This window comes from Odocoileus virginianus, chromosome 23 (genome assembly GCF_023699985.2).
Source record: "Odocoileus virginianus isolate 20LAN1187 ecotype Illinois chromosome 23, Ovbor_1.2, whole genome shotgun sequence".
NCBI lineage: Eukaryota > Metazoa > Chordata > Mammalia > Artiodactyla > Cervidae > Odocoileus > Odocoileus virginianus.
Window position 1 is genome coordinate 15720104 of NC_069696.1, and position 70333 is coordinate 15790436.

The window sequence follows — 70333 nt, forward strand, 5'->3', positions numbered from 1 at the left end:
GTATAGCGAGGTGTGGAGTTTCAGTCATCTGGTAACTCTACATGTAACCATTGGTGGTTACAGCCTTTGTCGTTCTGATCGGCAAAGCGGAGTCTGGTGCTCTCTGTCCTGCAGGTGCCGGCCGCGCTCCTGGGTGTGAGGCTGTGTCTCTTCGTGGCTTTGACTTGCACTTGCCTGAGCATCTTCTCATAAGCTCACTCTCCATTTGCGCGTCTTCTCTGAAGAAATGTCTTTCAGATCCTTCACTCATTTTTCAATTAGCTGTCATTCCTTACTGAATCGTAATGGTACCTCAACAATAATGAGAAGAGGAGCAGAGGATGCAATGGTTGGATGGCATCACCGACTGAATGGAGATGAGCTTGAGCAAACTCCAGGGGAGAGTGGAGACGGGGAGGCCTGGCGTGCTGCGGTCCACGGGGTCGCAGAGAGTCAGACACGACTTGGTGACTGAATAACAACAATGATGCTGTATATAATTCTCACATATTCTAGACACAAATCATTATCAGATGTAAGATTTGTAAATATTTACTCTCGTCCTCTGGGTTGACTTTTTATTTTCTTGTTGGGGTCCTTTGATACACAAGTTTTTTGGTTTTGATGAAGCCCAACGTGTCCATGTTCTCCTTTGCTACTTGTATGTTCAGTGTCATATTTAAGAAACTATTACCTAATCCAAGGTCATGATGATTTATACCTGTTTCCTTTTAAGAGTTTGATCATTTTAAATTTAACTCTTTATAATTTTAACTTTAACTCTTATTGGATCCTTAATTCATTCTGGTCTAATTTTTGCATGTAGTCTGAGGTAGGAATCCAAATTTTTTTTTTTTGCATAAGCGTATCCTATTGTTCCAACACTATTAGTTGAAAAAATGGTCTTTTCTTCCTAGAAATGGTCTTGGCACCTGTCAAAAATCCGCTGACTTCCAGGGTAACGTCTTTTCAACATTCTGTTTTTAAATTAACGTATTCATTTTTGGCTGTGCTGGGTCTGGGCGCTGCGAGCGGGCCCTGTCTGTCTGCGGCGAGCGGGGCTGCTCTCCGGCCGCGGCTCCTCCTGCTGGGAGCACCGGCCACAGGGCCCCAGGCTCAGTCGCTGTGCTGGACAGCTTAGTTCGCCCAGCACGTGGGGTCTGCCCAGACCAGGGACTGAACCCCCGTCCCCTGCATCAGCAGGCAAGCTCTCAACCCCCGGACCCCAGGCGAGTCCCAGCGTGAGCTCCTATTGCTGTTTCCCGGCTTTCCGTTCTCTTCCACGGGCCCTGTGTCTGCCCTCACGGCACCCACGCGGCTCCTTTAACGCAGCTTTTAGTAAGTTTCGCGATCAGGAAATATGACTCCTCCAACCTTGTTCTTCCTTTTTCAAGACTGGTTTATGCTACTCAGGGTTCCTTGAGAGTCCATATGGATTTTAGAATGACTTTTCTGTTTCTACAAAGAAGTCAGCTTAGATTTTGGTCGGCACGACAATCTGTAGATCAGTCTGAGGGGTATTGCCATCTTGGGCTTCGCTGCTGACTCAGGTAAAGAATCTGCTTGCAATGCGGGAGACCAGAGTTCGATCCCTGGGTGGGGAAGATCCCCCGGGGGAGGACATGGCAGCCCACTCCAGTATCCTTGCCTGGAGAGTCCCATGGATGGAGGAGCCTGGCGGGCTACAGTCTCTGGGGTTGCAGAGTCAGACACAACCGAGCAACTAGCCCTTTCACATTGCCACTTTAATAATATTAAATTTTCTGGCCCATGAACACGTCTTTGCATTTATTTAGATCTAATTTATTTCAACAATGTTTTATAGCTTTCAGAGTACAAGCTTTGCTCTTCTTTTGCTAAATTTATTCCTAAGCGCTTTGCTATGTTGACACTGTTACAGGCGTATTGCTGTCCTCCTTTCATCTTCAGCCTGCTCAGTGCTACCGTGGAGAAATAGCATCTCCTTTTGTGTTTGGCTCCGTGTCCCGCAGCCTTTCTGAACTTGTCTGTTAGCTCTAACAGGTCTCCTCCCCATCTGTCTGTCTGTCTACCAAGCCTCCCACCTCCTCGGGCATCACACCCAGCCTGAGGCCCAGCTGACGCGCTGCTGCTTTCCCTGATGGGTCCTAAGTCACTCTGCGGGTAATGCAACTAAATCCAGGCAGGGACGATGCTGAGCCAGGCTTTGAGGTTTGCTCTTGCCCAGGGCGGGCCCTTCTCACCTCTTTCCATGGTTCCTTCTAGTGGCCCACGGAGTAGCGAGTGCTATTAATTAAGAAGAGTTACCCTCTTCCAGCTGTCTGAGGAGGTCTTACAAACAGCTGTGAAAAGAAGAGAAGCGAAAGGCAAAGGAGAAAAGGAAAGATATTCCCATCTGAATGCAGAGTTCCAAAGAATAGCCACGAGAGATAAGAAAGGCTTCCTCAGTGATCAGTGCCAAGAAATAGAAGATAACAATAGAATGGGAAAGACTAGAGATCTCTTCAAGAAAATCAGAGATACCAAGGGAACATTTCATGCAAAGATGGGTTCACTTAAGGACAGAAATGGTATGGACCTGACAGAAGCAGAAGATATGAAGAAGAGGTGGCAAGAATACAGAAAAGAACTATACCAAAAAAGATCTTCATGACCCAGATTATCACGATGGTGTGCTCACTCACCTAGAGCCAGACATCCTGGAATGTGAAGTCAAGTGGGCCTTAGGAAGCATCACAATGAACAAAGCTAGTGGAGGTGATGGAATTCCAGTTGAGCTATTTCAAATCCTGACAGATGATGCTGTCAAAGTGCTACACTCTATATGCCAGCAAATTTGGAAAACTCAGCAGTGGCCACAGGACTGGAAAAGGTCAGTTTTCATTCCAATCCCAAAGAAATGCAATGACAAAGAATGTTCAAACTACCACACAATTGCACTCATTTCACACGCTAGCAAAGTAATGCTCCAAATTCTCTAGCCAGGCTTCAACCGTATATGAACCGTGAGCTTCCAGATGTTCAAGTTGGATTCAGAAAAGCTAGAGGAATCAAAGATCAGATTGCCAACATCCGTTGGATCATGGAAAAAGCAAGAGAATGCCAGAAAAACATCTATTTCTCCTTTGTTGGCTATGCCAAAGCCTTTGACTGTGAGGATCACAATAAACTGTGGAAAATTCTTCAAGAGATGGGAATACCAGACCACCTGACCTGCCTCCTGAGAAATCTGTATGCAGGTCAAGAAGCAACAGTTAGAACTGGAAATGTAACAATAGACTGGTTCCAAATAGGAAAAGGAGTACCTCAAGGCTGTATATTGTCACCCTGCTTATTTAACTTATATGCAGAGTACATCATGAGAAATGCTGGGCTGGGTGAAGTACAAATTGGAATCAAGATTGCTGGGAGAAATATCAATATATATGCAGATGTCACCACCCTTTTATGGCAGAAAGTGAAGAAGAGCTAAAGAGCCTCTTGATGAAAGTGAAAGAGGAGAGTGAAAAAGCTGGCTTAAAACTTACCATTCAGAAAACTAAGATCATGGCATCCAGTCCCATCACTTCATGGCAAATAGATGGGGAAACAGTGGCTGACTTTATTTTTGGGAGTTCCAAAATCACTGCAGATGGTGGTTGCAGCCATGAAAGTAAAAGACATTTACTCCTTGGAAGGAAAGTTATGACCAACCTGGATAGCATATTAAAAAGCAGAGACATTACTTTGCCAACAAAGGTCCATCTAGTGAAGGCTATTGTTTTTCCAGTGGTCATGTATGGATGTGAGAGTTGGACTATAAAGAAAGCTGAGCACTGAAGAATTGATGCTTTTGAACTGTGGCGTTGGAGAAGACTCTTGAGAGTCCCTTGGACTGCAAGGAGATCCACCAGTCCATCCTAAAGGAGATCAGTCCTGGGTGTTCATTGGAAGGACTGATGTTGAAGCTGAAACTCCAATACTTTGGCCACCTCATGTGAAGAGTTGACTCATTTGGAAAGACCCTGATGTTGGGAAAGATTGAGGGCAGGAGGAGAAGGGGACGACAGAGGATGAGATGGCTGGATGGCACCACTGACTCGATGGACACGGGTTTGAGCAAACTCCATGAGTTGGCGATGGACAGGGAGGCCTGGCGTGCTGCGGTCCATGGGGTCGCAGAGTCAGACACGACTGAGTGACTGAACTGAACTGAACCACTACAAAATCCAACAGAACGTCCCAATTCTGCCCAAAGCCACTACTTAAACTTTTCCTGCTGTATACCTCACGTTCTCCCCCAGACGTCGAGTTCACAGCAACGGGTCGCGGGCACAGCCCAGCTGGCTCCGTGGGTAGGAATCCGCCTGCCAATGCAGGGGGCAGGGGTTTGATCCCCGATCTCGGAAGATCCCACGTGCCAAGGGGCACCGACGCCCGGGTGCCACAGCTGCTGAAGCCCAGGAGCCGCAAGCCCGCTCACCGCAACGGGAGAGAGCTCGCGTGCAGCGGCGAGGGCCCAGAGAACGAGAAATAGTAAATCCATAAAATTTTTAACAAGAAAGAAACGAGCTGAGGTTGGTGCCAGCCGGAGCGGCCTGGCCAGCAAAGAGCACTTCTGCCCCCTGGTGGCCGTGCCGGGGATGACGCCATCCGCGGGAAAGCCCCGCCGCGGGAACCCGAGCCCTGCAGACCGGAGTCCCCGCCCCCAGCGCAGGCCGGAGAGCACGCGCCTCAGACGCTGCAGGAAACACCTGCTGGCTGCCACGCCCTCCTGGGGCCGAGGACCCGGTCTGCAGCCGGTCCCCCCTCAGCCTGCCCGCGGCCCCCCTGATTCCGGTGGGCACGGGGCAGATCCCGGAGAAGAGGACCCTGGGCCCCGCGCCGGGTGGGCAGGGAGGAGCCTGGGCCGCCAAGACCCCCAGGCCAAAGGGCTGGAAGGGAGCGGTCTCGGCTGTTCCGTGGGCAGGGCCACTGTCAGCACCCACCTCCGCTTCCAGCCTCCCCTGAAGGCCCCAGGTCCCAGCGAGGATGAGCGAGGGTGAGAGCAGTGCCCGCAGACAGCACCTCTCCCCGGGCCTGAGGCCAGAGCCAGCCCAGGGGTCGAGCTGGAGAGCAGGGTCGGGGCACCAGGTCAGGTGGAGCGGGAGGGGCCTGGGGCAGGAGGAGGGGGGCCCACCCGGTGGGAGGAGGTGAGGGGCCCAGGCAGACAGCTGACCCCACCATCCGCTTGGGAAACCTGTGCTCCCTGCAGCGTTCACCCAGATTTTCTTCTCCTTTATTCTTAGATCAGCCACTTCATGTAAATTCAAGATCCTAAGTATTATTTAATGCATTTTCTTGCTTTTAAGCAAAATTTATTTTTATTAATAAAAATCACTGCATATGCACTGCATTTAAGAAAACCCTCCTTATAAACAGACCCTGAGCAATTTTACAGTTTGTTCTGGGAAACCCACATCTGATAGTAAATGGCCCAGAGGGTCCCATCCAGAGCTCAGAGAAGCCCTGCCCTCTTGACACCCCGCCTCCACGCATGTATGCGGTAGGTGACTAATGTGTGTCCGTGGGAGGCAGGCTGAAGTGGGCAAGAGTGTCCTCGGAGGGCCAGTCCTCACGGAGTCCCGGGCTGACCTGGGCCCCAGGAGCAACTGGACGGTGAGCTACTGAGGGCTGCACACACCTGAGGGGCCCCCAAGGGGCCGGGAGGACGGGGGGGCTGCAGAGACCCCTGAAGTCGAGGTCTGAGAGGACCCCAACCCTAACCCCAACCCCTAACCCTAAGCCCTAACCCTAACCCCAACCCTAACCCCAACCCCTAGCCCTAAACCCTAACCCCTAACCCTAACCCCTAACCCTAACCCTAACCCTAACCCCACGGCCCAACCGCAGGACTCAGGGCCCCGGGGTGTCACGCCGCATCCTGAGGGGGTCTGAGGAGCACCCCGCTTCCCTCGGACCCCGCTGTCACCACGGGGTCACCCAGCATGGCGGTGTGCTTCAGACAAGGACAGGCGAGCGCCATCGTGTGCCTGCGGTCGCTACAGAGAAGCTGGGAAACCGAGACAGTGGCTTGTCTATAAAGCTGGACTGGGACCACTTACTGAGCTTTCGTTTACAGTGGAGTCAGATGCCTTCTTTCAAGTCCCTTCCAGGCATTTTCTTGGGATGAGCAAGGGGCCGCTGCTGAGGCCACCCCCTGGGGGTGGATCAGGGTGACAGGTGGTGACTCAAAGGGAGGCAAATTTCTCCACCTCCTCGGAGATGAAGATCTGCAGGTCAAACGTGTAACTGGAGAGACCCCAGAGCCGGGCTCTGCTGACACTGTTTTAAAGGTGAATGTTGGGGCTTCCCTGCTGGCTCAGAGGTGGAGTCCGCCTGCCAACGCAGGCCACACGGGTTCGACCCCTGGGCTGGGAAGGTGTCACATGATGGGGGGCAACCAAGCCCGTGCACCGCAGCTGCTGAGCCTGTGCCCCAGGACCCCTCCTCGGCAGCAAGAGAAGCCCTCCCGCCACAGCTAGAGAGCTGCCCCGCACTCCACAACTAGAGGAGAGCGGCACAGCAAGCAGGACCCAGAACAACCAAAAGCAAGTGATTTTAATGCACATGAATGTTGCGCGTTTGGGTTTTTAGCCTGACAGGTAGCATTGGCTCCCGAGGAGCAATGCTGATGGTCGGGTGGTGATCAAGGCTCCAGGAGGAAATCGCCCAAAAAGCTTGTGCGCAGGAAGCCGTGCCAGGCGTCCTCCTGTCTTGCCCCTCCGGGCCGTACATGCCCCACGTGGATGGGGCACAGCACAGGGCCTGCAGATGAGCTGGCAGGAGCTCCTTGGAGAAGCAGACAAGACTCGAACACACCTCGGCTTGAGTGCTGGGTTTCACACCAAGAGCAAGAAGAATGGAGGCCACGCCTTCATATGAGGCTGTGGCCTCGGGACATGCGAGGGTTGCCCCGAAGTGGGGAGGGGCTCGACACGGCACCCACCTCCTCAGAGGGGGCTGGCTGGCACCCCAGATCATCCCCAGAATCCGGGGAGCACGGGCATGGAGCATGCATGGCACAGTGAAGCCAGCTAAGATGCTGGACACAGGTAAGGACCAGCTGGATGACTGCATCCTGGGTGGGTGGCTGGGTGTTCAGGCGGACCCCTGGGACACGACCAGGATGCCTACATATGCAGGTGGACAGCCAGGTGTTCAGGGCAACCCCGGGACAGGACTGGGATGCCAGGGCCCATGGTCCCTGGGGCCCTGGATGCAGAGGGTCGATTCACACGGCTTGCACCTCAGGATTTGCCAGTGTCAGGGTGGGGTGGGGCCTCAGAGCGGACCCTCTCAGGATCCTCCCTGCCCAGCTTGGCTCCCCCAAGAAGGGGCCCTACTTCTGATCAGCCAGGCGCCGGTGGCTCAGGAGGGTCTCCATGCCCAGGAGCACAGTCAAAGGCCACTGTGCCCGTCTCCACCTGCCCCCAGCTGGACACCAAGATTCTGGTCTGAGCTGCGGCAGAAGCAGAAAAACAGACCTCAAGGCTGCTTTGCATCTCCTGGGGACAAGTTCTCTCAGGTTCGTATGTCTGGGAGTCTTCATTCTGTCTTCAATTTTAAAAGATGTTTTCCTGTAAAGAGCTCTTGGTTCCAGTATCTTATTGCAATACTTTCATAATGTTGAGCCACCAAGTCCTGCTTGCTTATTTCTGAGGATAATTCAGCTGTCATTCTTATCTTTGTTCTTCTCCCTGCATATAGGATATTCTCTTTCAGTTCAGTCGCTCAGTCGTGTCCAACTCTTTGCGACCCCATGAATCGCAGCACGCCAGGCCTCCCTGTCCATCCCCAACTCCCGGAGTTTACCCAAACTCATGTCCATTGAGTCGGTGATGCCATCCAACCATCTCATTCTCTGTTTTCCCCTTCTCCTCATGCCCTCAATCTTTCCCAGCATCAGGGTCTTTTCAAATGAGTCAGCTCTTCACATTAGGTGTGCAAAATATTGGAGTTGCAGCTTCAGCATCAGTCCTTCCAATGAACACCCAGGACTGATCTCCTTTAGGATGGACTGGTGGATCTCCTTGCAGTCCAACGGACTCTCAAGAGTCTTCTCCAACACCACAGTTCAAAAGCATCAATTCTTCAGTGCTCAGCTTTCTTTATAGTCCAACTCTCACATCCATACATGACCACTGGAAAAACAATAGCCTTAACTAGATGGACTTTTGTTGACAAAGTAATGTCTCTGCTTTTTAATATGCTGTCTAGGTTGGTCATAACTTTCCTTCCAAGGAGTAAGCGTCTTTTACTTTCATGGCTGCAGTCACCATCTGCAGTGATTTTGAAGCCCAAAAAAATAAAATCTGACACTGTTTCCACTGTTTCCCCATCTATTTGCCATGAAGTGATGGGACTGGATGCCATGATCTTAGTTTTCTGAATGTTGAGCTTTAAGCCAACTTTTTCACTCTCCTCTTTCACCTTCACCAAGAGGGTCATTAGTTCTTCTTCACTTTCTGCCATAAAAGGGTGGTGTCATCTGCAGAGCTGAGGTTCTCTTAGGGCTCGTTTTAATGTACCTGTGTCCTTTTCCTCATGTGTTTGGAGTTTATCAAGCTTCTTAGATGTGTGTGTGGATAGATGGATGGATGAATGGACGGATGGATAGATGGAAAAGTGGATGAGTGGATAGATAGATAGATGGATGGGTGGGTGGATAGATAGATGATGTATGGATCATTGGGTTGATGGCTAAGTGGATAGACAAATGGAGGGATGGATGGATGGATGGATGGATGGATGGGTGGGTGAAGGATGGATAGATGGATAAGTGAGTGGGTAGATGGATGGATGGATGGATGGATGTGGATGGATCATTGGGTGGACGGGTAAGTGGACAGACAAATGGAGGGATAGATGCATGGATGCACGGATGGATGGATGTGGATGGATCGTTGGGTGGACGGGTAAGTGGACAGACTAACAGGGAGAGATGGGTGGCCCTCAGCATCGCCAGAGAGCGCCCAGAGCTCATCACGACCCTGCCCAGCCCTGGGCCTCCTCTCTCCTGGCAGGTGTGCCGTGAATGCTCCCAGGTAGCTGATTAGCCACCTTTGAAGACTGAGTCCACAAGATCGCCAGCTCCCTGAGACGCGGTTCCGCCCACCCACCCGTCACACACAGTCGCCTAGAGTGGAGACGGCGCTCCTGAGGACCGCGGTCAGTCATCGGCCTGGACTCCGCACGTGCCTCGTCGTGGCCCTGCTCACACCCGGGGACCGCACTGGCAACGCGGCCCCTCACTCAAACCCACCTCCTCTCTCCAAAAGCCCTGAGGGGTGCTCTCACTGCAAACCTTACTCATCTCCTCTTGGGTTGTCTCGTCTGCCTTCAGCACACGTTTGCTGTGTGCAGCTCCTCTGCCCAGGCAGACAAGCTGCAGACACACGGACGGCAAGCTGAGACTGCCTGAGGACCCCAGAGAGGAGGTGCCTCACTCAGGAGAGGGAGGGAGGAGTCCAGAGGCTGCCTGGAGGAGGTGCCTCCACCCATCCGTCAAAAATGAGTGGGAAAACACCTAGTTTCTCATCATTGAGTATGATGTTCTTTGTAAGTTTTTGTGGATGTACAAGCTGAAGAAGTTCCACTCAATCCCTATTTTGCTAAGAACTGTTGTCAGGAAGGAGTATCATATTTTATCAAATGCTTTCTTTGTTTCTATTGATATAATTCTGTGAAACTTTTTCTCTAGCCTGTTGATGGATTACATTAATTGATCTTTAAATGCTGAAGCAAACTTGCATACCTGAAACAAATCTGACTTGTTCGTAGCCACAGTTCATTCTTTTTATATACTGTCAGATTCGATTTGCTAATATTTTGTTGAGAACTTTTGCATCCTACATTCGTGAGAAATACTAGTCTATGGTTTCCTTTTCTTGTAATTAATATCTTTGTCTTGGCACTAGCGATGGCGCTAGAGCGTAACTCACAGAATGAGTTACGAGATAGTCCGTCCGCTGTTTCCTGGAACAGCTTGTAGCAAATTGGTATAACCGCCCCCTTAAGTGTTCGGCAGGACTCACTGGTGAAGCTGTCTGGGCCGGCTGCCCTCTGTTTGGGAAGGTGGTTGTGTGCATGCTGAGCCGCTCAGTCATACCCGACTCTCGGCGACCCCGTGGCCTGTCCCCCACCAGGCTCCTCTGTGCATGGGACTTTTCAGGCAAGAATACTGGAGCAGGTGTCCATTTCCTCTTCCAGGGGATCTTCCCAACCCATGGTTTGAACCCACGTCTCTTGCATCTCTTGCATCAGCAGGCAGGTTCTTTACCACCAGTGCCATCTGGGAAGCCCCGCTTGGAAAGGTTACTGAAGGTATGGGCCTATTCAGATCGCCTGTTCCTTGCATGAGCTTTGGCAGGTGTGTCCTTGAAGGAACTGGTCCATCTCACCTAGATTATAAAATTGGTGGCATAGAGCTGCTCACAGTATCCCTTATTGCCCTTTCAGCATCCATGGGATCTGTGGTGGTGGCCCACCTTTCTGATATTATTAATTTGTGTATTCTCTCTGTTTTTTTTGCCTAGATAGAGGTTTACCAATTTTATTCCTCTTTTCAATGAACCAACTGTTAGCTTCAATGACCTTCAGTTTTGTTTCCCTGTTTCCCACTTCATTAACATCTACCGCTTTTTATTCCTCTTTTTCTTCTTTCTTTGGATACAAGTTGTCCCTCTTTCCCTAGTTGCCTGAAGTAAGAGCTTAATTGTCCGTTCCAGATCTTTCTTCTTCTCTAATATATCCATTCTTCTGTAAATTTCTCCGTAAGCACTACTTTTGCTGCATCCAACCCATTCTGATAACACAGTTTCATTTTCATTTAATTCATAATATTTTTCAACTTCTCTTGAGCCTTTCCTTTGGCCTTCGCGCTGTTTCTCCTGCAGATAGTTGGAGGTTTTCCAGCCATCTCTCTCTCTCTCGGATTTCCCGTGTAATTCCATTGTGTTCTGAGAGTGTGCTTTGTAAGATTACAAGGCTTTGGAACTTGTGAAGGTGCATTTTACGGCCCCGGAGCGCTGTGAGCCTGAGAAGAACGTGCGCGGCGGTGCTGCGGGAAGCCGTCAGTCACAGGCAGTCGGTGGGCGGCGCCATGAGCTCAGCTCCGCCTCAATGATCGTCCCTGCCCCTTACTAACCGGAGCCCAGGCCCTGTCCGTGGACCTGGCATCTCTCCTCGCAGGTCTAGCGATCTTACCCGCTATTCACATGCTCTGTCGTCAGGGGCAGACACGTCTACCTCTGCCAGGCGGTCGTGGGGGGCCGGGGATGAGGGGGAAGGGCAAAGGCCCTGGGGGCTTGTCTGGGCAGGGAGGGGGGCCACACCAGGCGGAGGGACCCAGGCCCAGGCCAGTTCAGGGAACCCAGCGAGGGGAGCCTAGACTCGCCTTCCCCAGAAGGCATGTGCGTTGGGTACCGGAGGCTCAGACCCCTGCATGCTAACACGGCAGACAGATACGGGGCGGTCCCCGGCCGCCCACGTCCTGTGTCCACCCTGTGTGTGGCCCCCATGAGTGTGGGCAGGACCCGTGACTTGCTTTTGAACAAGAGAACACATCACAAGTGAAGGTGCCCAAGACCTCCTCACGTGGGAAGCGTCTCCGTGGACCGAGGCAAAGCAGCCACGTTAGGACACGCACACACCAGGATGGGGTGCCTCTGGACAACGAACAGCCAGCAGAAAGGGGAGCCTCAGTCCTACGACCAAAGGAAGCTGGACTGGGCCAGCCGCCCGACTGAGCGTGAAGCACCTCGGCCTGGGTCCACGGGCACCGCAGTTGCAGGAGGCCGCGGAGGGCCCCGCAGCACCGGCCCACCCACAGAAAGCGCAGGTGATGCCCATGTGAGGCCTGAGCTCCCGGCAGAGCTCAGCGGCACCGGGGCCGTCGCAGCTGTTTCCCAGTCCGGGCCCAGGAGCCCGGGGAACGTCACCAGCGGCCCCGCGCCCACAGCGCTGAGAGCCGAGCTCAGCTCTGAGGCTGTGCAGGAAGGAAGCAGGGCAGAAGTGGGGAGCAGCAGACGCGGGTGGGCAGGGGGACCAGGGGGGCCCGAGAGGCCAAGGTACACGGCCCCCCACCCCAGCCAGCCCCCGACCCCAGCCCCTAGCTCCCAGTCCAGTTCCCTGGAACGGTCAGCGGAAGTGAGGAAGCCGACGGCATCGGTAACGAGCTGTGATGAAGTGTTGACAGTGGACCTGGAGCCATGTCGCGGGAGGGGCGGCGCCTGGCGGCCCAGTTTAATACATCATAATTCACACAGTTTGGGGAGAATTACCATATTTTTCAAATGCCTTCAAACTTATATTCCTTCCACAGTCCCCAAGTTTCTCCAGCCCCATTGCTGATTAGTTCCAGCTAAATCTGCCTTTTCTCATCAGAAGAAAAGATCATGCATTTTATTTTCAATTAACTTGCAGGAACCCATCAGGAGTAATCCAGCCGAACCTCATCATTCACAATCCAATTTCTCAAGCTGCCAGGAGTCCGGAGGGGCGAAGCAGGGTGGGCCTGGGGGTCACCCCAGGGGGGCACACGCACCCCCAGTCTGGGTCGGGGCTGCGGCGTGCCCCGAAGAGTGGGCAGCAGGGCCCCCATCGCCAGCTGCACCCAGAGCCACTCGGGGCGCCCATGGACCTCGCTGGTGGGACTTGGGCTTTGGCCGCCCACCCAGAGGGCGGCTCCCAGACCCCGGGGGAGCTGCCAGCACGGGTCTGCCCCCCCGCCCCCGGCCCCCAGGCAAGACTGGAAGCAAAGTGGCTGTGGGGCTTCCCATCCCACGTCCCGGGGGCGTCCGGTGGGGCCTGCGGGTGGGCTGTCTGCCCGCGCGGCCTGTCCTCCTGTCTCTCTCGACGTGACCTCACCTGAGTCCCAGGTCCCCTCTGACCGGGCACCTGTGCTCAGCAAGGCCACAGAAGCCTGACCAGCCCTTTGAGGCCTCCATGTCCACAGCCTGCGGGCCTGGCCAGGCGGGGCGTGTCCCAGACGCAGGGGTGGGATGAGAGGGTGGGCCCGAGAGCAGGCAACCTCCCCCGCCCCAACCCTGGCCCTGCCCCGGCCTGCCCCGGCCCGCCACCGGGCCCCCCTCCTTGGCGGCTCCACTGGCCACTGGCATCGGCATCGAGACACCCTCGCCAGGGCCCCAGGGGCCTCCGGCTCCCCTCCGACCCCCTCAGTCACCCTCCAGCTTCTAGAAGCTTCTCCACGTGGTGTCCAGGACGCCTCCCTCCCTGGACCCTCCTGTCGCCCCTCCCTCTCCAGACCCCTCTGCTCTGAACACACCCACTCTCTGAGGACCCTCCTTCTTTCTGAGGAATTCCTGCCCCCGCTTCTCCAGCTCCCGAGGACTCCCCAGGACCCCCACCTCAGGGGTCAGCACACTCAGGCGTCCCGCGGTTTCCCTGCCCGCAGGCCCCACCATCAGCACACCTGTCGCTGACCTGCAGGCCCCTCCGTCAGCTCCCCGCAGCTGAGCCGCGCGGGGCGGCCCCAGGCCCTGCGCTCAGAGCCGCAGCCTCGAGGGCCCTGCGTAGCTTGGATGGCGTCACCACGGGGCGACCCCTCCGCGTGGGCGCGGGCCTCGCGGCCGCTGCCCTTCCCTTACCCTCCGCCCAGGACCGGCCATGTAGCAATGAGCACCGCTGCCCTCCCCTTGCCCTCCGCCCAGGACCGGCCAAGTAACGATGAGCACCGCTGCCCTCCCCTTGCCCTCCGCCCAGGACCGGCATGTAGCGATGAGCAGCCGGCTCAGAACTGAGAGCCGGAGAGCCCGCTCCCCAACACCGTGTGCTTCTGTGCTGTGTCCCCAGAGCCCCTCTACCCGGAAGTCCCCCGGGGCGAGACTGTCGCAGCCTCAGACCTGCCTCCTCTACGGCTCAGCCCAGCCACCTCACGACCTCCACTTCACCCTTCAGCATGCACAACTAGCATGGTGGTACCCCTAGCTAGCTAACCTGGTACCCCTGTCTGGGTGGTGGTCTCCCCACCTCCTGGGTTTCTCAGGGGTTCCTCCTTCCCAGCCCTCTCTCCCCACCTTGAACTGATGCCTTCCTGCCGTGCATCCAGGAGCACCCCATCTGGAGCAATGCTCTGAGACGCCTCCTCCAGGCAGCCTGCCTGGCCTACTTGTGACTCCACACTCGTTTTGGGTGCTGCCCAGCTCTTGCCTGGAAGGGGGCACTGGGCCCTCACCTATCTCTTGTTCTGACACAGAGCCTGACACACAGTAGGTCCCAGGAAACAGCTGTGGACCCAAGTGGACACATGCAGAAGGGTGGGGAGAACAGATGGGCTGGAGAAAGGAGGCTCAGTAACCAGGGGGCTCAAGGAAGAACCAGAGGAGGAGGCTGAAGGGAGAAGGGAGGCCAAGGAGGCCGGGCTGGGGGGCACGGCCCGAGGAGGGCCCTGCCAGGCTTGCGGCCCAGGAGACAAAGGCCTGAGCCGTGTGGGCTGCCGGGGGGAGGGGGGGAGAGGGGGCGGCTGGCAGGGGCAGATGGGGAGCTGGTGTGCACCCAGCAGGGCTGCCCTCAGACCCAGATGTGCTGTGAGGGTTGTCCCTGGGCAGAGGACAGACATGGCCTGGGCCTGGTGGCAGCTCCGGGGGAACCACGATGGGGCCCCAGCACACCCAAACCAGAGGCATCTCCTTCCCGGGAGGCCATCGGCTCCCCAGGGCCCCCCTCAGCAGCGCTGGCCATGGAGTCCGGCCATCGTCCCCTGGGGACCAAGCCTCCTGCCCGGGCGCCCCTGCTGGCTGGGCGCTCACAGAGGCGTGGGGAGTCCAGTGGGGGAGAACTTGCTCGGGGCTACAGCGCCATGGGCCGGGGGCACATGGGCCTCCCAGGCCAGGGTGGGCGGCTGAGTGCAGGGAGCCAAGCTCCTGGGTCCACACCAGCCCGCAGCCCTGGGGAGCCCAGCTCCAACAGCCACACCCACAGCTCTGAGCACCTTCTGGGCTCCAGACTGCTCAATATTCCCAGAGGCCAGCAAGCAAGGCCACGACCCACTGGGTGCCCAGCAAGGTTGCAGCATCGGCTACGTATGAATTAAAACAAATCCGTCGGCTCCCTAAGGACACGCGGCCGTCACAGGCGCAGTCAGCACATGACACACGGTGATGTATGTGCAGAAAGTGCAGAATCACCAACACAACCAGGAAGCCATGCTGCGGGGGCCACGGGCCAGGCTGCCCCCCACCTGTAGCCCCCACCCCAGGACCACCAGCCTCAACCCCGACAGAGCAGAGCAGGATCGGCCTGTCCTCAGACCTTGGCACTCACCCACTGAGGCCCACCCCCACCGGGACAGGTCACAGAAGCCAGGCTCACAGAGGACGCAGAGGGGCAGAGGGAAGAGGAACGGACAGCGTCACTTTCCAACTCAGTTCAATTCAGTTCAGTCGCTCGGTCGTGTCCGACTCTCTGATCCCATGGACTGCAGCACGCCAGCCCTCCCTGTCCATAGCCAACTCCCGGAGTTTACTCAAACTCATGTCCATTGAGTTGCTGATGCCATCCAGCCATCTCATCCTCTGTTGTCCCCTTCTCCCGCCTTTAATCCCTCCCAGCATCAGGGTCTTTTCAAATGAGTCAGCTCTTCACATCAGGTGGCCAAAGTATTGGAGTTTCAGCTTCAACATCAGTCCTTCCAGTGAACACCCAGGACTGATCTCCTTTAGGATGGACTGGTTGGATCTCCTTGCAATCCAAGGGACTCTCAAGAGTCTTCTCCAGTAAGTACCACAGTTCAAAAGCATCAATTCTTCAGTGCTCAACTTTCTTTATACTCCAACTCTCACATCCATGGACCTTTGTTGGCAAAGTAATGTCTCTGCTTTTTAATATGCTGTCTAGGTTGGTCATAGCTTTCCTTCCAAGAAGTAAGCGTCTTTTAATTTCATGGCTGCAGTCACCATCTGCAGTGATTTTGGAACCCCAAAAAATAAAGTCAGCCACTGTTTCCCTATCTATTTGCCATGAAGTGATGGGACCGGATGCCATGATCTTAGTTTTCTAAATGTTGAGATTTAAGCCAACTCTTTGACTCTCCTCTTTCACTTTCATCAAGAGGCTCTTTAGTTCTTCTTCACTTTCTGTCATGAGGGTGGTGCCATCTGCATATCTGAGGTTATTGATATTTCTCCCAGCAATCTTGACTCCAGCTTGTGCTTCATCCAGCCCAGCATTTCTCATGATGTACTCTGCATATAAGTTAAATAAGCAGGGAGACAACATACAGCCTTGATGTATTCCTTTCCCCATTTGGAGCCAGTATGTTGTTCCATGTCCAGTTCTAACTGTTGCTTCCTGACCTGCATACAGATTTCTCAGGAAGCAGGTCAAGTTGTCTTATATTCCCATCTCTTGAAGAATTTTTCACAGATTGTTGTGATCCACACAAAGGCTTTGGGATAGTCAGTAAAACAGAAGCAGATGCTTTTCAGGAACTCTCTTGCTTTTTCAATGATCCAGCAGATGTCGGCAATTTGATCTCTGGTTCCTCTGCCTTTTCTAAATGCAGCTTGAACACCCGGAAGTTCATGGTTCACACACTGTTGAAGCCTGGCTTGGACAATTTTGAGCATTACTCCACTAGCGTGTGAAATGAGTGCAATTGTGCGGTAGTTTGAGCATTCTTTAGCATTGCCTTTCTTTGGGATTAGAACGAAAACTGACCTTTTCCAGTCCTGTGGCCACTGCTGAGTTTTCCAAATTTGCTGACATATTGGGTGCAGCACTTTCACAGCATCGTCTTTCAGGATTTGAAATAGCTCAGCTGGAATTCCATCACCTCCACTAGCTTTGTCTGTTGCGATGCTTCCTAAGGCCCACTTGACTTCACATTCCACGATGTCTGGCTCTAGGTGAGTGTTCACACCATCATGGCTATCTGGGTCATGAAGATCTTTTTTGTACAGTTCTTCTGTGTATTCTTGCCACCTCTTCTTAATATCTTCTGCTGGCTGCATGGCACTGGAGCAGCCGAGAGGCGATACCCCATGTCCAAGGTCAGAGAAGCCCCAGTAAGACAGTAGGCACTGAGAGAGGGCATCAGAAGGCAGACAGACTGAAACCACAATCACAGAAAACTAACCAATCTAATCACATAAACCACAGCCTTGTCTAACTCAATGAAACTAAGCCATGCTGTGTAGGGCCTCCCAAGATGGTCGGGTCATGGTGGAGAGTTCTGACAGAATGTGGGCCACTGGAGAAGGAATGGCAAACCTCTTCAGTGTTCTTGCCTTGAGAACCCCATGAACAGCATGAAAAGTCAAAATGATAGGACACTGAAAGAGGAACTCCCCAGGTCAGTAGGTGCCCAATATGCTACTGGAGATCCGTGGAGAAATAACTCCAGAAAGAATGAAGGGATGGAGCCAAAGCAAAAACAATACCCAGTTGTGGGTGTGACTGGTGATAGAAGCAAGGTCCGATGCTGCAAAGAGCAATACTGCATAGGAACCTGGAATGTTAGGCCCATGAATCAAGGCAAATTGGGAGTGGTCAAACAGGAGATGGCAAGAGTGAATGTTGACATTCTAGGAATCAGTTAACAAAGATGGACTGGAATGGGGGAATTTAACTCAGATGACCGTTATATCTACTACTGTGGGCAGGAATCCCTTAGAAGAAATGGAGTAGCCATCACAGTCAACAAGAGTCTGAAATGCAGTCCTTGGATGCAATCTCAAAAACCACAGAATGATCTCTGTTTGTTTCCAAGGCAAACCATTCAATATCACGGTAATCCGAGTCTATGCCCCGACCAGTAATGCTGAAGAAGCTGAAGTTGAATGGTTCTATGAAGACCTACAAGACCTTTTAGAACTAACACCCAAAAAAGATGTCTTTTTCATTATAGGGGACTGGAATGCAAAAGTAGGAAGTGAAGAAACACCTGGAGTAACAGGCAAATTTGGCCTTGGAGTACAGAATGAAGCAGGGCAAAGGCTAATAGAGTTTTGCCAAGAGAACGCACTGGTCACAGCAAACACCCTCTTCCAACAACACAAGAGAAGACTCTACACACGGACATCACCAGATGGTCAATACTGAAATCAGATTGATTATATTCTTTGCAGCCAAAGATGGAGAAGCTCTATACAGTCAGCAAAAACAAGACTGGGAGCTGACTGTGGCTCAGATCATGAACTCCTTACTGCCAAATTCAGACTTAAATTGAAGAAAGTAGGGAAAACCACTAGACATTCCAGGTATGACCTAAATCAAATCCCTTATGATTATACAGTGGAAGTGACAATTAGATTTAAGGGACTAGATCTGAGAGACAGAGTGACTGAAGAACTATGGATGGAGGTTCATGACATTGTACAGGAGACGGGGATCAAGACCATCCCCAAGAAAAAGAAATGCAAAAAAGCAAAATGGCTGTCTGAGGAGGCCTTGCAAACAGCTATGAAAAGAAGAGAAGTGAAAAGCAAAGGAGAAAAGGAACGATATACCCATTTGAATGCAGAGTTCCAAAGAATAGCAAGGAGAGATAAGAAAGCCTTCCTCAGCTATCAGTGCAAAGAAATAGAGGAAAACAATCGAATGGGAAAGACTAGAGAGCTCTGCAAGAAAATCAGAGATACCAAGGGAACATTTCCAACTATGGCTGTTTTACCCGACTCGATGGACATGAGTTTGAGTAAACTGCGGGAGTTGGTAAAGGACAGGGAGGCCTGGTGGGCTGCAGACCATGGGGTTGCAAAGAATCGGACAGGCTGAGCTGAACTGGTTAACAGCAGCAGGAGGGTCTAGGGCTACTGCCCTCCCGACACCCCCTCCCAGCCCAGGTCCTGAGCACAGGGCCGCCCACCATCCCAGACACGACCACGGCCCTCAGACTCTCCGTGTCTCTGCCCTGGGGGCCTCTTCTGGTCGGGCAGGTGGAGGGACGCGTGGGGTCCTGGAGGGTCTAGGCACCAGGGTGGGAGCTGGTACCACGAGAGACGCTTCTCATTTGCAACTGAAGAAGTACGTTAATGAGATAAGGCAACAGAACGCCATCAGATGGATTTCCCAAGGAGCCTCTGCCCTCCACGGTGTCTCCCCGAATCTGCAGCAAAGAGCCCGGGCCCCCCACTCCTAGCCACCTTGACAAATCACCCCCTTGTGTCTTGGTGAGCCCGATGGAGTCTTGGAACACTGATGAATTTTTAATTTTCAATATCTTTGTGTATATCGCTTTTAAGACCAAATAAAATAAGTCTTCCGGGATAGCTAAGCATTTATTTTTAAACACAAGTGTCATGTGTGAAGTGGGGTGATAAACATGGAACTGCGCCCACACCTAGCCTCTGCTCAGCAGTCAGCATGTGCTGTGACCACACACCGGGACTGTGCTTTTATCGACGTGATGCTTTTTTTTTTTTAACGGATTTTGTTTTGCGCGCGCGCGCGCGCGCGCGCGCGTGTGTGTGTGTGTGTGTGTTTTAATTGGAGGATGTGTGTAAAACAGCCAGCCAGTGGAAGCTGCTGGAGGGGCGCTCTGTAACAACTAGAGGTTGGAACGTGCGGTGGTGGGTAGGTTGGGAGAGAGGGGACGTGTGTTCTTGCGGCTCATTCACGTTCTTTATGGCAGAAGTCAAAGCAACAGTGACATGAGGCATTTTAAAGTGAGAGTCTGCGTTATAAACAGCGGGGCCCCCAACGGGGGAGGAAGCACACGGAGCCCCGAGGGGCCCCCCCAGCCAGCCCAGTGTCCCCCCGACCCGAGGCCGTTCCCGCAGCCCCCGCTGCCCGGCAGTCCGCTCCGCGTGCCCGACCTTTTATACGGGAACCAAGAGCGGCTGGACGCTCATTGGCCCTTGTCGGGCCCCAGGCTGGACTCCCGCCCACCCGGCCTCGCCTGGAGGGAGCACCTGGGCTGCCCGGCTCCGGGCCCGCTCCGGGGATCGGGTCTCTGCACGTAGTCCTCGCAGATGCAAGCGGGCGCCCCCTCTGACTAGCAGGGCACACAGTGTCCCCCGCCCGCGTCCGGGGGCGAGGCCGCGAGGACCCCCCCGTGCACTGCGTCTCCGTCTCCGTCGGCCCCGGCCCTCCCCTGCCGGTGGACGCCGCGGACGCTGCCAACGGCGGCTCGTCCCAGATTCTGCCGCCTGACAGATCGCTTCTCGCGGTGGGCACGGCTCGGCTCGGCGATCAGGCAGCGTCGGGGCCGGAAGGGCTCCGGCCAGATGACGGGCGTGGGGTCCGACCGGCTCGGCCTCGCATCCTCCAGCCGCCAGGGGCGCTCGTCCCCGCGCCCCGTCTTGCTTCTCTGCCCTCCCGACGGTTTAAAATCGCCTCTATGGCGCCACTGTAATTTGCATTTCTACTACTATGCGTGAAATTCAGCGTTTTTTCAACGTGTAGAGCCAATTGCGTTTACTTAACTGTGAAACGAGTCTAGTGTTTGCCGATTTTTTTCTGTCCTATTGGTGAACTATTGGGCTTCCCAGGTAGCGCTCGTGGTAAAGAATCCACCTGCAATGCAGGAGAATACAGGGAACTCAGGTTCCATCCTTGGGTCGGGAAGATCCCCTGGAGAAGGAAATGTCAACCCACTCCAGCATTCTTGCCTGGAGAATCCCATGGACAGAGGGGCCTGGTGGGCTACAGTTGATGGGGTGTCAAAGAATCAGACACGACTGAAGTGACTTAGCCCACACACATCACATAAAGTCTTCAGGGTTCATGGTGTTGATGAAAAATTAATCAGTCAAGCTACAAAAGAAATGGGACATTTTATTTGAGCCAAATTTGAGGATTATAACCCGGGAAGGACATGTCAGTAAGCTCTGAGAACTGTTCTGCCCAATATATGTCAAGGCACAGTGATACAAGGTTTTTGAGACCTTATATCCCAACCTTGAGGGTTGGACATCAAACGACTTATTGACAATTTACACAACCCAGATCTAAGTGTCATCATAGCCCCTCGGGAGATTAAGAAGGGGTTTATCTTTAAGGAGTTGTCTTGCTGATGCTGGGAGAGTATTGGTTTTCATGGTTGAGCAGGTGTTTCTGCCAGTGGGGAAAGTTTGGTCGATGCCTATTGCAGACACACCATACACAAGCACAGTAGGGGAAGAAAGGGGTCCAAAGAGTAGAGAACATTTTTTGTACAAACTTTTGTCTTGCCATAGAATATGAATTGCATTTCACAACAGGAAAACTCTGTGCTTGCTCCATCAATCTTGTGGCTCTGCCACTCTCCACATGACCCAGAATAGCTGCTCTGGCTCCAACCACCACATCCACATTCCAGCCAGCAAGAGGAAACTCCTCCCACCTGGAGGACATTTCCTGGAAGTGGTGCTTCCAGTTACTTATCGTCTATCTGGTCCCCAGGCCTCACTGAGCTTCAAGGGAGCCTGGAGGTGTGGCCTTTATTTCAAGAGGTGTCATTACAACACACAAGCAGAATGCAGTGGGGGAGGCTGGCTGGTATCTCAGCAGCAGGTGCTGTAGCAGAGGCCACTCCCCACCCCACAGAACTGGGTTCTGGAAGCCTGGGGCTCAAGGATGAAGCTGGGGGCCTCAGCTGCCCAGCGATGGTGTTCCCTGGGGGGTCCCAGGAGGGGCCAGGGTCTGAGTGAGGGTGGCCAGACCTGACCCCACAAGTTCCTGGGGTGTGGGGGCGTGAACAGTCTTCCCAGCCTGGAGTCAGCCCCTGGTCTGCGGGGAGACTACTGCTTCCTCCTCCGAGACGCCAGATGTACCTGGTCCAGGAGTGGGGCGTCCACCCTACCCCCAGAGCAGGACTGGAACGGGCCAGGAAGACACACCTGGGATGGAGGGCCCCACAGAGGGCGTGCAGGGCTGCAAGGATCCCTGCCCGCTTCAGTGCTGCCCATGGGACTGGGGGGAGCCACACCATCGGGGACCCTGTGAGGGGACAGGTCAGGAGCCCCAGCCCCGTAACGAGTGCCGTCTACACTGCCTTGAATACAGAATGCCCCAGGACAGGCTGGGAGCTGGATGCCAGGGCCACACCTGGGGGGCTCAGGCTCCACCGCCTGGACCAGGAAACCGTGTCCAGTCTCTGGCCCTGTGGCCTCAAGTCGGTGGGGCCACGGCCCCAAGCAGGAACACACAAGGTTAACTGCAGGGCCCAAGACCAGCCCAAGGGCCCCCAGCCGCCCCTGCGGATCCCCCGGGACCCGGCCCCTCCCCACACAGCCTCTGGGAAAACCTGCTCCCCTCCACCAGCCCCCACACTGCCCACCCGAGGCCCTGTCTCCACCGGGCCCAGGACACCTCCACATGGACCCAGGGCCGAGACCCCGAACACAGGTGGCCCCACTTTAAACCGCCCTGCGAGGGACAGAATTCAGAGTCTCTACAAGATGTTCCACCCTGCTAAGAGACAGAAGAGCAGGACCCAGTGAGCAGCGTGCCCAGGCTGGCCAATAGCCCCAGTAGGCACACTCCACCCTGCACCCGCTCCAAGCTCTCGTCTACCCGGCTCTGCACTCATGTCTGACACAGAGATGGGGAAGGAAGACGAGCTGGAAGCAGTGAGAGCAGCGCAGGCTGGAGTCTAGCACCAGAGACTGGACTTTGGACAAATCCTCCCAACTGTAAAACATCTGCAGCCTGGAACCCCAGGGCCCTTGGGGCGTGACCGAAGCTAAGGACACAGGTGCCCTCAGGCCCGGGCAGGGGTCCGCCAGCAGCCCCACCCACCACGGCCCTGCGCAGGGCGGGGGCCCAGGCCGAGCTTCCGAGACGGGGGCTCCCTGGGGCTTCCCTCCGTCAGAGGAGCCAGTGCCGGGCTGGGCACTCCTGGCAGGGCGAGGAGCAGAGATGCCAACATCCATGCCAACACCGAAAACCTGGGCAGATGGGCAGGCTGCACGCAGGCAGGGCCGAGCGGGCGGCCCCGGGAGGTGAGGGCCAGCCCCAGGCGGGGACAGAGCGGGGGTGCGGGAGCCCCCCACCCCCCGCAAGCACAGGCCCCAGGCGGGAGGGCTCTGTCCCTCTCGTCTGCCTCGGATCATGACCAAGGTCACCCCGCAGCGAGGCAGTCCCAGCGGGCCATCCACAAGGACCCCGGATGACAGCAGAGAGAAGGCAGCCGTCAGACACGGGACACAGCTATCCAAGGAAGATGTTTTATTTTCAAGTTTCTATGGAAATGTTACAAACAATGGAAACTGAAAGGAAAAAAAACATTTAAAATTTCAAACTAACATTTTAAAATAAAAAATATGATTAGGTGAAATAATAAATAACGACACCCCAGAACACTGTGAGATGAAGGCGGGGCACGGGCCAAGGGCAGGCCTAGGCCGGGGGCACCCTCCCAAGCCTGGCTGCCGGCCCCTCGCCCGCTTGGTGTTCTAGGGAGGCAGGAATGAAAGGGCCACACCATCCAAATCTTGACTTTATTTTTTTTAATATAAAAAATGCAATTTTGGAAACCCACCCTACCTTTTCCCCTAACATAATGCTTTTACCTCTTAAAAATAAAAATAAAGTACTAATTCTATATACATCACATGTACCATACAAAAATGTATCCAAAGTTTCTATTGCTACCAAAGTGTTCTAAATTAAAACAAGTTACAGAAAGCCCCTCATTGTAAACAAAAGATTACAAGTTACAAAATCAAAGCACACACAGCCAGAGTCATTTATACAATAACCAACATCCTGCTCCCAAAGCAAGTTGAATTTTTATGTGCCTGTATAAAAATGCATATCAATATACTTCTGCAAATTTATTTTTCATTATAAAGCAAATGAATACACTTTCTACAATAAATAATCCGCTGGGAGGCACACCGTGGGAGGCTGGCAGGTGGACAAGGCGGCAGGGGAGGCCCAGGAGGCCCGGCCCGGCCCTCACGGAGGCGGCGGAGTGTTTTTGGTGATTTGCGAGTGATGCACGCGGCATAAATTTATTCTCCACTTCTTTCCACAAAGTACCATTCAAAATAATGTCATTTTCTTTCTTAAAATACACATTTGTCATTGTAAATGTACATCCCGTCTATTAAATAAGTGGTACTCTGTGTAAAGAGTATGATTTACAAAATTATTAAACATTCAAAAGTCTTTAAAAAAAAAAAAAAAAGAGCTAGAGATGGAAGAAAGGACGGCAGCAGCGCCCCCCGGGACGCGCCCACGCCGTCAGGGCGCCCAGATGGGGATGGGTCATAGAAAACCGGGAAAGAAAACCTCGCCCTCCCTGGAGAAAGGACTCCACCACGCCCAAGCCGCAGAGCACGTTACGGGCCCGCAGAGCATGCACACGGCGGCGCGCTCAGTCTACGTCGCTGAGGTCGCTGGCCCGCAGAGCATGCGCACTGCGCACGGCGGCGCGCTCAGTCTACGTCGCTGAGGCCGCTGGCCCGCAGAGCATGCGCACTGCGCACGGCGCTCAGTCTATGTCGCTGAGGTCGCTGGCCGGCTCCCCGTGCACGCGGCTCAGGTGGCTCATGGCGCGGTCGAAGGCGACCCGCACGGCCTTGCGGATGCTCGAGTTCCTGCCCTCCATCATCTTCAGCTTGTCTATCGTCTCGTCGATACCCAGAGGGACCATCTTGGACTTTGGAAGCCACTGCCTTTAAGGAACAAAATGGACTGTGAGGCCCAAGCACGCCAACCTGCCCCGCCAACCCCGCACACACCCGGCCCCGCCGCCGCCGCCGCCTGACCGCCAGGCACACGGCGCACAACACCGCTCCCCAGCAGGCAGAGAAGGGCAGGGCTGCCCAGCGGAACCCAGCAGGGGCGGCGGCTGGGGGAGGCAGGGTCAGCAGCACGCCCGCACCACCTGGGGACCGCTGGCCGCCCCGCACAGGGCGGTCTGGCCTCAGACGGGCCTCGGGGTGGGGGCTGCCGGGGAGCCTGGAGCCAGAAGGCCGTGCGGCCTCGGCGGGAGCAGCCCTTGCAGAGACAGGGTCTGGGGGGCCTGCCCCCGCCGGCCCCGCCCGCCGCGGTGGTGGCCCGGCGCCCCCCGGCGCTCAGCGGGACCGCGCTCACCAGCTCCGCTTGTTGTCGAAGAAGAGCACCAGGAAGAGCTTCTCGTCGGCCTTCGTCTGCATGTGCTCCCCGATCTTCAGCACGTCCAGCGGCGGCGCCGGGATGGTGACCCCGTTGTGGTGGCCGGGCACGCGCGGCATCTTAGGGTCGATGATCTGCAGAGGGAGGGCGCGAGGTCACGGCGCAGGCCGCGGACAGAGGAGCGTTGGGCAGGGACGGGATGCCAGCCACACCCCGACCCCGACACCCCGATCCCAACTCTGAGACCCACACCCTGACACTCTGAGGCCCCAACTCCGACACCCCTGACACCGCACGGGGTCTCCCGGGACACCTGTTCCCATGGTGCTGGGGTGGCCCCGAGCCCGGTAGCAGGAAGACACAGCCGCGCGGCCCAGCGCCCGCGCGCGCGCCCGCCCGCCGCACTCACCAGGGCCGGGTAGGACGGGTAGCCGCTGCACTTGGCCCACACGACCTTCAGGGGCTCGAGGACGGAGGCGGCCGCGTCGGTGGAGATCCACATGCTATTCTGCCCAACCTCTGGGGGGAGAGGTGCGCAAGAGGGGAGTCATGGCAGGGCCCTCAGGACCCGCTGGGCCGCGCCTAAGACCCCCTGGGCACCAGGGCCGGCCCAGCTTGCGGGCTCAGGAGCCCAGGGGACACGGCTGGCCCAGGGCGGTGTCTGCTGCAGCTGCGCCCCTTCCCCACTCCACAGCCCCGCCCAGGCCTCTGGGTTCCGGCACCTCCCCCTGCCTGCGGGGCTGGCAGGCGCGGACTCACCAGCGGCAATGCGCGCCGCCTTGGCATAGTTCCCATTCTCGATGCAGGAGATCAGCTCGCTGCGGCCCTCCAGCGTGTGCCTGCGCACCAGGGCCGGCTTGCCGCGGCCGCACTTCGGAGCACTGAAGCTTCGGGGGAAGCGGACAGACCGTCAGCACCCAGAGCACCGGGGTGCAGGGCGTGGGGGTGTTTAGGGGAGGCAGTGTGGGCTATAGCCACGTTTTTTTGGCTCCACCACGTGGGATCTCAGTTTCCGAACCAAGGACCAGCTCGGGCCAGGCAGTGAGAGCGCCAGGTCCCAACCACGGGACCAGCAGGGACTCCCAGCCATCACCATGACCGACCAGGACTAGGGGAAGAGGCCCCACACAGACGTGGCCAATACGTTCGCAAGCTGCGCTCAACTCTCACGCCGCGTCTTCCCCACGTGTGAGCTCCACAGCGCAGGTGGCGGGGAGCAGGCACACCCCGGGGGCCCACCTGGCGTCGCAGAGCGGGCTGCTGCTGGAGCAGATGCTGGACTCGGAGGCGCAGCGGCGGCGGGGCGCGGCGGTCCTCCCCGGGGCGCCGCCCAGCTCCGGCTCCTGCTCTCCCTGCGCGGCCCCAAAGCCATTGGTGAGACCTGGAAAACAGGCGTGCACGTGGCCCTGAGCTCACCAGCTCTCTAAATTGGGACAACGCAGACAAACACGCCCTGCAACCCACACCCAGCGCACCTAGTATGTGGAGACAGACAGACGCACGGAAGAGGGGGAACCGAGTGGAAACACAGACCCCACGAAGGCAGAGACAGACACGGGCTATTCCTGGTCGCTCCCGCCCCACCAACCAAGGCCCTGAGCCTGCGAGGGGACGGTGGAGGCTTCCAGGGGATCTGCACACCCCCAGCGAAGGAAAACCTTCTTCCAAAACAGAGCACAAGCAGGTCCCCAGCCCTTCAGAGCCTCTGAGACCCAAGACAGGCGTCTGGTCCACGTGGGACCCTCGTGTCCGGAAGCCACTGGAACCGACCCTTTCACAGTGCACAGGAGGCCCAAGAGCAAGTGGTCCACAAGCCCACGGCATCACGCAGTAGGTCGAGGACGACCTCGGAGCCAACCTCAGGTCCTGCCCCAGAAGTCCACGCCAGCAGGAGGCAGGGAGGGCACCGAGCCCCACCTGCCGGGTCACGACGTGCTGGGAGCCTGAGGGTGCCTGGCGCCGCCCAGCCCGGCCCAGACCCTCTGGGCGACGGCTGCAAGGGGGATGTGACTCTCCCCCCAGAAGAATACCACTCCTCACACTTCGAAAACTTAAAAATCCATTTCTTTAAAAATGTTTTGAAGGAGCTGGCTGATTACCAGTTTTTTCATCTGCTGTACATACTTCTCTGTAAATAAAGGGAGATGAGGAGACCCTTTACCAGACAGCAAAGATGCAGAAGCAGAGCACGCTTTCTGCTCCCAACAGAACGAAGGCCCGCCCACAGTGAGCCAGTCAGACGGCCTGCCCCTCTGCCAGACTTACACCAAGCCTAGCGTGTTCTCTTTTCAACCCAAGTCTTATTTATAAGTAGTAACCGCAGGGAGACAAGGGTGTTACACTCATTTTTGGAACCTGGACCAAACCACCCTGAGAAAGCAAGCATTCGTCTCAGCTCAAGGGGCCAGGTCCCTGGGAGAAAGCTGTGCAGCGGGGGGCTCCGAGACCCCACCCACACCCCCAGGAGGCCCCCGGACGGCCCCTGACGCAGGGCCAGGCCAGGGTCAAGGGTGCTCAGCTGTGGAGCTGCTGAAGCGGAGCCAGGGGGCCGCCTCCCCCCACCCCCCAAGCTGCTCAGCTGCCTTTCCTGGCGGACAGGAGGAGGACCCCGAGTGGGTGACGGGCAGCCTCACCACCTGACAGGCACCCGGCCCCTGGGAAGGGCTTGGCGAGGGGTGAGTGGGGCCTGCCATCCGCAGCCCCAGCACACAGTGGGAGGCAGTGGAAGCCAGGAAGGCCGGGTCTCCCGAGGGCGGGAAAGCGGGGAGACGGACCCAGCCCCAGGACACCAAGCACATCTCGGGGAGACGGCGCTGACCGCCCTGCCCACGCACACGCGGTGACGAGTGACACCAGAGGGGGGCCCCGCTGGGAGGCACGGGCACATGCACGCCTCCCCCGCCCAGGGCAGCGGGCCACGCCGTCTTCCACACGCTGCCCACTGAGCGGCAGACAAGCCCAAGGGCACAAGGCTGCGTGGCTGGAGAGGGCCAGGCTCCGCAAGCTGCCCCACGCGGCCCGGAGACCTTGCGGGGCTGCAGTGGTACGGCAGGAGCCCGCACAGGGTCCCTCTGAGACACCAGCAGTCAGGTCAGGACCCAGTCAGAGGGTGGCTTCGGGGACAGGCCAAAGCCCCCAACGCCCCAGATGACAGGCACCCAGGATCTCAAACCCCCCTCTCCGCCCCAAAAACGGACAGGCCGAGTGGGGAGCCCTGGCCCAACTGGAGACGCCGGTCAGTGGGGGCACAGCGACCATCCTGAACCCTCGCTCCGCGGGAACAGGAGGCCTCCAGGTGCTCCGGCAGGCGCGCTGGGCGCTAAGCTCCACCTGCCACGCCACTGCCACGCCCACTGCCCACACGCAGGGCGCCCCGGGCACGGGGCCGCAGCCAGCCTCTCGGAGCAGCGGTGTCAAGTGCTGGGTATTTTGGTTACAAGTTTTTATTTTTAGTGTTGGCAATGGAATTGCATTTTGGGGGTTTTTCCACCTTTCAATGAAAACACAGATGCACAGCAAGTAGGATTCCGATGCCCTGCTCGTGCCCAGACCGGCTCCAAGAAGATGCAGCAGCAGGAAGGCCGGCGGGTCCCGTCAGGGGATGCCCCCAGGCCCGGGGACAGGCCGTCCACTCCTGGCAGCAGGCACTCGGCATGGTGACAGAGACAGAGTTGTACCACCTGGAGACCAGGGTGTGACTGAGGAGCCGGAGGAGAGGCAAGGGGGCAGCAGAAGCCAGGAGGCCAGCGCTAACAGCAGACGGCCAGGACGGGCGGTGCTGACACCACGTGGGCCAGGGCGGGGGCGGCTGCGCGGTCCTTCCTGAGCCCAGCCCCAGCTCCACCCTGGTCCTGCCAGCCGGTCCGATGCCGGCCGAGGGCAGGCCAGGTCTCTGTCCACGTCAGTCGTCTGTGGAGGCAGCGGCTCCACGGGCACCTCGGCCCAAGCGTCTGCACAGGCAGCCCGTGCGCAGGGAGGCCACGCGACGTCCCAGCCAGCTTGAGCGCCTGCGGGCGGGCAGGGTGGGCGGCCTGGCTCCTCCAGGGCCGTGTGTGGGTTTTGTGTGGCGGTTCCAAAGCCATCCACAAGGACTGGGTGACATGCAAGGATGCGGGGTCCTTCCGCCTTCTCCAGTCCAAGGTGAGCAAGAGAGAACAACTAGGGTCCAAAGAGTGAACTACCCCGCATGTTAGTAGTTAAAATGAGAACCTGGAAAACAGCGAAAAAGCCGTTTAGTCTGACTGAAGGCCCCGGGGACCAGACTCTGCCCTGAGCAGCGCGCACGCCGGGAGCCACGCAGCAGGTGTCGCGAGAGGCTGGGCAGCAGCATGGAGCCCAGCCCAGGCCAAGACTCGGCGGGCAGACAGCGCGGGCCCCAGAGACGCGGCTCCGGGAGCAACAGACAGCGCGACGATCTCCAGGGGCACCTCCAATGAGAGGCCCGCGTGCCCAGAAGAAGGGAGGCCTTGCCGCACGCGGTGGACACCGAGGACTTCCTACGAGGCACACAGACTGCTCTCTGGGAAAAGCGGAAGGCTGGGAATGCCCACGTCCCGAGACCATGAAGTCTGTGGCTTGGAGCCACGGAGCCCGCCAGACACCCGGGCGAGGCCACGCCGGGGCTGGGGGCCAGGCCAGTCGGTGCCAAACAGACCCTCAGGACAAACCACACATGGAAGACAGAAAACGCCTCTGTCTAGAGAGGAAGAAAGGGCTCTGCCTGAGCCGGGCCATGCGGCGGGCACCTCTAACGTGCCCAGCCCACTTGCAAGGCCTCCAGAACCGCCTTCCAGAGTTGCCACCACCCCTGAGAACCTGCAGTGTCCTTAGCTCAGGGCTGGCAGCAAAGGAGCGACATGGTTTCTACAGAGACCTCTGCGGAGGGAGCCCAGAGGCCCCAAAAGTCCAGCAGCCGGAGACCCACAAGGCCACAGGTCCGAAGCTCGGACGCTTAGAGAGGGCACTCAGGACCTGGCAGTCCCGCCACACCAGCTTCACCAGGGCCCTGACCACAGGGCGCTGTCTGACTCGCCTCCCGGCAGCAGGGGAAGCTGCGAGGAGAACCCAGCAACATAAAACCAAGCTGAGAGTCTCCCACTAAGCCTAGCTGAGAAAGGCCCCCGCCATGAAGGGACCCATCTGAACCTGTATCCTGGACACTCACACAGCCCACAGAACTCTAACAAGGTACCAAAAATTACCAACTTGATACCAACCCATCAAAATAAAAGCACTGTACTTACTGGAAAATGTATTATCTAATAAAACTAGTTAACGTGCACAAGTTTACTCTGGCGACAAGAAGACTGGTCTGTCCGTCAAGGTGCAGGAGACACACCTCCGTGAAAGCCGGGCGCTCGCCCACCCCGCGGACCCGCGACTCAAATCCAAGCAGCAGAGGGGAGGACGCACTTCTCCGCGTGGCTGTGACCAACGCACCGAGAGCTCACGCCACGGCTCCGATCCACGGTCAGCACGCCTCCAGAGACCCCCACAGCACAGCCACCGTGGAGGGGACGCAAGGGTGACCGACGGCTAGTTCACCAACACGGAAGCCCTGTGGCCCCGCCGGGAGGGCGGCAAACAGGCTGCACGCAGGAGAGCCCAGGCGCCCGGTGTAAACACAGTCTGGGGGACCCCTGAGGAGCGCAGGCACACGGACGTGAGTCCATCAGACAGACCTCAGCCCTGAGAGCTTCGTGGTAGCCAGCAGCACGTTCAGGCTGTCTCAGCAGCAGACAGCTCAGCACACGGGACTCAACCACGCCACGCAGCACAGTGACAGCAGGTGGACGGCACACCGCATCCACCGGGCCCGCAAGGCTTCAGAAGCGGGGCCCGCCGCCTGCACCCACGCACCCACCAGTCGGAGGCCTCCAGGGAAGGGTCCGGCAGGGCCCCCAGGCTAAGACGGCCCCGGCCCTCGGCCACCCTGACGTGGTGCCACCCCAGGCCTGCGACTGGGCGCTTTTCAAAGAGAAACAGCGTCTGTCTCCTCACGTGGACCACAAAGGCTGCACACCGGCCCTGGAGGCACCCCCCCCACCGACTCTGCCCGAGACTGGGAGCACACGGGCGGCGCGATTTACCTGTGTCCAGGCGCTTTCCCGGGGACCCCTCCTCCACCTCAGAGTCGCCGCAGGTGCTTCGCGACCTTTTTCTTGGCTGCAGAAGAGTCTCCAACCTCGGAAGGACTACAGACAAAAAGGTTTTGGTCCCTAGCTGAGGAGAAGTTGGCTGGGTTTCAGTGTTCTTGGCAGACTTTGGGGGGCTTACACTGTCCGATTTGCAGAAGAGAACAGAGGTGCGTCTGTTCACATCGCTCGCTGGCTCCGCCCCCGGCGCAGCGCCACTACGGGCGAGGGTGGGCTCTGGAGAGGGTCCGCTTAGCAGCGCGCTCTGAGTGCAAGCGCTATGTGACTCATTACCAAATGTGCCTCTTTTGGGCAGTTTACTCTGCTCTGGGTGGACTTCTACTGGGTTGAGGGTTGGTGGTTCTGAGTTAGGCTCCGAGTTTGAAGGAAGAGGTAATGCATCTGATGGTTCAAGTTTAGGGGGAGATTTATCTCCTGAAAAAATTATAAATAAAGTGATTTTTGAAAGCTGATAATTATCAAAGCTATCATAAAACTTACTATAATTGTGAAGTCCACCAAAATACTAATTCAATCAAGGAAACACAGCATCACACATAACTGTCTACAAGCAGTCGCGCTTACACTGTGTGCGCGTCCCTGACGCCCGGCCGGCGCCTGCACCCAGGGTCCAGAGGCTCCCTGAGACCACCGCACATGCGCCAGCCCAAGACATCATTCGAGTTCATGACAGTCGCTGCAATCGACATTCACTTACCTTGAGGAAGAAAAATATGCCAGGTAACTAAGGGGGTCTAAGCGGGCATCCCCACAGTCCTGACCTGGTCCACAAGGTTAGCAGACAGAAGGAAACAAGCGTGTGAATCTGGTTTCTGACCAGGGCATTCTACGTCAACGTCAAGAACAGGGAGTGGTGAGTGGCTGAGAACGCTCCAGGAAAACCCCCCATCGGTTCTCAGACCATGCCACCTTCAGAAACGTTATAATCCAAGTTCATCATTTTAAATCTGACTTGAAAGATAAAAACACAATCTTTGGACAAAGACTATCTTAGCCTCGTTAGAAACACTTTTATAAATTACAAAAAAACAAGAAGCCTGAGAGCCAGTGCATTAGCCCCGGGCCCTGGGGAGCTGGAGAGACCCGTCCTTGGAGGACGGGGTGGGCACGTCCTCCGGGATGAGCCACTGAGGCTTCCCTCCATCAAGGCCAAGGCTGGCGGCAAGACACGCAACACCTAGCAAGTGACTGCACAGCACGTCCGCTCACACGGCCGTCTCTGCTGGACAAGCCTGCAGACCTCCCCAGAGCTGACTGAAACAACGCACGGTTAACGTTTCAAACTCAAAGTCATTTTGAAAGTGAAAAACTACACAACTTCTAAGGTACACTTATGTCTCTGAGCATGTTTTGTGAATTCTCCCCACTGATAGGGAGATAGGCTGGCCAGGCTTGGCCCCAGGAGGGCGGCCACAGTCAGGCTCCGCCCAGAGCTTTCAGATGCCACTCAAGCCTGTGAAGGCTCGTAACATGGCTCAGAAAACGAGGAGACCACCTTTCCTTGACCAAAGCAAACGTCAGTGCAAACACATGTGCAAACGGGAAACACGTGTGTACCCTGCTGATGGCGTGCGGCTGGTGATGGAGCTCCCACCCGCTGCCCGCGGTCACGCGGGACACTGACCCGTGGGGGAGCTAGGGGCAGGCAGAGTGAGTGCGGGACGCTCCCCAGGAGCAGGCCCCCCTCCTTCCCTGGAGAGGCCTCCTCTCCCCCTGACCTGGGGCCCCACAGGGGCTCTCGTGCTGACCTGACACCCAAGCTGCCACCAGCATCCCGGCATCTGCCTCGGCAGGGGACCCGCGCTGCCCTGGAGCTGCCCTTCGTGGAGGATGCCCCTCCCAGGCCCCACTCAGCAGCAGGCCAAGACAGCCGGCCCACCCCAGGCCTGGGCGCGCCTGCCAGGGCAGTGCCCCCAGCACACGTAGGCAGTGAACCCCATGGCCCGCGGCCCTCACTGTGCCCACCCTCTGCCCGCACCAGCCATGCAGTGGGCTCGTCAGCGGGGTGCCTCACTACTCCTCCCGAAGATGACGCTATGGCTCAGGGCTCTGCATCTGCCAGGGCGGCTCACAGATGTGTCCTGGCTTCCACAGCCTCACGGATGGCAGGGGTCACAGCAGAAGGTGTTCAGGTGACCCAGTGCCAACCACCCCCCGCCACCAGCTGCAGGCCTCTCATGGGCCGCGGACTCCAAGCCTCAGTGTTCTCATCCGTCAAACGGGAACAAACAGGACGGTGCCCGCCATCCGGCGGCCCACAGAACAGGTGCCAGCCAGGGCTCCTGGGGTCTGCCCTCGGGGTGCACACACTAGACCCACATCCCCACGGTCACTGGCTATGGGGTCTGCCCTCGGGGTCCACACACTAGACTGACCATCCCCGGAGTCACTGGTTGCTAACACACCACGCAGCTCCTCGGGAGAAACGCTCCAGGAACGTCTGGAGTAAATCATGTGTTCACAGCATAAACGAACGCAGAGCCTCAGGACTCGTCAGCGTGAACCCTGGCATCTGGAGTCCCACTGAAGGGAACTCACGACGCGCAGATCAGCATGGGCCCCGCCCAGACCACCCCGCACCACCACCCACGCCCCGGGCCCTGACCTCCCATGAGACGCTTCCAAACCAAAGCTACACATGCACCGGGGACCCGGCTTGGTGCCTCACTGGACACGGTGCCGCCGTCTCTCCCGAGTCGGGGCATCCCCCCACCCCCGACTCAGGCGTGACCTCGTCATCCAGCCTCAGCTGTGCTGCTCCCAGCAGCCCCTCCCCTCTGGGGAAGGAGAGGGCCCAGTCCTGAGCAGTGAGGACAGAGCCTCAACCTGAGACTGGACCGAAGTGCGGCCGCGGGAGGCAGACACCCCTCTGGACTCTCAGGCCCACAGCCACACCCTCCTGACTGTTCCGGCCCGCACTGCTCAAGGAAAGCAACCTGGAAACTGAAGCCCTGCCTGCAAGGCTCCCCGCTGACCATGGGGAGGTCACAGCCGCTGCCCCTCCCCTGCCCAGAGTCTCCTCCTCGCCAGGGTTTCCAGTGGAAACCCCGTGAGCGTCAAATCACAACTAAGATGCTGAGAAACACTGCCCTTCAGGACTGCTGACGACATTGCTCTCTTGCCCCAAGACCACGTCCCCACACGTTGCTGCCCTCCTCCACACACGGCCGTCGCCGCGGGCTGCACCAACTGCTGTTCCCGCAGACGCCCCCCAGCACCGCCGTCTGTGGCCTCACAGGCGGCACCGCGCCCGCGCTGCCGGCCAGCCACCTGCACCACACCACTCCTCCCAAAACATCCCTCCCAGCCCGCCCCGCGCGGACCGCTGCGCCAGCGCCCTGCTGCGCCAGCGCCCTCTAACGCGGCCCGGCCCCAGAAGCAGCATGACGGGCCCGCGGGAGCTCCCGCAGCGGGAGAGCTCAGAGGAGCCGCTCTGCCAACGGAAAACCAAGCTGGCGCCCCGTTCTCCCCGCACTCTCCTGCAGAAAGAGGGAGACACACGCCCTCACCCTGAGGGGCAGCGAGGGCAGCAGGAGTGGCTGGGAGGAGACCGTCCCCACAGGGCCCCCACTCCAGGTCCTAATGACCGGGGCCACCCTGCGCCCTGAGAGCCCCGAGGGCACAGAAGAGCACAGTCGTGGAGCCCAGCTGGACCAGCTGCCGAAGGTCCCCGAGAGCAAGGGCTGCTCGGAACCAAACCCACAGGCAGGGCCAGTATGGTGATGGCGGAGGCCCCGGACTCGTCCCGTCCCCGAGGACAGACGCTCAAGCCTGCAGCAGAGCGCACGGCCACCCAGGCAGAGGGCATCACGCGGGGACCCACCCCACCACACAGTCAGCTACGAGCAGAGAAAGCTCAAGGATCCAGGTCCCACCCCCTGCTCCTCAGGCAGCTGGACCGCAGGACACCACGGGCCCAGCATGGCCCACTCGCTCACGGGCACCACCAGGAGAGACGTGGCGTCACTGCCAGGACACGGCAGGCCCGCAAAGCCGGCACTCACCCGCAGAGACCACGGTTGTGTTCAAAGGGTGAGCTGTAGAACAGCTTTCTATGTCCTTCGATTAACTGCTCTGTTGTTCTTATTGAGGGAAAGTGGTAAAAAATCAGAAAGACCACACACAGCTGCCAAGAGCCGTGCAGGGAGGGCGCCGGACCCCACAGCCTGTGCTGCTGCCTGCAACGCCCAACTCTCAGGTGAGGCGAGGAGGGCAGGGACCCTCCACACCCCCGAAGGGCTGTCCCCGGGGAGGGGCCCTCACGGCGGCGTCCCACCCACGGGAGCATAGGGCCGCTCGAGGGCCCTGCCGCCGCACACTCCCTGGGAGAAGAGCTCAGACAGCCCTCCCCTGCGCAGCCTCGCCAGGTCACCGGGCACCTGCTGAGAGGCTCCGCTCCACGTTTCCGCCCCGGCACACCAGCCCCTCACTCTCCTACCGCCCTGCAAGGCTGTGGATAACCTGAACTGTGCTTGAGAAGCAGATCTCATTTCACCCCCAACGTTTTTAAGTGGCCAAATGCGGCGCAGACAGGACGACACCCCGGCCTCAGCCCGGAGAGCCTCCAAGCGCTTACCTTCCTCCGCAGCCTCCTGCCCCCGCGGAGCACCGTCCTCTTCCGGGCCTGCAGTACCTGACTCCGCGGCTGGGGGCTGGCTGTGCTGCTGGCTCAGCTTGCTCCGCAGGATGGCGATCTCCTTCTTCAGCAGCTTGGCCCGCTTGCTCCGCGACCCACTGGACTTCATGGCGCACGTGAGGTCCAGCATGTCCAGCAGCTCCCTCAGCTGCTCCTCCAGGACCATGTGGGCCCTGTTGGCTGGGTTCAGCAACCTGTCCACTGGAGACAGACACGGCCATCAGCCGCCACACGGGCACCGCCAACCTGAGACCACCTCACCAGGGACCCCAGGGCCCCACCCTCGCGTGGCGGCTGCTGGCCGGCCGCCACTGGCAGACACGGGAGCCGGGGCCACTGGGCCCTCCCGCCGAGACCAGGCACCCAGGCGAAGACAGGGCCGGAAAGAGGTCCTGACGCGCCAGGGGCACCAGCTCAGGGCCACCGTGTGTCTGAGCCGGAATCTCAGTCCCAGGCTGTTATGTGGCTCTTTTAAAACTGGACTACAAAGTTCACAGGTAATTCACAGTTTGGAGTATATTTACAAAAAAATCCTTAACAAAATTTCAACTTCAGCCAATCACCAGAATGCATGAAGTAGACTGCCTTCCATTGGTGAGGCAGCTAAGAAACTGAGTGAGCCCACAGGAGCCCGCAGGCTGAGCTGGGGCACAAACTCGGCAGCAGGCCAGACGAGGGGATGCCCCTCGCTCCACAGGCAGACCTCCTCCTAAAGCACCCGCCTCATCACGAGAACAAGATGCCAGGACCGGGAATCAAGCGAGAATGCGTCCTAACAGAAGGCCACAGATAGGAAGGTTCAAAGCAAGAAACCTCGGCTCCGAAAGCCTCGCAGTATCTGGCCTGCCCTCAGGCAGAGGACACCGCGGGGAGGGGCCGGGGGCCCCCAAACGCAGAGGGGACACAAGTGCACTTCTCACCCCAAGTCCAGGCTTCGTGAAAACCTGGGTGTGGAAATGGACGCAGAGACTCACGGTGACTCGCCGGGCCATTTCCTGCAAGGCCAGCGCCCCTTCCCGACCCAGAGCGCTCAGGTGGAGGAGGGGGTAGGTCCGTTTCCAAGGACCCGGGAGAGCCAGCAGACACAGGGCGTCCCTCCCAAGGCTGCCTTGTGAGGTGGGCAAACCCCAGCAGGGAGGGCCTGCCTGTTCCCTGCTCCCTTGCCAGGGGCTTCCTCTGCCACAGGACATCCTCACAGGCGCCCCCCAAGGCCCACCTGCACACACGGCCCAAGCAACACTGCTCCCTGGTCTGTATCAGGGCGACCTGGCTGTCCCACTCAGGGCCACGGCTCACGTGTCTCTCAAGTGGGCACCTGAAACGTGGCTGCTCTGAGCAGAAATGTGCTGAGTGTAAGATACATGCTACGTGGCAAACAGAGGAGAAGCCAGTGAAGGCAATCCTGTCTGCAATTCCTGTGTCACTTACACATTAAAATCACAATACTCAGGTATACTGGGTTAAAGATATGATGCGAACACAAGTCCTCACGAGGCTACTAGGAAATCTCGAGCCAGCATGCGGCTCGCATCCCGCATCCTAAGCCTGCACTCCAGTGTCAGGGAAGTGCCCCCCAACTGCTCCCGCACGGCCGTGCTCACCCTCGTCCCAGGAGAAAGGCCGCCGGGGGGCCGGGGGTGGCCGCTCTGGCAGGTGCATCCCCGAGGCCTCGTCGAAGCCGACGCTGTCTGCCTGGCGCCGGGCCTGCCTGAGCACCACACCGCCCTGGTCGCGCAGCCGCACGGCAGCCCGGTAGAACACCGTGTCCTTGGCGTTGTACTTCATGCAGTTGTCCACGATGAGGTCAAAGTCCTCTTCCAGCTCCCTGAGTGTCCGGTACCCCTGTGCTTCCAGCCGCTTCCGCATTGTGGCAAAGTCCATGGGGCGTTTGATGTGATCCAGATAATCCGGGACCTGATTTCAGGGAACAAAGCAACAATTTACAGACACAACCAGAGTCTCGCACTCCACGTAACCAGGACACCCGTCATGTACATACAGACACACACAGGCTCACTCCATGCTCACACAGAACCACGGGGCAGCCCAGGTCCTCTGCCAGACGCGCACGCACTGGGAGGGGTCCTTCCACATCCCTGGGTCACCACAAGCCGGAAGGAGGCCGGCACAGGAGGCGAGGACACCTACCTCCTTCAGGCTCACCGGCTGGGCGAATATGCGGGCTGGGTCCTTCTCCTGCAGCTGGTCCAGCACAGAGCGCAGCAGCACGGTCAGCGGCGTCAGCCGCAGCTCCAAGGCCATCTGCTCCACCTTCACCTGGGGGCCAGCGCACCACGGCTCAGCGCCCGAGGGCGCACTCCCTCCGAGGAGCCACCTCCCACCTCGAGGGTGCAGCGCCGTCCAGGGGCAGATGGAGGTCCACATAAAAGGCAGACGCAGTAGGCCCCTCCTGCTCACATCTCCTGGGACCCGATGGACACCACAAAGTCCCCACCCCAGCCAGTCTCCTTCACGGCAGAGATCGGCGTCAGCCCCTCAAGCCACCAGCACCCCTCACCGGAGAGGACCGCTCAGAGGAAGCCGGGGCAAGGACTGCAGGGCCCCGCGCAAGCTGTCCCTTCCCCGGACGCCCCGCCCCCGCAGCCTCACCTGCTCCCGCTTGAGCTTCTCGCGCTTGCGCAGAAGCTCTATGAGAAGGCGCGCGCGCTCCAGGTCGTGCCGCAGCCGCTGCCAGTACTTGAGCTTCTCTTTGGCGGCCTGAATCTCCTCATCGTTCTCTCTCTGAGAAGAAGAATGGGATCGGCCTTGTCCCCCACACAGACACGCTCGGAGAGAGCTCCACGGCTCAGCCCCTCGCCTCCTCCCCAGGGAGCCTCCTCCTGGGACAAGCGCACCAGCGCTGCCGCCTCACCTCCAGGCCAGCGCTGCGGCAGGGGTGGGGCTGGGCAGGGGGAGCGCAGGGCCAGGACGCCCTGATGCAGAGGCCTGGCGCCGGGCGCAGCCTCGCCAAGGGCACCCCCCTCACCAGCCGGCCACCCAGCCGCCTGCACCCCGCCACCAGTGCCCGCATCCCCGGCCTCGCTCCCCCAGCTCTGCCCAGGGCCTGGGGTCCTCAGAGCCGCGCCCCCTGGAGGGGCTCTGGACTGCCCGCCCCCAGCTCCAGGGGCCCAGCCTCCCACCGCCACACGGGCCACCTCACAGCGCACCTGAAGGCTGTCCCACCACAGCTCCTCCCACACTTCCCACTAGGGCTCCAGGCGGGAGTCTGGTCAAGGCACCCGGAAGCTGAGTCCGACCTCACGCACCAGGCTCCCCCTTCCCTGCCGCCGCTGCCGCAGTAGGCCTGCTCTGGCTGCAGGCACCGGCACCGCTTTCAAGAACGCTCGGCACAAGCCTCAGGCCCTCTTCTCTCCTCAGCCTCCTCTGCCGCTTGGGACCCACCCCCATCCAGAGCAAGCTGTAACAGCGCAGCCATCTGGCGGCGTCCGCGGCCCCCAACCCCTATCCCAGTGCAAACCCTGCACCCTGGCAGCAGGGAGCACTCCACTGAGAGGATCGACCCTGACTAAGGCTGACGCTACATTCCAGGACCTCAGGGTCTGAAGGCAAAGAACCCATGGCCAGAGGAACAAGGCCCTTCTCGCTCTACTGGGAAAGGTAACAGAGGGGCCCACCCAGGAGGCCGGGAGCAGGGTCGGAGCCGGCCTGAGCCTCCCCTCCGCCAGCATCCTCCAGCTCTACCAGATTCCAATCACCAGCTTGTTTTTATGTTATTTGAAATTCTCAGGCATCAAACAGTAATTAACAGTAAGATCAACTGTATAAACAAGGCCAGTAAATACATTAAATGGTGGGCTCAGAAAACCAAATTCCCCGAGTGCATCTGAAATCATCTTGTTCATCAGTTTGAAACAGACATGGAAAACATCAGCTCCAAGGACATTTAGCCTGGTGGTCCACATGAGACAGAGAAAAGCAGTAAGTCCCCAGAAACTCCTGATGCTCACCTGCTGTGCCCACCACCGCTGGCTGCAGGACCGCAGGCCCTGCCCCCGACACAGCGCCCCCACCAAGCAGGAACCTGCAGGGAGGACCTGACCCAGCCCCACGCCTCTTGTGTACAGACGGGCCTGCCTTTCTGACTCTGCATGAATAATTCCTACATGAAACCAGTCCTGGAAGGACCCACACACTGGGGGTGTACCACAGTCATTTCTGGTTTCAAACAACTATCAAGAGAGCTCTGAGAAGACTGTCTGCAGCCTAGTCGTCATCCACCTGCAGACGGAGGGGAGCACACGCAGTGCCTAGAAGTGAGATGGACAGAACCCCCCACCCCGCAAGGTCAACACCAACGGGGTCAGACCAGCACCCCGGCCGGGGATAGGGCAGGCCAGCTCTGTGGCATGAGGACCCCGTACATCAGGCCGACTCCCAGGACACAAGCAAGGGTGGGAGACGCTGCGGGACAGCCGCCTTTCCCCCCACGACGCCAGCAGCAGTGGTGTGGGCAGCAAGAGGCCCTGCCCCAGCTCAGCAGGACAACCAGCTGTCCAGAAACCCCCGAAAGCGGATGGGGACGCCCTCCCACCACAGGGCACGTCAGGCGGAGCCGGCGGACATGAGCAATAGAGGGCAGGTGGGACAGGAGCCACACACACCTGCAAGCCCCCACCCCAATCTGCAGGACGGAACCACCACAGGGACCTACACTGAGGCCAGGGCTCCATGGGCCCAGGACAGACCATCGAGGAGGCAGGGGCCAGGACCGCCCAGCAGCTGAAGCGCCTCATCCTGTCCAGCCCAGCTCATCCCATCTATCTGTCCGTCCCTGCCTGGAAGGTCTGCCATGGGAGAGAAGGGCTGCACCTACCCTCTCCCAGGGCCCAGCTCAGGGCAGACGCCCAGACATACAAACTAGTGAGTCAGGTTAAACTCTAATACCAAGCATTTTCAAAAGTTTCAAAAATCATCAAAATCACACCAAGCCTTCGACATGAACGGGTCGCCCCCAAAAGCCAACCTACACTAAGATGGGGTGGGAAGCAAGAGGCAGTGCCGCCTCGCACCCACCCCAGGATGGGGCGCTCCCGGCCATTCCAGGCTGGCGGGGGGCAGGCAGACCCCCACCCACGGCCCTGCCCACACAGGCTGCACCACTGAGCTCACTACAACCAAGTCAGGACAGGCCTCGGTCAAGCCCGGGTGCCCCTCAGGCTAAACCTCTGGTTCCTGCCGATTCCTACGGCCAAGAGGACTGACCCTGCTGCTTCCCGTGAGTGAGTTCTCCTGTCATTACCGATTTCCCTCAAGCGTGGCAGGACGTGAGAACACGACTGCTCTCAAACCCACGTGCTGACCCGGGGAACACGCGCTCCCCTCAGGTGCGGGCAGGCCCCTCATGCACCGCAACCTCGGCCCAGCCCCACTCTCCACGCGACTCCCCCTGCCAGCCCAGCCCGGAGGCCAGACCCCCAGCTCTGCGCCTCCCACTGTCCCGCTGTCACCGGGCTGAGGACAGAGGCCCCCGTCCGGCCTCCCTGCTCCCATCTCGAGATGCCCTCTGCCTAACTCGCCACCCCTGAGGCCCAGCACCCGAAGGCCTTGCAGGCTCTGCCCTGCCCCCCTTTCTGGAGCTCCCTAGGCAGCCCAAGCCAGCCAGCCACCCTCAGTCCCCACGATTCCAGCCCTGCAGCCTCCTGGATGTTCCCCCACCCCGCGGCCAACCTTCACAGCCCACAGGCCCAGGTCCTGACACGGCCCTCACGGAGACAGAGCCCCGTGTCCAGCGGGGAGGAGCGGGGAGCACAGGGCATCCCCAAGAAGGGCCCGGGAGGGGCGGGAGGCTTAGGATGAGCGTCCCCACCCCAGGGTGAGCAGCAGGACTGGACACAGCCGTCAGCAGTCCTGACGCTGGACAGAGCAGGTAGGAGGCTGCGAGCCGGGCTGACCCCACCAGCCCCTCTGCACATGTCCAGGGCGGCTCCGGCCTGGTGCACGGGGTCAGCCTCCCCAGACGGGGGCGGTGGTGAGCCTGCACAGCTGTGCCCACCTCGGGGGAGGGGACTCAGACGGCACCACAGGCAGGAGGACCTGACCTGCCCGTCACACCCCAGGAGCGGCAGGTCCAAGGAGAAGCCCCGCGGCGTGTGGTGCCTCCTTCCCCGGAGACAGAGGAGGGCCAGGGGCACGGCCCACCCCACAGCCGCCCAGAAACCTCACACTGCTCTGCGTTTCAAAACGCATTACCGAGATACCGGAATCCCAGCTTCTCTTTTTAAGAAGCATTTGCGCATGTGCGCGATGCTGGACTACCTGCCATCAGCGCCACAGGCCTGAGGAGGCAAAGAGGCGGAGCTCCGTTCAGGCCGTGGCGGCACGCGGTCCCGGACTCGCACGGGGACCTCAGGGAAGGAGGGGCACAGAGCGGGAGGGCAGCGGCTTTCAGGAGAACGCGAGGGAACCGGCGCCGCGCCACTCCACACGGGACCAGCGACGGGAGCCTCCGGCAGCCGGGCAGGCCTGCCCCGACCAGAACTCGGCGGGGGGCTCCCCACACCAGGGAACCCCAGCCAGGTGCAGGGCCTGGGCCCCCATCCAGGGGCACCACATCCCCTGGACTCACTGGGGCATCGTGGCTCACGGAGCCTTCCGGACGACGGGAACCAGCAGAAGCGGCCCACACACAGCAACAGGAACCGGCAGAGGCAGCCCTGCTGCACATGGGCAGCAGCAGCTGACCCCCGTTTGTCTGTGACAGCTCACGAAGCCGGCTTCTCCCTTCCTAAACCCGCCTTTCAGAAAAGCGCTCTGAACATCAGCCGGCCTGTGAACCCGTGTCAGCTACCAAGAGGAAGGCACCCATCTCGCCCCGGCCGCCCCTCCTGTGCAGGGGTCCCCGCCCCGAGGTCACCACACGCCCGCCCCGCAGTCAGCTGGCAGAGGCTTCCCCGCGCGCCCCCAGCAGGCAGAGCCAGGAAAGGCCAGAACACGGCGGGGCTGAGGGGCACCTCGGACGGAGGCTCCGCCTGCCACCCCGCGGGCCACGTACCTGCTGCGAGCTTCTGTGGGACTGCAGGCTGGACTGGAGTCTGCGCAGCAGCGGGGCTCCGTTCCTGGACAGCCGCTTGAGCAGCCAGTAGCTGTGGGCGCGCTCGACAAACTGCTTCTTCCGCTGAATGGCCACCTGATTCGCAATCCTATTTAATCTAGAACACGGAAAAACTCAGTTTAGCTATGAAGCAGGACATGGACACATTTTTACAGAGACTAGAAACGACAGCGTTACTGTTCACAAACCGTGTGCGCCCCTCGCCACCACCTGCCTCCCTGCTCCGCCTGCCTGCGGGCCCCGTGTCCACCACTGCCACTCAGGTCACGCGTCCAAGGACCCCGGTGTCCCCACTCTGAGCCGCAACATGCTCACACACCGACCTCCTCAGGGGTGAGCAGCCCTGCAGGATGGCTCCTCTCAGGGGCCCCAGTCCCCACAAGACAAAAAAGCAATGGCTGGAGGCAGCAGCTGCTAGGGGTAGGGTCAGCTCCTTGTCACAAAAACGAGCAAGAGGCCTCCTGGCAAGACCATCGTTTCAGAGACTGTAAAATTCGAAGGATTTGTAAGAACACACGAGGAGACACCAAGGGCTCACGGCCTCCAGGCCGGCTTCTGGCCCCTTCCATCGCCCCTCCTGGGAACCATGCCTCGGAAGACAACAAATGCAGGCTGAGGGCCAGGCGGCTTCCTCCCGGTATGCTGGACACCAACGTTTCCAGGTGGAAATTAAGGAATTTTAAAAGGACGTCTCTTGAGGAGTGCGAGTCCTAAATCACTCATAACTGTGCTGACACCCTCGGCTCCGCCATGTCCAGACCTGCAACGCTCCTTCTCACGAAGGCAGTGGCCACATGCCTCTCAGGGTGGCCCCACCCGGGGCCTCTTCCGGCGGCTGAGGAGCCGCTCCACCCAGGCCCGTGACCCGGGCCAACACGAAGCCCCAGCCCAGCATGTGCACAGGCCCGCCCGGTCACACGGTGCTGGCTCCAGCAGCAGCCACAGCATCCCCACGGCCCTTCAACAGCTCCAGCAGAAGGTGCTGGGGACCCCGGGTCCCTCATCTGCAGAGGGCTGTGTCCATCCTGGGCACCTAGCAGGCGCCCGTCTGCTGGGGTCTGTCTTCACCCGGTGACCGCCACCTGACTCAGGGACGGCAAAGAGGAGGCATCTTAACACGCAGAGCGCACGCAGACGTGCTCTCACACACGCTCAGTTCCTGCAATGGCGAAGGGCAGCACCGATAAAAGGCAGACCCAGCGTGCTCACAGCGACTGCGGACATCAGGAAGGGACGCAAGAAGGTCCCGAGCCCGGGCAGGGCGGGCAGCAGCGTGGAGAGCCTCCCAGCGGCCTTCCCTGCCCCCCATCCAAGGCAACATGGATGAAGGCGTGTCACACGCCAACTACATCTCCATAAAGCTGGCGGAGAGGAGGAACAAGGAGCAAAACACAATGAAACAGGAAACAAGAACACGCAGGAAAACCTCGACAAAACCAGAAGTGTGTTAGCAGAAGACTAGCCAAGAAACACACGGGAGCAGAAAACTGAGAGTGAGTCTCACGCCTTTACAGCAGCACTGACCCCACAGCCGAGACGCAGAGACGACCTGAACGGCCGTCGCAGAGGAACGGACGGAGAAGACGGGGGCGGGTGCGCACGCGGGGGGTGAGCGACAGAGCGAGAGATGGAATGTTGCTGCTGCTAAGTCACTTCAGACGTGGCCGACTCTGTGTGACCCCATACACGGCAGGCCACCAGGCTCCCCCGTCCCTGGGACTCTCCAGGCCAGAACACTGGAGTGGGTTGCCATTTCCTTCTCCAGCGCGTGAAAGTGAAGTCGCTCAGTCGTGTCCGACTCTTAGCGACCCCATGGACTGCAGCCCACCAGGCTCCTCCATCCATGGGATTTTCCAGGCAAGAGTACTGGAGTGGGGTGCCATTGCCTTCTCCGAGATGGAATATTACTCAGCCATAAGAAAGAAGGAAATAATGACACTAGCAACACAGATGGACTGGAGATTGTCATGCTGAGTGAACTAAACCAAACATGACACCATATCACTTACATGTGGAATCTAAACGACACAGATCAACTTATTTACAAAACAAGAAAGAGACTCACAGGCTGAGAGACCAGACTTACAGTGACCAAAGGGGACAGGGTTGGGGAGAGATGAATTTGGAGTTTGGGATTAATATATATACAGGACTGTATGCAAAATAGATAAATAACTAATGGCTACTATATAGCACAGGGAATTATATTCAACATTCCACAATAAATCATAACAGAAAAGAATATGAAAAAACACCGTGTACCTTTGTCACCCTGCAACACACCAGAAATTTGCCACTGTTCGGTCGCTGAGTCATGTCCAACTCTGTGCAACCCCATGGACTTGCTGCAGCAAGCCAGAATTCCGTCCTTCACTGCCTCCCAGCATTTGCTCACACTCACGTCCACTGAGTCGGTGATGCCATCCAATCATCTTGTCCTGTCACCCCCTTCTCCTCCCGCCTTCAATCTTTCACAGCATCAGGGTCTTTTCCAATGAGTCAGCTCTTCGCATCAGGTGGCCAAGGTATTGGAGCTTCAGCATGAGTCCTTTCAGTGAAGCAGAAACTAACACTTTCTAAATCAATCAACCATACTTCAATTTAAAAAAAAAAAGAAGTATCATGAAAACTGAGATGCAAAACAAACCTGTAGAAAAATGTAACTGGCCAAATCTGAATTATGGAAAAAAAAAAAAGAAAACTGAAATATATTCCTTTAACAATTACTCTAGAAACTGAATGAACCGTTTAAAAGTTTTCTTACCACCCTCCAAAAAAATAAAAGGAACCAGTTTTTCAGAGGGTCGTCACTGTCAGAAAAGAACACCAGGTCAGCCCAGCCCTGCGCTGACTGCGGGGAGGCGAGGACACGTGTCCAGTCCTCGGTGAACGTCCCGACGAGGCGGGGAGGGTGAGGTCAGGCCAGATGCCAAGTGCACAGAGACACCCCAGGGCCTGGGGTCCATGACCATGTGCAGGGCTCAGTGGTCTAGAGTGCAAAGTCCCGTAAATACCACTCACACAGCCGGGAACAGACCGCAGACTGTGATCCCCACGAAAGACCAGAAAAGGGGCCCTTGCGCCCGGCAACTCACCCCTGGCTCGCTGGGAGCTGCCCCTCGAGAGCAGCCCCTCCCAGGACCCCTGCCGGGGCTGCGCTCACCACACAAGCAGGCACACCAACCACAAAAGGAGACGGTCACAAGACACTCTCGGGGGACAGGAAGGCCAGAAATGGAGACACCCCTGATACTGTCAGGGAGGGGGACAAGGACACGGAGACGCCCCCATGATACTGTCAGTGAGGAGGACAAGAAGGACACGCAGGTCACCTCCCAACCGACCCGAAATCCCAAGAGCCTGACAGACGACTGGGGAGCACAGGAGGCAGGCAGGCCGCACAGACGCCCCCCCAGGGCTGGGTGGGTGTGTGTCTCTGGGGGAGGAGGTGCTCCGTGGACGAAGCGGGCAAACGGCTCCACGGACGCCAGCGCGTGAGTGTGAGGGACAGCCCGGGAGCCCAGCAGTCCAGAGGTCCCGTCAGTGCCAAGGCCGCGGGGCAGGGGCAGAGGGATCGCTGCAAAGCTTTCAGAAGAAAACCTCGAGGCCCTCAGGGAATGAACGGTTAAGTAAGATGTGACAAGTACAAACCATAAAATAGAGCAAACACACACATTAAAAGCAGGAGGCGATCCCTGTGACGTGTGAGCCGAGGTGGGGCTGCCTGCTCTCACCCATCAAACCCACTCGGGCTAGCGGAAAAGAGACAGGAAAACCCGAAGGATGGAAAAGCCTGCCCAAACCGTAACTTCACAGATGACGTCCAGAGAAAACCTAAGGGAACCTGCAATGCGTGACATCAACATACAAAACCCTGGCTCTATACAAACACCCAAACATGCCGATTTCAGAAAACACTGTTTCTAATACTAAGTTTTTCATGGACATTTTTAGAGAAAACTGTGAACTTTCAATGAACACTGGAGAGGTTGTAGTGAGCATGGAATGGGCCATGCCCAGGTCAGGCTGAAGGCTGGCAAGGAGCCGGGCTTCCAGGAGGAGACACACATCTCGGGGGTGGGGGGCCCACAGAGCAGTCTCCAGGTCGGGGGTGCAGGAACAGGTCAGCGTCGGCCCTGCCCGCCAGCAGGAAAGACAGGTGTGTGAGCTGCAGGACCTCAGGGTCAGACGCTGCGTCCTCGGACCAGACAGACACGCTGTTCACACACATCCACTCCAGGGCCGCAGGGCACGGCCCGGGCACAGCCCGGCTCTGAAGCGTGCTGTCTGTTATTTGCGCTGCCCAGGCCCCAGGGGAAGTCACGGGGCTGGGGTGTGCTTCCAAGTGACCCAAAGGAAGGAGCGGGTGAGGCGGACGGCCCAGTGGTGCCGAAGCTGGGGTACGGGGGTGGCCCTTCCGACCTCACAAACACCCAGACTTTTTACAAGGTCTTTTAAAGACAGTTAAGAGCAGGGACGCCGAGGGGCAGACACTCAATGAGCACAGCCAACTCCCTGCCACCACAAGCCAAGCCAGGGAGAGACCCAGTCCCCGGACACGGAGCCCAGCCCCGGCAACAAGGGGCCAGACCCGCGCCGTGGCCTGCGGTCAAGGCCTGCCCACACCCGCAGCAGGCCGGCAGCCGTTACGGCAGGAAGAACGGAAAAGCAGGCCTGAGAGGGACCCAGCCATGTCTGCTACGAGGGGCTGATGGGCCTGGAGGGGTCTCAGGAACAAGTGTCAGTCAACGTTTTTTGCTACATTTGATAAATCCCTGTCAGTGTCTCTTTTCTTTTTTTTTAAACTTTCTATATTAAAGTCATGACAAACAGGAATAAAACAGCATTAAAAACCATCCCCTGGGACTTCCCGGCAGTCCAGTGGCTGAGACTCCACACGCAGAGGCCGAGGTCAGGGACCCCTCAGGCCACAGCCACGAGCCTGAATGCCACAGTGCAGAGCCCACACGGCCAGATAAAACGCCAGCCCTGCTCACACACACAGACGCGGGAGCAGAGGCCCCGCGCTTTCAGAACAGCTGAGACGGAGGTCAGGGGACACGAGAAGCCACCGCCAGACCCGCAGAGCCCAGAGTCAGCCTCCGGAGGGCGCAGTTCCGGGCCTTGCTGGTTCCTAGGGCGCCCCCTGCCCGGCTGCGCAGGCCACGGCCGGACCGCCCCTGAGCCAGGCAGCTGCCTGCGCCGGGCGCTGCCCCTCGGAGCCCAAGCAGGCGAGTGACAGCCAGCCAGTCTGAGCCCACTTTCCTGAGAAACCCCACCAGCGCTGACCCCCCAGATGCCCGCCTCAGCACCCAGGCCTGCAGGGCAGACCCTCTGAAAACTGCACCTGCCTCCACAGCACTGAGGAGAAGAGAACCCCAGGGGGCGGGCACGCCCTTCAGCCTCATGGGGAGGCACGGGCGGTCTAAGGGTGACCCCAATCCAAGGAGGCCAAGCGGGGCTCCCGGCCGCAGGCAGCAAGGCACCCGGGGAGGCTGGCCCCCCTCGGGAGGTGCACGGGGCATGTGGACCGCCCCAGGAGGGCACATGGGTGAGTCGTGAGCGAGGGAGCCTCGGGGTGAGGGGGTGACGGGGAGATTTCCCTTCCCCTACTTCTGCGACGTTTTATAAATCTGAAGCTATTTCAGAACAAAAAACTGAAACTGATAAAAGGACAAGGCATGACAGGATGCCAAGGCCGGTCTCCACAGGCACCAGGCTCATCCCACGATCCACTGCAGGCAGCGACCCGAAGCGCAAGACAAAGCAAAACGTCCACGTGTCTGCCCCTCTCTGCAGAAGCAGACGCGGGGCCCATGAGCCGGCACGGCCAGACCTCAGGCCTCAGCAGACGCCCCAGGGGCCGGGCCCACTCTGCGCCCCCAGGATGCCCCGGCCCTCCAGGCATCCGCACACCTGAGGAACATGGGACACCACCCGCAGCTCCCCGCTCAGCACTGGCTTCAACCCCAGACACACGGGAGTCCCTAGGGGAGGCACTCAGAAGTGCCCGCGACGCGGCACAGCCACGGTGAGGTGCCAGGCTCCCCCACTGGGCTGTAAGGACTCAGTGCCCACAGGCCGGACCGTGCCCAGGCCCCACCCCACCCCTGGAGGCCCTCGGGGCAGAGTCTGGAGCTGGCCGCCAGCCCTGCGCCCCGCCCCACCCCAAACTCACATACAGGGAGCCCAGCGAGGTCAGGGGAGGGTCAGCGTGGACGCATGGTGGCCACGTGGCGCGGGCCCCGGCGCGCGCTCCCCCGGCACGGCAGGGGTGGGCTCGCAGCCGGCTCCCCGCACCGCGGCCACGGTCCAGCCCACACCCCCAACCCGGGCTCTGTCCACAGCCCCTCCCCAAGGACGCGGTGGGCAACTGCCTGACGGCGCCCACACCACGGGGCACCCAGAGCCGGGCTCCCACCTGTGGGGGCCAAGAGGCTTCCCCATGTCCCCAGGCCACAGCCCATCAGAACTTTAGAAATCATGGTAAAACTAGCTGCCAGAAACATGAAAAGCAGACAAACGAGACTCAGGCCCAGACTCCTCGCTGCTACATTCAACGAGCATTGAGCATGTGAGCCCAGCAACCCCTGAGCCCCCGCCGTCCGGCCAGCCTCCCCTGGGGTTTCGGCTGCATCCTCGAAGGGACAGAGCTGAGACGCCGTGCCCCCATCCTCATGAGGGCCCCGTCAGAGCTCGTGAGGCAGCGTCCACAGTGAGCAGCGGCACGTGAGCCATCTGGGCGACAGGACAGTCCCTCCCCATGGCCCCCCCCCCCCCACGTCCAGAGCGGCGCCCACAGCGCAGAGAGCCTGCGGCTTCGCAGGAGCTTCACGCATCTAATGACCCCAGAGACCCAGAGGCTCCAGCGCCACACACCCCTTCTCCGGGCCTGTGCCGCCCCGCGCCTGCCTCCACCACCCTCTGCCCTCACCCAGGAGGCAGACAACGCGGCTGAGGACAGGCTCCAAGGAGAACGGCAGCCACCGAGGGACAGGGACGCTTCGCCAGGAGAAGGGCCGCGCCAGCTCAGGCTGCAGCAGGGGGCGAGTGACCGCGCTCTCTCCTGACCTGACTTTGCTGACCCAACTTCAAATGTGCTGCTTCTACGTCGGGGAGAAAGTCACTCTAACTGAAGAACAGCGGAGGGAGGGGAGCGGCAGAGAGATGTGCACAGCTCCCGGCCACCAGACAACCTCTCGGGAGCAGCCCAAGCTCACTGAAGGCTGCACCCTCACGGCAACAGGGCCGGGAGGCCACGAGGACCCCATCCAACCCACCCTCCCACCCAGGACAGAGCACGGCATTCCCCAAAGTGCCAGTGGCACGCCTGGCCATACGCGGAGCAGCCCGCAGGGCCGAGACCACACAGCCGGCTGGCCTGGGGCCCTCAGACAGGAGGGGGCAGAGGCTCAGAGCATCCACACCTCTGTTCTGGGGTCTATTAGCAGATACCAAAAAAGGCAACCTTTGTAGCGTAAACATGCTGCAAGATACGCAAAACTAAACCAACTATCTGCCTCTTGCTGAGAGCAGATGGCGATCTCAAGATCAGTCTATGAACTACGCTCTTCAGCTGGAAACAACGTTTCAAACCACGGAAACTACAGAAGCGCTCACAGTCCCTGCCAGCACCCCCAGCCTTCTCACAGCCGACCCTCCCCTCGACTGAGAAAGGGGGCCCCTCCTCCTCTGAGATCTCAGAGCCCCTTCTGCAGCCGGCGCCTGAGCCAGGTCCGAACAGCATACTGGCGGCAGCTCTGTCCTGCGCCAGCGGCTGTAAAGAGCATGGGGTTATAGCCCCAGTGACCCGCGTTGGGGCCTAGATCCTAAGGCCGCCCCGTGGGCCACAGCCTCAGGAAGAGAGCGGCGGTCGTGAGCTTGGGCCTCCCGGCCGCCCCGGCACCCACACGCTGGTCTGACATCAGCGTCTCTGGAGACGCTGGGCAGCACCGACGGCGAGGCCCGAGTCCACGCACTCTGGCCCAGGTGCACCGCTGACCTCCGCTCTGAGCAGCGAGGGCACGGCGAGGGCCCGTTGCACCTCCGCTCGGCCGCCGGGGCAGCTTCCCCATCAGGCAGCACCTCCGACCCCAGGAGCCCACGCTTCCCAGCCGCACGGCTGCCCCTCGGGCAGACAGGCGGACAGATGGGCGGACCGGCAACAGGCACGTGGGACTGGACAGAGGGCAGCACCTTGGACTCCTGGATTCTCAATTTATAAAGTCACAACTTTTATTTACTTCAATTTCAGTAAACCTGAAAACCCTGGGGTCTTAAACAAAACCTCTTGATACAAATCCTATATTTTCCAACCCTCAGGCAAAAATGTAAGTGAAGTCAAAGTGAAGTCGCTCAGTCATCTCCTACTCTCTGCGACTCCATGGACTCTAGCACACCAGGCTCCTCCATCCATGGGATTTTCCAGGCAAGGGTACTGGAGTGGGTTGCCATTTCCTTCTCCAAAGGCAAGTGAAACTGTCTTTTAAAAGTTAGACCAACTTATTTGCAAAGAAACACTGTTGGTTTTACCAGAAGTCTTCTCCAGATAAGAAGAATGATGAGTGCTTTCTAGTCACTGTCTGAACTTACTGATTCTATGTACTTTTTTCCTCTTGGACACTTCTAACTTGTAACAAACACCCAGGAAGTGCCTGCTCCTCTAGCACAAGGCGGGATCTTCAGTGGCCGCACCCACCACACCTGATGCCCTGACACAGCCCACTGAACCACTCTCCCTGCCTTTCCCCGGGCCCCGGGCCGGCAGCAGGCACGCCCTCAACACTTGAGCCTGTGTTTTAAGTCCTTCCCAAACCACATGGCACTCACAGGTCTGGTAAGAAATTCACCAAGCCACTTACTCACCTGGTATTCCCAACAAGAGCATTTTTAAATCCGATGAAATAAAAACAGGCAGTAGCAAGAGAGACAAGCAGAAGGGGAAACAGTCCAGAGACGGGGGTAGCCGGCGTGATCCTGACCCACCACTGTGGACCACTCTAGAAAGAGAACCACATGCCGACCAGGCAACGCTCGAAACAGCTGGGAAACCAGAGAGCCCGAGCCCCAAAAGGAAGGAAGCCAGCTTCCCACCAGGGTCCCGTCAGCCCCACTCTCGTCTCCACCATGTCTGCCTCACCCGGACACACTGCCTAAGTCCAGCAAATTAAACATCCCACGAGGGGACTCCCTGCTGATCTGGCGGGGGGTAGTCTGCCTCCCAGTGCAGGGAACGTGGGTTCAGTCGTTGGTCGGGGACCTGGGCCCCCACATGCTGCAGGGCAACGGAGCCCACGTGCTCGGAGCCACACACCACAGAGGATCCCATGCACTGCAGTTAAGATCCGACGCAGCCAAATAAATAAATGCGTTTTTTAACTTCCCACAAGACCCCGAAACGTTGGTGTGAGCACAGCGAGGAAGGGCAGAGAGGGCAACAACTCCTGGGGCACCTGAGTCAGGGCTGCGGCCGGGGCAGGCTCGGCCCTGGGCCCGGAGGAAACCAGACACACACACGCCCCCGTCTCAGACTTGAGTCTCTGACAACATCCATGCTCCCGCCAAATGGAGCGGGAACAAGGTCCCCATCAGAGGAGCCGTCAAGGCCAGGCAGACGGCACGCAGTGAGCCCTCACAGACCCTGCGCCCCCTTGCAGCGCTCACCTCTGCGGGGGGATGTAGGGCGCGCACACAGGCGGCAGGGCCGTGCAGGGCTCCCGGGGCGTCTTCTTAGCCTTCTTGGCTTTCTTCCTGACCTTGGACGTGGACCTGACCGCTTTGACCGAACTCTCCTTCCGACAGACGCCGTTCTTCATCTCCACGTCCCCGTAAATGTTCAGAGGCCTGCGGGTGCAGCCGGGGGGCGTGTGGACGTCACAGTAAGCGGTCTTCCTGACGGAGAAGGTGGCGGCGCCGCCGGCCAGCTCCTTCACGGGCTCCATCTTCATATAGAGGCCAGCCCGCTGGGCGCACGTCACGTGGAAGGCGGTGTAGCAGTTGGCCTTGTGGCACTGGATGCAGGCGCCCACGCCCTTCTGCTTGCAGAGGTAGCACGTCAGCTTCCAGCGCGCGGGGGGGATGTTCCGCACGCCATCGATGGGCTCGATGAAGACGGTGTTGGCGAAGCCCACCTCGGGGATCCACAGGGCGCACACCACGTGGCCCCAGCGGTCATCGTCCGTCTTCTTGAAGGCGCCGCCCTTGTTGGGGCAGAGCACGCAGTCGGCCGGCCGGGCCCGGGACTGCAGGCAGTGGCGGCACAGCCACTGGCCCTCGGGGATGTAGGGCACGCCGTAGCACTCCTGGTGCACAGCCAGGTTGCACATGTCGCAGAAGAGGATGGCGTTGCTGTTCTGGCACTCGCCGTCCATGCACACGCAGCACACGGCGTCCTCGTCGATCAGGCACTGCTGCTCCCCCTGCTTCTGCTTCTCGCAGTGCGAGGCCTTCTCGAAGCGGTCCATGAGGAACTCGAACACGCTCTGCGACACGGCCGAGACACAGTCGCCCCTGCGCTTCTCGTTGACGATCTCCAGCCAGGCGTAGTCCTCCTCGTCCATGTCGTACTCCACCTCCTTGTCCAGCTCCTCAGCCGACTTCTCCACGAACTTGTAGTACACGGGGGGCCGCCGCGGCGCCGACGGGGGGCTGTACTCCACCACCCGCACCTTGGGCTCGGGGAGGGCGCTGGCGGAGGCAGGCGCACCGTGGGCGCTGGGCGGGGCGTCGCCCTTCTTCCTGACCCGGTTGTTTTTGTGCCGCTTAGTTCTCAGGCACACGGGCGGCCGCTCGCTGTTCTCCTTGTTGCTGTTGCACTCGCTCATCTCCTGGGCGGTGAGGTCATCCTCCAGGATGATCTCCAGGGGGTCGAAGATGCTGATCCTGTGCAGGCGCCCCTCGATCTCGATCTCCACCATCCTCTGGGCTTGCGCGTAGGTCAGGGTCTCTCGAGTGGGGGAGGGCTTGGTGCTGCCGGGGGAGGAAGGGTGCCTCGCTGCAGCGCGATGACCGCGGCCTTTCCTCCTCATTTGGCACTGACTCCCTGAAACAGACAGAGAACACGTGAGCACCACGCAGAAGGCGTGAGAGGCGAAAACCACCAACACACGTGGGCAGAACTAACCAAATTGCACTAAATCAAAACAGAACTCCCAGCCAGCCTGCTCTAAGGTTTCCAAAATCACTCATCCTGGACTCCCGAAGATATCTCAACAACCATCAACGACCATTGCCACCAGGCCACTGCCCCCCCAGGGACTCCCAGGACCAGAGGAGAAGGCAGGTGGTCAGGAGGGCCCCCAGAGGCACATGCAGGAACATGTCCTCCAGAATGCTGACGCCTACTGCTCACTGATCACCTTGGAACCACACCCCTCACAAGTCGGGGGTCGCAGTCCCAAGCCCAGGATAGTACGTGCACAGACCTGCACACCCGTAGGCTCTGGCCACTGTCTGACCCCCGCTGCTACCCAGGAGAGAGCCCTCAGCCCGTCACTGTCTCCATGAACACACCCTCCACCACCGTGTGGAGGCGCAGGCCACCCAGCTGCACCCGGACCCAAGAGGGCAGCCCCATGCTGGCCTGGGCAGGCTTCACCCCTAGGAGACCCCACCGAGCCTCTGCAGGGCCTCAGAAGTGGCCACCGCACGCCCGCCACCTGCCCTGCCCTTCGGGGACCTTCTCAGCTGCTGGCTTGACCACAGTGCTGGGCCGTCGTCCTGTCACAGCGAGGGCAGCCCGGAGACCCCCTCGCCGCCCAGAGTGCCCCTCCTCTGTACCAGGCGCAGCACAGGCTCAGGCGCCTTAAGCCTCGGCCAAGGAGACTTTCGGGCATTTGCTCCTGTCAGACGTCTGCCATCGACCACCGGCAAGTTCTATTTCCAGTCTCCCTCTCCCGACAGTCCCTGACTCTGGTCCACCACCCGCCAATCAGGATGACACCTTAAGAACTGATGACAATGCCCCCTCCTCCCTGCAAGCAACCACACACCACTGCCTGGAAGCAGAGTGATGTTGGCGAGACTGGCTGACACACAAGCCAGGTGGAGCCCAAGGCCCACCGCTGGACAAGGCCCTGGGGAGCTGACCCAGGAAAAGCCGTCATACAGTGGCCTACGCTGTCACACCTGAAAGGAAATTGCAGCAGACCCAAATTGCACTCCTTAAGACAAGTCCTTCTGACTGTGGTTTTCCTTCTCTTTTGTCAAACAGAAATGTTTATCTGAAATCTGACAAGAATGCCCTACAAAGGGGAGCATGAGAGCCACCATGGACAAACCAACCCTAACCCACCTGCATCTCCGCGTCCCAGGGGCCCACATAGCCCTGGATTCCTGCAGTGCAGTCAGCCAAGCTGCCCCCCGGCTGGCCCTGGCCCTGCCATCCCTTCTGGGGAAGAGGGGGACAGTCCCCCTGCTGTCAGCACCACAGCCTGCAAGGAAGGCCCCCAGTGCAGTCGGGACACAGCGCGCAGCCTCAGGGGTCCTTCAGGGTGGGGCAGAAGCCACAGCTGGTTACTCAGCAGATGAAAGGCAAACGTGTAATTTTCTCCTCCAGAGCACAGTACCAACAGCACTAACCATAACCAGCTCTTCAAAACCCATATGCTCCTGAAGGGACTGAGGCTTTGTATCTGGCCACTTGCTACAAGAAGGACAGCACTTACTGGTCACGGCAGCTCTGCAATCTGAAAGCTCCATGGTGACAGGGACAGAAGGCGCTGGTCACTCTGCAGACCACCTCACCAGCCCACCATTCCCCTACACCCCAGGCTCCAAACCGTCAACCTCTGTCCACCTGGAGCTTCCGTGCAGGACAAAGGTTCCCACGTGGAGACCATCGGCAGCCCCTCCAGACCCTTCTGATAAATGCCCCATGAAAAGCCGTGCGGCCACGAGAGAGGAACGCGGCACCCAGGGCCGGTTCACCTTCCCCATCACCGCCTTTCCCGCCTGGCCCTGGGACAGTCACGAACACCCTCGCGCAGGGGCGGCACACGGCGCCTACCCCCGCGACCCTTCCCGGGCGGTGGGCGGCTCCTCCAGCGGGGCCCGGCCGCAGCGCGTGCCCCGTAAATTACAACCAGGTCACTTCTTCCTGGGGGCCCCGGAGGCCGCCCGCTGCGGGAGGGGGCGGCCGCCCGATTCCGCGCGGCCCTGGAACAGGAAGTTTCCCGTCCAGGCTCAACAAGCCCAGCGCGTCCGTTACATAACGCGACCCTCGGGCAAACGCTCGGCCGGGGAAGCCGAGACCTCGGGGCCGCCCCCTTCTCGCAGGGCGGCCGGGCGGGAGGCGCGGCGGGCAGGGCGGCCCCGCCGCCTCCACAGCTCGGCCTCCCTCCCCGTCCAACCTCCTGCCCGCCGGCCTCGCCTCCCTCCCTGTCGAGTTCCCAAGCCGCCCGGGCTCCCTCCCCGGCCCGGCCTCCCTCCCAGGCCTCCCCGCCTCGCCAGGCCGGCCTCCCGACCGGACCTCCGAGCCTCCCCGCCTCGCCAGGCCGGCCTCCCGACCGGACCTCCGGGCCTCCCCGCCTCGCCAGGCCGGCCTCCCGACCGGACCTCCGGGCCTCCCCGCCTCGCCAGGCCGGCCTCCCGACCGGACCTCCGGGCCTCCCCGTCGGCCGGCCTCCCTCCCTGCCGGCCGCTCAGCCTCTCCACCCGGCCCGCCCTCCCTCCCCGGCCTTACAGCATCCCGACCGGACCCCCAGGCCTCCCCGCCTCGCCAGGCCGACCTCCCCGGCGGCCGGCCTCCCTCCCCGCCGGCCCCCCGGCCTCTCAACCCGGCCGGCGTTCCTCCCCGTCCAGCCTCCCGCCCGCCGGCCTCGCCTCCCTCCCTGTCGAACTCCCAAGCCGCCCGGCCTCCCGACCGGGCCTCCGGGCCGCCCTCCCCGGCCTGCCGCTCGCCGGCCCCGGCCTCCCCGCCGCCGCCCCCACACCGCGGCCTCCCCGGGCCCCGCCGCCCGCGGACAATGCGTCGCCGCGGCGGCCCCAAACATGGCGGCGGCCCCAGCACCGAGAGGCCGGCGGCGGCGGCCCGCGGGCGAGGCGGGCGAGGCGGCGGCCCCGGCCCCGGCCCCGGCCCCGTTCCGCCCGGCGCACTCACCTTCGGGGCCGCGGCCGCGGGAGCCGGGCGGCGGGCGCGGGGGCCGGCGCGGCCGAGGCGGCGCTAATGGCGCCCGCGGCTCCTCCGCCAACGGCCGCGCAGGCCCGGCCCGCCGCCGCTCTGGGCGCGGGCTCCTGGCGGCGGCGGCCCGGCCCGGCTCGGCGCGGCGGCCGCGGGCTCGCGGGCGGCGGCTCGCGCGGGCGGCGGGGCCGAGCAGAGGCTCGGCGCGGGAGCCCGGCCGGCGGGCGGCGGGCGGCGGCGGCGGCAGCGGCGGCGGCGCGACGGGGCGCTGGCGCGGGGCTGCTCGGACGCCAGGGCCGGCTCGCTCGCCCGCTCGCTCCCCAGCGAAGCAAACAATGCGGCGAGCGCTCCGCCCGGCGCGCTGCGTGCGAGACGCGCCCCGCCCGCCGCCGCCATGACGCGCGGCCGCCGCCGGGGGAGGGGACGGAGGGCAGGGCCGCGCGCCGACGCTCGGGCAGGGGGCATCTGAGGGGCGCGGGCTTCGGGGGAGGGCCGTCGGGCGGGCGACGGGGACCGCACACGGGTCGGGGGGCATCTGAGGGGCGCGGGCTTCGGGGGAGGGCCGTCGGGCGGGCGACGGGGACCGCACCTGGGTCGGGGGGCATCTGAGGGGCGCGGGCTTCAGGGGAGGGCCGTCGGGCGGGCGACGGGGACCGCACACGGGTCGGGGGGCATCTTAGGGGCGCGGGCTTCAGGGGAGGGCCGTTGGGCCGCTGTGGGGCACCCTACATTCCCTCTGGAGGCCATCTGAGGGGCGCGGGGTTCAAGGGAGGGGGGCGCGGACACCGGGCCTGGGGGCATCTGAGGGGGTGCTGGGCGGGGGAGCCTGGGAGGGGAGCGGGAAGGGGATGAAGGGGGCCGGTCCAGGAGTCGGGAGCACTGGATGGGGCGGCCCCTCTGAGTGTTGGGGGAACCTTGGGGTGGTGGGTGCCTGACGGGGGCGGGGCGAGGCACAGGACGGAGGGAACCCGGTGAGCGCCCGATGGACACGGGCCGAGAGCCACGGGCAGCCGGGAGGGCCGTGTGCTGGACGGCCGGGCCTCGGTGGAGACCAGGGGCCACGGGTACTGGCAGGGGCAAGGAGCCGGGGAGCCCTGAGGAACTGGAGTGGGGGTGTGGGGCGCCTGGGATGGGAACACCCTCTGTGGGATCCAGGTAGGGCCTGAGCAGCGCTAGCTCAGAGGCCTGAGGGTTAGCCAGTTAGTCCCCACTGGCAGCTGCCACTGTGGCCTTGGCTTGAACTCCAAAATTCAGTGGTTTCACGACAGTTTTCATCTCCAGAATGAGTCCCCAAGTGTTTGGGGAGGGGGAAGAGGCCTGGCTGTTTCCCTGAGGATTTGGCCATGAAGGAGCCCAGCACTGCCGGGGGGTGAAGCAGTTAATAGCCCCCCAGTCTGTGGCAGCCAGGGAGGCCCCCGTGTAAGAGAAGAAACGCTCCCAGGGCAGAGCCTGGGTTCTTCAGAGCCCCAGGAGACCTTCTTCCACGTGGGCAGGCAGGGCAGGGACCACTGCTTAGGTTCTTGCAGCAAACACTTTATTGGCAGTAGGCTGGCCCTGTCCACCCACGCGTGCTGGTGGGGGCCTTTTGCTGACCAGAATTTGTGCACCCAGTGTGCAGATTGAAAAGTGAAAGCTTGGTGGGTGGCTAAGGACTGCGGGGAAGGTCACCCACCCAGTGATCAAGTTCCTAAGCAAACTCCAACCTCCAGACACGTCCTTGGGCCAAGGTGAGGCAGACCCAGCAGTGGGCCCCGATTACATTTGCACCAGATGCAGGAGCCGCGCCCACGTCCTCCTCTCTTACAAATGTCCGCTGTCTGGGTCCAGATGTGTGGGAGCAGCAGAGAATAAGCACCCTTGTCCACCCTGGGCAAGCCAGGTGCCAACAGGAAGCTGGAGACAACCTTGTGAAAGAACAGAGAGGAAACAGAGCCCGGGAGGACGGCTTCTCCACCACCAGAGTGACACCAGGAGTGAAGGCATGTCCTAGCGGCCTTCTGGAATTCCAAGGATGAAGAGACTAGCTCAAAAACCTTCAGTGGGGAAGGGTCTTCTTTAATCAGGTGGAACCTGATTATCAGTTGGCAAAGGGGTGAACCTGTCAACATTCTCAGAGAACTGAACCTAAAATTCTGTACACAGTGAAACTAGCATTCAAGTGAGACAGCAAAATAAAGGTGTCTTCACGCCTATAAGCATCCACACACCAAGTCTCTCAAAAAGGACTGAAAGATATGCCCTAGAAAATAAAAACGGAAACCAAGGGTAAAACCTTGATGCCACAAAGAAACCAGCTTAGACTGTTCAGGGAGACTCAAACAACGACTTGAGAGAAAGTCCCATGTGAGACCGGGACTATGGGAAGAGGACGGAGGAGCAGGAAGGAGGCCTAAACGACGGCTCTTGTATCAAAGCCCTGAGTGCTAACTGGAAGGACTGATGCTGAAGCGGAAGCTCTGATACTTCGGCCACCTGATTCGAAGAGGGACTCATTGGAAAAGACCCTGATGCTGGGAAAGAATGAGGGCAAAAGGATAAGGGGGTGACAGATGGTTGGAGGGCATCACTGACTCAATGGACATGAGTTTAAGCAAACTCCAGGAGACAGTGAAGGACAGGGAAGCCTGGCATGCTGCAGTCCATGGGACCAAAAAGAGTCAGACATGACTTAGCAACTGAACAACAACAAGAAAATTTTAGAATCAAAAGGAAAAAAGTCTAAAATTCCAAAGTTTCCGTGAGAAAAATGGAAATAGGACTTGCAGATTTCCAAACAGCCAGGAGAAAACTGAAGTGAAAAATTGTGCCAACAAAAAGCAGAAAAGAGAAAAGAGATGATAAATGAGGAACACAAAATTAGATGACAGGAATAAATTCAAACATCTGAGTAATCAGAGACATGATGGAATTAAAATCATCTATTAAAACACAGAGACTCTAATTAGAATGTTGACACAGTTAAATACTAATTATGAGAAACACACCCCAAAAACGTCACCAAGATTGAAAATAAAAGGGTGGAAAACATGTATCTTGCAACTTTTCTTCCTCAGAAGACCATAAGGAGAATGAAGAACTGAAAACTAGAAGATATTTGTGACACAAACACCTTGCAAATGATTCATATCCACAATAAAGAACCCTCCAAATCCATTAGAAAACACAAGCCAAAAGAATGATGGGCATGTCTATCATCAGTCTCAGAGAAGATCATGGAAAAACCTCACTGGTGATTTTGGAAATACAAACTAAAACCACACCAAATGAACACAAACCCTGCTGGCCAGAACTCCAGGTGACACAATTATCTTGTAAACGATGTGGCATTCTTCAAAGAAACTGGGTGTGTGCGTTCAGCTAGCCATTGCCGCATAACAAACCACCCTCATACTAGGCAGCTTCAAACAACAACAATCACTCCTTTCACTCAGGAATCTGCTACTTGTGAGAAATATCAGCAGCACTGCTCCTTGCTGCACCCCTGGTGCCTCCTGGAACATCCAGCACCTGTGTGCCGGACAAGCTGGCTCCTGCTGTGGGCTGACCGCCTGGGGGAATGCCCTCAAGGGAGGGTGGCCAGGTCCCAAGAGCAAGAGTCCCAAGAGAACCAGGTGGCCCCGTATCACTTTTCAGACGTCACGTAGCATCCCTTTTCCACAAAGCTGACCCGATTCGGTAGATAGGGGGACAACGACTCCTACTTCCTGTGAAAATCAGTATCAGGGTCACATTTTAAGCAGAGCATGTGGCAGGGAGAAGTGACTGTGGCGTTTGGGAAAATGCAAGCTGCCAGGGTATGCACACCTGTTCCCAGCGCTAGGGTTCAGTCAACAGATACTCCTGGGGACGTTCCATGCCTGGCCGCATGCCAGAGAAACCTGCACCAACCCATCAGGCGACCGGGCAACATTTTCAAAGCAGCACTACTTTTAAGAGCAAAAATACTGCAAAGTGAAAGTGTTAGTCGCTCAGTCGTGTCCAGCTCCTTGCGACTCCATGGACTGTAGCCCATCAGGCTCCTCTGTCCATGAAATTCTCCAGGCAAGAGTACTGGAGCGGGTTGCCATTCTCTTCTCCAGGGGATCTTCCCAACCTAGGGATCAAACCCAGGTCTCCTGTGTCTGCTGCATTGCAGGCGCATTCCTTACTGCTGGGCCACCACGAAAGCCCAGGCCATCAGGGAAGCTCCCCATTAGACACATCAGGCTTGGCTCAGCTCGGGCTATATCCCTGACCCTCCGCTCCACAGCCCTCCCTCCCCAGCCCACCCCATTCTATCTCTGCTGAAAGCTTAGGCCTGACAAAGGCGAGGAGCCCGTATCGGTGTTACTCTGTAATGTTCTATCGACATTTTTTGGCAGGAGTAAGATTAAAATCCTTCTTCTTGATCTACCTCTAACCTTTCATTTAGTAGACTGTGCTTTTGCAAACAAAATATTCTTTAAATGATATTTTCTTACTTTGGAATTCAGGGAAAATCGTTTTTACCCACAATTAAATTCCAAGAGAAATCTAGTTATTTGCATAGGTTCCATAGAAATCAGTTCTCTTTTTTACCAGGATGTAATTAGACAAATGGAGGAGGAAATGGCAACCACTCCAGTGTTCTTGCCTGGAGAATCCCATGGACGGCAGAGCCTGGCGGGCTGTAGGCCATGGGGTCGCAAGAGTCGGACACGACTGAGCGACCGACACTAATTAGACAAAAGGACCGTGCCACCATGGCCTGACATGGGTGTCACATTTGAGAACACGTCTCCTGTGATTCGGGATGACCCGTCCATCTCCGGAACCAGGGTTGTAGCCTCTGCGATGAACCAGTGCTCACAGGCCCACAGCAGGGCCTGAACGATGGTGTGCCAGGGTTCCGCTTCGGATGCAGTCAGGCAGATGGGAACTGTGCCCCACCCCTAGGTCCTTGTGAAGAAAGAAACTCACCCACATGCACAGGTGTTGCAGGCAAGAGAAATTTGAATCTCAGGTGTGCTAGAGACTCAACCCCACATTCCTGGTGAGGACATCTCCAGACAGAAGTGGATTTTCCAGCCTTGGTTGTTAGGTAACCCGGTGTGGCTTAGCTGTGCCAGCCCAGCAAGGAGGTGCAGATGTGTTAATTACCACTCCTTTCAGCACCTGTGTAGGTGAGTCAGGTCCAAACACAAAAAGACTGGCTTTCTGTGAAGAACCACCTTTGGAGAAGATGTATCCTCGTGGCGGGGGGGGGACTACTTAAAAATTTCCAAAGCATGAATGAGCGAGAGGATAGCGGTGGGTCCATTTGCTGGGAGGCTGAGTGTGCTCTGGCAGACCAGCCAGGGCACTTTTTGATTCTCTAGGGTGTGTATCTGTTTTACTTGCTGTTTACTATTGATTATGATTTTTAATAACTCAGAAAAGGTAGATTTTAACTGGCAGAAAATGGATGGGTAGGTATTGAGATTCTTGTCTGATAGCAATGCAAATGAATTTTCCCAGTGGTGATAGAATTTATTTCTGCAGAAAAGGTTAGTTGGAAGAGGTTGCAGTTTTACAGCCCCGTAGAACATTAACCAGGTTTTAATCTAAATCAGCGCGCTTACTCAAGCAAGCTTTTTTTCAGCCACTCACTACACATCCTTCTCTCTCTCCAGGGTTTTGAACCAGCCTCAGCATTACGCTGGTTTCCTCATTAACAAAGTAACTAAATCTTGGACACATCCTCACTTCAGAGCTGGGGAGTCGTATTCTTAACTTTTGGAAATCACAGTTGGGCAGCTCCGTATCTCTTTGTCTCCTCCGCATCTCCACTAAGACATGTAACAGACGCCCCTAACCAAACACGCCTGACGCCCGGCTCCTGGCCTCCGTCCCCAAACTGCTCCCCTGGTGTCTCCCCATCTGTTACAGGTTGAATTGTGTCCCCCCCACAGAGATAGATTGGCACCCTCACGCTCAGTACCTGTGGACGTAACCTTGCTTGGAAATAGGGTCCCTGCAGGAGATCGAGGTCACTGGGGGGCCCGAGCCCATGAGCGGTGTCCCCACAAGCAGAGGGAACTGTGGACGCAGACTCCAGGGGCGAAGGCCATGAGACCACAGAGGCAGAGGCTGGAGGGACGCAGCTGCCTGCCCAGGAATGCCAGGAGTGACCCCGCAGAGCAGGAAGAGGCGGGAAGGATGCTCCCGACAGGCTTCGGGGGGGAGGCAGCCCCCGACACCTGACCTCAGACATCCCGCCTGCAGGGCTGGAAGACGACGCGTCTCTGGGGTCGAAGCCTCAGAGCCGCCGGGTCTGTGGCGCTTTGTCAGGGCGCCTGGCATACTAATGCACCTTCTCAGGTAGTGGTGACTCCACGCCTCCTGAGAGGCGCTCCTGCTGCTCACGTCTGTTCTTGTTGTTCAGCTGCCAAGTTGCATCTGACTCTGTGAGCCCGTGGACTGCAGCATGCCAGGCTTCCCTGAGCCATCCCCAAATCCCGCAAGCTGCCCTCAGAGGCATCCGGAACCAGCCCAGTGTCTCCGCCCCTGCTGCGACCCGGCGCCAGGCTTTCCTCTCTCACCTGTGTCATCCAGGCGTCCTAACCGGGCTCTCCGCCGCCACGGCATCGTGGTAGCTCTTCTCTGCACCGCAGCCCACGTGATGCTATCACCCCTGTGCTCGGAACCTCCCGGTGGCTCCGCAGTCTCTCTCAGAATAAAAGCCAAAGTCCTCAACTCGACAACCAAAAAATAACCAGATGAAAGAATGGACAAACAAACTGAATAAACACTTGCCCGGAGAAGCCCTGCAAATGGCCAATGAGCAGACGAGAAGATGCCTGGCATCCCGGGGCCAGCTTCCAGTGAGGGGGCACGGGCTCCATCGCTGGTCCCAGAAGATTCCACATGCCCCGCACCGCTCCCGTGCCCACGCACCTCGATCCTGTGCTCACAAGAGAAGCCACAGGAGTGAGAAGCCCGTGGCCACAGTGAGGAGCAGCCCCAACTCGCTGCAACTAGAGAAAGCCTGCATGCAGCAACCCAGACCCAGCACAGCCAAAGGAACGAAGTGATTAATCTGAAAAAGACGCAATGAGATACCACCTCACACCCTCTAGGGTGCCCAGAATCAAAAAATTAGGGGACTCCCCTCACAGCCCAGTGGTTAGGACTCCAACCTTCCAGTGCTGGGGCCAGGGTTCAGTCCCTGATTGGGGAACTAGGATCCTGCAAGCCGTGTGGCAAAAAAAAAAAAAAAAAAAAAAAAAATCAGATAATAACAAGTATTGGTGAGGATGTAGGGAAGTTGGAACCCTCTTGCATTGCTGGTGGGAGTGAAAAATGCTACAGCTATTTTGGAAAACAGCTGGGCAGTACCTCAATAATTCCACTCCTAGGTATATGCCCAAGAGGAAGGAAAACACAGGTACACACAGAACATGTACATGAACATTCAGAGCAGTGTTGCTCATAATAGCCAAGAGGTGAAACAAACCAAGTGTCCATCAGTGGATCAATGTATAAATGTGTCTCCATGCATGTTGCTACTGTTGTTCATTCAGTCGTGTCCGACTCCTTGTGACCTCGTGGACTACAGCACGCCAGGCCTCCCTGTCCTTCACCATCTCCTGGAGCTTGCTCAAACTCCACTGAGTCGGTGATGTCATCCAACCATCTTATCCTCTGTCATCCCCTTCTCCTGCCTTCAATCTTTCCCAGCATCAGGGTCTTTTCCAATGAGTCAGTTCTTTGCATCAGGTGGCCAAACTATTGGAGCTTCAGCTTCAGAATCAGTCCTTCCAATGAATATTCAGGACTGATTTCCTTTAGGATGGACTGCTTGGATCTCCTTGCTGTCCAAGGGACTCTCAAGAGTCTTCTCCAACACCACAGTTCAAAAGCATCAATTCTTCGGCACTCAGCTTTCTTCATGGTCCAACTCATATCCATACATGACCACTGGAAAAACCATAGCTTTAACCAGACGGACCTTTGTTGGCAAAGTGATGTCTCTACTTTTTAATGTGCTGTCTAGGTTTGTTGTAGCTTTTCTTCTAGGGAATAAGTGTCTTTTAATTTCATGGCTGCAGTCACCATCTACAGTGATTTTGGAGCCCAAGAAAATAAAGTCTGTCACTGTTTCCATATTTCCCCATCTATTTGCGATGAAGTGATGGGACTGGATGCCATCTTGTATTTTTGAATGTGGAGTTTTAAGTTTTAAGTCAGTTTTTTCACTCTTCTCTTTCACCTTCATCAAGAGGCTCTTTAGTTACTCTTCACTTTCTGCCATAAGGAGGGTGTCATGTGCATGTCTGAGGTTATTGATATTTCTCCCAGCAGTGTTGATTCCAGCTTGTGCTTCATCCAGCTTGGCGTACATGGAGTATTAGCTTACAGTGCTCAGTTACTGAGTTGTCTCCAACTCTTTGCAACCCCATGGACTGTACCACGCAAGGCTCCTCTGTCCATGGTAGTTTTTCAAGCAGGAAATACTTGAGTGGGTTGCCATTTCCTCCTGGAGGAACCAGGGATCAAATCCACATCTCCTGCATTGGCAGGCAGGTTCTGTACCACTGAGCCACCAGGGAAGCCTGCATGGCGTCCTCTTCAGCAATAAAAAGGAACGAGGTACTGAAATGGGCCCCAACAGGGATGGACCTTGAATAACGTTCTGCAAAGTGGAAGAGACAAGACATCACAGATCACATGACTCCATTCACATGAGTTGTCCAGAACAGTCAAACCCATGGAGACAGAGGGCAGATTAGTTGTTGCCAGGGCCTGGGTCAGGCCGCGGGGGTGGGGTTTCTTGGGGGAAAGAAGTTTCTTCTAAAACTGACTGTGGTAAGGATTGCACAACCTTGTGCATAAACTAAAAACTATTGCGTTTTATTTTTTCTTTACCACACTGTGTGGCTTGTAGGACCTTAATTCCCCAGCCAGGGATGAAACCTGGGCACAGCAGGGAAGGCACCAGTCCTCAGCACTGGACCACCAGGGGACGCCCTTGAATTGTCCATTCAAACGAGTGGACTGTGGGCCGTGTGAATTATCTCAATAAAGCTGTCATCCTGATGGCTCAGACGGTTAAGCGTCCGTCTACAACGCGGGAGACCCGGGTTCGATCCCTGGGTCAGGAAGGTCCTCTGGAGAAGGAATGGCACCCCACTCCAGTACTCTTGCCTGGGAAGTCCCATGGATGGAGGAGCCTGGTAGGCTACAGTCCAACGGGTCGCAAGGAGTCGGACACAACTGAGCGACTTCACTTTCACTTTTTTCACTTTCTTTCAAAGCTGTCTTAAAATACACTGAATAATCACATAAATTAAAAATCCTAACACTAGAGAGTAGATGATGAAACTTGTCTCTTCCTGCTCCTGCAACTAAATATAACTTTAAAAATTGGGAAAAGGGCTTCCCGGGTGATTCACTGGTAAAGAATCTGCCTGCTAGTGCAGGAAACAGGTTCAACCCCCAATCCGGGAAGATCCCGCATGCCACAGTGGACTAAGTCCACGCGCCACGACTCCAGAGCCTAGGAACCGAAACTACTGAGGCCCCGCGCCCTAGAGCCTGTGCCCGGCAAGGGAAGCCGCTGCGGTGAGACGCCTGCGCACCACAGCGAGAGAGTGGCCCCTGCTCGCCGCAACCAAGGAAAAGCCCAGCACAGCCAAAATAAATAAAGAGATTACGCGTTAAAAAAGAAAGAACTCACAGGAAAGGAAAATGATCCACAGATACCAACAGTGAAATGAATCAGATGTTGTGATCATCTGACAGAGATTGTAAAGCAGCTGCCACAAAAATGCCTGTATAACCGATTACAAATTATCCTGAAACAAGTCGAAAAATAGAAAATTTTCTTGCATAGAAACAAGCTATTAAAAAGTCAAATGGAATCACAGAACTGAAAAATACGCCAAAATTTAAAACTCACTGAATGGGCTCAATAACACAATGAATATGACAGTTGAGTCTATGAACTAGAGAACAGAAGAGTAGAAATTACCCAATCTGAACAATCAAAAGAAAACAGGCCGAAGGAAAACAAACAAACACAAATAAAAATAAAAACACAACCAAAAGCCTCTTGAAAGCAAACAGAAATGATACACTGCCTATAAGGGAAGAACGACTGGAATAACAGTGGGTTTTTTTATCAGAAACCACAGAGGCCAGAAGGAAGTGCCACATTTTTCAAATGCTGAAAGGAAAGGACTGTCAACCACGAATTGCATATCTAACGAAAAATGCGTCAGGAATGAAGGGGGGCTTCCCCGGTGGCTCAGCGGCGAAGAGTCTGCCCGCGAACGCTGGAGACGCTGGTTCCGTCGCCCTGCCAGAGACCCCACCGGCCGAAGAGCGGCTGAGCCCGCGGCCACAGTCCTGAGCCTGTGCCCTGGAGCCGTCCACGGCCGCGGAGCCGCTGCGGGGAGGAGCCCGCGCCCGCAGCCGGAGCGCACCCCTGCCCACCGCGACCGGAGAAGAGCCCCCGGCAGCGAAGGCCGGCGCAGCCAGGCCTGGGGCAGGAGGACCAGAGCCTCAGCTGGCGAGGAGGACGAGCGGTAAACAACCGACCAGAGAAGGGAGCGGGGGACGTAGCTGGCTGCCCAGTGGTGAGGGCTTCGCACTTCGCCGCCAAGGGCCCAGCTTTGATCCCTGGTCGGGGAACTGGGACCTCCTTGCCACACAGCACAGCCAAAAAGAGAAGGAAGGGGAAACAAAGACGTCCACAGACAAAGAAAACGAAAAGAACTTGTCACTAGCAGAACTACCCCGAAAGAATCGCTAAAGGAAGTTCTTCAGAGATGATACCACAAGGCTTAGACCCTCAGGAAGGTAAGGAAAACCACAGAAGGGTAAAACAGAGGGACACATAGCAACTATTCTCATCATGACCCTCTTACGCCTCCTTGGGTGGCTGAATCAACATGTGTAACACTGTCTGATGTGGTGCTAGATGTACATGTGAGAAAGACTTGGGCACGTCTAGCTTTCAAATGGGAATAGTAATGGGAGTTAAATGCAAATAAGGTTTCTACACGTCACTCAAAGGGCTGAGATTATATTCGCAGACTCTGATAACTTGTGTTTCTGTCCTGTAATACCGAGAGAGTTGAGGAAAACTGTACAAAATGCTGTACTCAAAAACACCCTTAAAAAACCAAAATGGAATTCTAAACAGTATTCAGCCTCCCACGAGAAGGCAAAAAAAGAGAAAAAGAGGAGTGATTAGAGAGGAAGCAAATAGAAAATGAATGATAAAATGGCAGAGTTCAGCCTTAATATATCAAAATTTTATACATAAAGGCTTTAAATACACTGATTAAAACACACAGATTGTTAGAGTGAATTAAAAAAACCACAGCCTGCCTATATGCTGCCTACAGGACAGCAAACAATCACATAGGTAGGATAAAAATAAAAGACTGTAAAGAGTGTTAATTCAAGTATTAGCCAAAAATGTAGGTGTGACCACAGTATATTATTTATTACATATTGATGCATTATTTATCATGTTATCATTTATTATGTATTAAAATCACAATAAAGTAGACTGCAGAGCAAAGAAAATTTCTAGAAACAAAGAGGAATACCACATAATGATAAAAGGATCAATCCAGTTGGAAGACATAATGATTGTAAGCATTTACACACCAAACAACAGAGTTAAAAACATATAAAGTGGGACTTCCCTGGTGGTCCAGTGGTTAAGACTTTTCCCTTCTAACACAGGGGCTGTGGGTTCGATTCCTGGATGGACAACTAACATACATTTGCCACATGGTGTGGCCAAAAAAAATACATATATACATATGTGTGTGTGTGTATAGCAAAATATAATAGAGCTGAAAGAAGAAATAGCCAAATCTAAAATGATAGCTTTCATTTAGGGACCTCCACACTCCACTGTCAGCAAATGATGGAACATCTACACAAAGTCAGCGAAGATTTAGAAGAAGGCAGAACCGTCACCAAGTAACAGGACCTAAAGGGCGTTTACAGAGCTGTCCATCAAACAGCAGCAGAATAAACACCCTTTTCAGGCATCCAGGGAGCACTGGCCAAGACAGACCCCATCCTGGGTCACAGAACAAACTTCAACACACTTAAAAGGATTGAAATCATGCACAATATGTTGTCGGATCACGCATGCGTGTGCTGTCACTCAGCCGAGTCTGACTGTTCGCGACCCCATGGGCTGTAGCCCGCAGGCTCCTCTGTCCATGAGAATTCCAAGGCAAGAATACTGGAGTGGGCTGCCATTCCCTTCTCCAGGGGATCTTCCCGACCCAGGGACTGAACCAGGGTCACCTGTATCTTTTGCATTGGCACCACTGAGCCACCTGGAAAGCCCCTGTCCAGTCAGCAGAAGACCAGACAGAACAAAGGCTGACCTCCTCCAGGCACGAGTAACTCTTCCAGAAGACGGTCTTCTGATCTCATCTGCAGCATCAGTTCTTCCTGATTCCATGGCAGACTCTCTTTGGACTTGAACTTTGACTCTTTCCTGTGTCTCCAGCCTCTCTGATCAGATCTTGGACCCACCAAGCCTCTGCAAGCTCATGAGCCAATTGCTTAAAATAAACACACACACACACATTATGTGTTGTTTCTCTGGAGAACCCTCATACAAAGCAGAAGGAAAAAGAGAAAGATAAATTAATAATATTAGGAAGAAAATAGGGGTGTTGCCACAAGCCGCGCATGCAGTGAAAGGGTAACAAGCAAATATTACGAGCAACTCTGGGTCTTCCCTGGTGGTTCAGCGCTACAGAGTCTGCCTGATAATGCAGGAGACTCGGGTTCAGTCCCTGGTCGGGAAGGTCCCCTGGAGGAGGAAATGGCAACCCACTCCAGTGTTCTTGCCTGGAGAATCCCATGGACAGAGGAGCCTGGCGGGCTACAGCCCAGGGGTTGCAAAGAGTCGGAAATGACTTAGTAACTAAACAACATGAGTAACTCTACAGACAAAATTTGACAACTGAGATGAAATGAACTAATCTCTTAAAAAACACAAACTACCACTATTCACTCAAAATAAAACAGATGACTTAAAGAGTCATATAACTATTAACGAAGTTGAATTCATAATTTAAAACTCAAACAAGGACAGAAATCTCCAAACTTTCTGTGAAATCCCCATGGTTTCAGTGAAGACTTTTCCCAAATATTTAAACAAGAATTAAAACCAATTCTGCACAATCTCTTCCAGAAAATAGAAAAGAGGCACATTTCCAAATTCATTTTATGAAGCTAGAATGATCTGATACCAAAACCAAATAAAGACAGTATCAAAAAGAGCACTACAGACCAAAGTCCTTCATGAACATAGACACAAAAATCCTCAACAAAGTAATAGAATTCAGCAGTGTGTAAAAAGAAAAACTATACGCCATGACTAA

At 57.6% G+C, this 70333-nt stretch overlaps 1 protein-coding gene across 7 annotated transcripts; it reads right to left on the reverse strand.

Moving 5' to 3' along the window:
* Positions 1-23346: 23346 nt before the first annotated feature.
* On the reverse strand, positions 23347-57067 carry BRD1 (bromodomain containing 1). 7 transcript variants are annotated; one of them, XM_070453527.1, is made up of 13 exons: positions 56946-57067; positions 52511-53888; positions 42788-42944; positions 38386-38517; positions 37924-38052; positions 37377-37689; positions 35716-35976; positions 31074-31553; positions 26224-26365; positions 25744-25871; positions 25394-25503; positions 24964-25118; positions 23347-24542 (listed from the first exon to the last, which is right to left on the reverse strand). In XM_070453527.1, exons 2-13 carry the CDS (start codon positions 53872-53874, stop codon positions 24359-24361), a joined length of 3555 nt encoding a protein of 1184 aa, XP_070309628.1. In that variant the 5' UTR covers positions 53875-53888; positions 56946-57067; the 3' UTR covers positions 23347-24358. The 7 variants fall into 7 exon arrangements, 6 of the variants coding, with proteins under 6 accessions (XP_070309628.1, XP_070309627.1, XP_020737661.1 ...); XM_070453526.1 differs by lacking the exon at positions 56946-57067 and adding an exon at positions 55513-55799; XM_020882002.2 differs by lacking the exon at positions 56946-57067 and adding an exon at positions 55513-55798 and having other exon boundaries at positions 31074-31178.
* Positions 57068-70333: the final 13266 nt, after the last annotated feature.

Coding starts and splice junctions, on each gene's coding strand:
- BRD1 (XM_070453526.1), bottom strand. CDS start 55,546: ATGGAGCTTTCAGATTGCAGAGCTGCCGTGACCA. Junction 42,945..52,510: donor CCCTACATCCCCCCGCAGAG/GTGAGCGCTGCA, acceptor TCCGTGTTCTAG/ATTAAATAGGATTGCGAATC. Junction 31,554..35,715: donor GCAGGAGGCTGCGGAGGAAG/GTAAGCGCTTGG, acceptor TAATTTTTTCAG/GAGATAAATCTCCCCCTAAA.